The 72,089-nt window shown below is 41.6% G+C and overlaps 1 pseudogene; it reads left to right on the plus strand.

The window, feature by feature from the left end:
* Positions 1–727: 727 nt before the first annotated feature.
* On the plus strand, positions 728–12,304 carry LOC120227175 (annotated as a pseudogene).
* The last annotated feature ends 59,785 nt before the right edge of the window (positions 12,305–72,089 follow it).

Below are 72,089 nucleotides of genomic sequence, written 5' to 3' on the forward strand. Positions count from 1 at the left end.
AAAAAAAAAAAAAAAAAAAAAAAAAAAAAAAAGAAAGTGTTCCTGTAACACTGCCCCTCTCATTTGCTTGCACTGAGTCAGGCTCTCACGAGTGAAAGACCAGAGGACATGTATGCTGCCGGCACAAAGCACCACAAACTGGGTGGCTTTAAAACCACAGAAACGCATTCTCTCCCAGGTCTGGGGCCACAAGTCCAGAATCAGGACTTGGTGGGGCCAGACTCCCTTCCAAGGGTTTAGGTTACAGTCTGGTGAATCAGGAATCCTAAATCACAGCAGCAACATCAACAATGTAGACTGTCCAAGCACTCGACAACAATTAGATAACATGAAATCTGCTTTTATGAAGACACAGATATCTCTTGAAAAAGCAGCAAAATATCGCAGGTAGTTGACGACATTTTCTCCTCTGATTTAAGGACTGCTTTTTGGGAGTCCTTCATTTGGCTTTTGGGACCCAACTGCCATGGAGCCTTTTAGACAGACCTGACTGAAATGATCCCAGGTCACCGTGATCTACCCCATGTTCAAGGTCCAGGAAGGGCATTTTGTTCAGGACCCATTCCAAAGGCAGAGACTCCCACTTGCTGTAGTTTTTTGTTCTGAATCTAACTCCTAATATGGTTGACCACATGGGTTTTCTTCTGTTAATAAACTTGGAGGAATTACCTAATTTTATTTAAAATGCTCAACAAAGTTCAGCGCTGCCTTCTTCATCAGGGCAGCCATGGGGACCCAGACGGTGGCTGGCGGTCACCCGCTGACCACGTCGGTTCGGTTCGGCCCTAGTTTGGGCAGCGGAAACCAGGCGAGGCGGGTCCTGCGGGTGTGAGGCCGCACCTACTGCTCTCTCGCCGAGCTGCCAGGTCCCTGGATCCGCCTCCCTTTCGGTTCTGCCAGAGTCCGGCTACATCCTTCTCCATCCCTGCCACGACCTCACCGCATCCCGCCCCATGCACCCCAGCTGCGCCAATCACCCCCGTCCCACCCCGCCCGAGCCTGGTCCGGTCCCGTAGTCCCTACATCAGCCACAAGGCCTCTCCTTCCAGCAGCCAGGTCACTGCGGTCACCTGCGCTTCGGGGAGGCGGAAAGCACGCGATTCGAGGACATGGGTCGCGCAGGTGCACGCGGCCCACAGACCCTGCGCCCACACGGACTGCGCGCGCCCCCGCCCGGCTGATCCCAGTTATTGGGCCAGAAGGCCACGCACGCACCAGGGAAGGGGTCGCTGTGCACACCCGCCTGACTGGCGCCTGTCCCTGGGTCAGGGGGCCCGTGCCCAGTGGATCCTGCACCAAAACTTCTGAACTTGAACTTTCTACGTTTGTTGATGCAGAAAATCAGATGATGACTTTCATAGGGGTAAGAGGAAAGGGAGGGTGACTGCAGTTTTTAACCGTGAGATTCATTTCTTTGAAGAATAAAACACTAAACACAAGATGGTGAACATGCCTCGTCTCCCCCCCCGCCCGCATCCCCCGTGTAAGTGCCAAGGCCTGAGTGTCGAGACCCAGCCATAGAGGGCGAGAGGCAGGTGTGCCCACCCAATGCCTAGTGCGCTGCGGGCCTGGAACTGCACCCCCGCGGGCCAGGCTGACCCTGCAGGAGCCAGTCAGCGGGCACTTTAAGTACCTGTCAGAGTCAAGGCTACTCCACGGCCTAAGTGGCCTCCAGCTGCCCTCCAGAGCCCTGGTGACCTCAGGCCACAGTTGCCTAACTGCAAACCCTGGGTTTATACATTAGACGTCAGCATAAGATAGATTTTGAAGAAAGTTATTTCCTTATATAAAATTAAAAAAATATTTTTTGAGTGCTGTTCCAAATGGCAAGGTTTCAAGGTGATTTTGGTGAGGTCACAACAGCCTTTTATGAGAGGTAGTGTTAGTCCTTTTCATCAGGCTTGACGTGGGGCCTCACGGTTTCCTTGTACAGACCTTGGTTCGGAGGCTGCAGCTGTGGGTGCAGCTCTGTCACCTGTCCCCTCTGTCACTTACTCATGAAGCTCCTTTCCTCACCAGTCACAGCATGGACAGCCCCTCTCTCACACGGTCACCATAAGGATGGGCAATCATTGGTGGCAGGGTTCCTCACACATGGCGCTTGTTAGAGTGAAGGCCGACTCCTGTCATGAATGATAACAGTCAGGCCCTTCTGGTCTGTGGTCAGCACCCTTACAGCAGTGCCTCCCCAGGTGTGCATGGTCCTTTGTTGTTTACCAAGTGTTCTGGAAAACCATTCTGTCGGAGGAGAAAACCACGGCGGGGAAGCACTAGACTCAGCAGCCTTTTCAGAATTACCATTGTGTTTGATCCATGTGTATCCAAGGCTTGTGAAGCCAGAGACATGATTCTACCTCCCCCTCAAATGCCTCATTTAGAATCACTGATTCTGGCTAACCACTGAGACCTAGGGGTGCTTGCCCATGGGACAGACCAGTGGGTCCAGTTCTGGGGAACAGGGATTGTTCACATTCGCCGGGTGCAGGCAGGTGTGGTTTGGGGTGGTGGGTCTAGCCTAGAGGCCCCGAACAGACAACGTACCAGACAAAGGAAAGCACGTCTACACCGGTGGATGCTGTGTGGTAGGGCCCGAGCCCGGTGGAGGCTGACAGTCCTTTCCTTCCAAACGTGCTCCGCGTGCACAAAGGGATGCAGCTGGGGAGGAGAACCAGAACCCCTGCTGCTATGGACTGATCTTCTAGGACTAATATGAAATCCAGCCACACAAAACCAGGGCTGGTGTGGCAGAGCCCCAGAAAGATGCCTTTTGGTCAGAAACTCAGATGGAAAATGTCTCTTAAAGGACTTTTTAAGAGTTATTTGCAAGTTTATATAATTTTTTCATTAAAAATTTTCTAAATTAACATATGATAAAGCTGACACTCCTAAGAGTGTTGACACCTGTGTGGTTTTCTGTAACTGTCACCATGATCAGAGCACAGAGCAGCTATGGCTCTGAAATATCCTGGCAAGCTTCCCCTTTGTAGTCAAGACTCTGGCCATCCCAGCCTCTGGCAAACAGGGATCTGTCCTCCTTCTGTGGGGACTCGTCTTTTCCAAGGTGTTACACAAATGGAATTGTGTGTGATGTGACCTCAGGAGGCGGGCTTCCTTGAGATCACTTGGGTGTAATGTCTTTGAGATTCATCCACGTTGTCGCTTTCTGGTGGTGTTCCAGTGCATAACTTTTGTTTTATATTCACCCAATGAAATATATTTGGGTTGTTTCCATTTTTTTGGTGGTTGTGAATAAAGCTTCTTTAAAATTTATGTAAAACAGTCAATTCATGTTTCTATTTATTTGCAACAAATATATGGCAAGTTATTCCTAGGTGTAAATAACTTTGAAACATTTTTGCCAGTCGGGTATTAGGTACAAAAATAAAAATGTCTAATCTGTAGTGAGTAGGCTTGCTAGCCCATTAACAGGGCTGGATTCAGGCACCTGTACCTTCTGCAGCTGTACGAGGCTCTATCCTTAGAAGGTCCCCTGCTTCTGTTAATGCTTTGCTGGAATTGTCCTGAAACTGTACACTGGGTCCCACAAATTATACTCAGTTTAATAAGCATAATAAAATGGAAATTTTTATATCTGATCCCCTTTCCCCCATCTCTTGGATGTCACAGTTGCTTTCTTTACCTTATTCACCCCAGTTAATAGAATATTCTGTTAAACAGGAGCAGACAGTCTTGAGATGAAAAGAAGGCTATAGCTGAGAATTTTAAGAACATGTTCCCTGGACCTGGCAGATAAGCTCTGGCTGTTGGTACTCTCAGTTTGTGTCTGGGTTACCAGTGAGTTTGGCCACACCTGACCTGTATAGATTGTTAAGATATGAGATGACTTCTCAGAACAAAGAATACCTGCAAAGCTGCCTTTCTCTTTAAATTTCACCTACCTCCTCCATCAGGATTGTTCATGGTGACAGTGTTGCATGATTTTCTAAATGATTATTTTATAGCTTTAAAAATCTTGAAAGCCTTTTTGTTGGAGCCCATTTTGACCAGGACTACTTGTCACTGGTAGTGTATTAGTTTCCTAAAACTGTCATAATAAATTACCACATGCTTTGTGGCTTCACACAACAGAAGTTTATTTTCTCACAGTTCTGGAGGCCAGATACCTAAAATAAAAATATCAGTGGTGTTGGTTCTTTCTGGAGGCTCAGAGGGAAACCTGTTCAACACTTCCCTTCTACCTTCTGGGCCACCAGGGGTCCTTGGCATTCCTGAGCCTGTTAGTGGATCACTCCAATCTCTGCCCCGACCTCTACATGGGCTTCTTCCCGGAGTGTCTGTGTGCTCTCTTCTGTCTGTATCTTCTCTTGTAAGGACACTGGTTTTTGTATTTAGGACCCACCCAGATAATCCAAAATGTTCTCCTCTCCAGATCCTTAATTCCATCAGCAAAGACCCTTTTTCCAAATATGACCATGTTCACAGGTTCCACTTGGAAATATCTTTTAGGGGCCATCATTTAACCCACTACAGATAGTATGTGCCTTTTGGTTAGGAAAATCCCTTAAGCTTCTGTGAGCGAAATAATTTCTGTCTTAAATCATGTTACCTGGTTGTGAAAAGTAAGGGAGAGGATTCATTTTCAGTAATACCAAATAAAAACTGTGCTGTCTAGGGGCTCCTGGGTAGCTTAGTCGGTTAAGCGTCGGCTTTCGCTTAGGTCATGATCTCACGGTTCGTGGGTTCGAGCCCCGCGTCGGGCTCTGTGCTGACTGCCAGCTCAGAGCCTGGAGCCTATTTCAGAGTCTGTATCTCCCTCTCTCTCTGACCTTCCCCTGCTCACACTGTCTCTCTCTCTCTCTCTCTCCTAGAAATAAAATAAAAATATTAAAAAAAAAACTGTGCTAATTAACAGTAGGTTTACAGCCTATTGGGAGTATGGATGAACCGCACCCACACCCCCCACAATGGAGTCCCAAACTCTTGAACACTTTACTTCCTGATTCTTCTTCCCCCCTCTTCGGTGCACAGGCTTAGTTTCCTGAGGTTTGCAATGAACATGCACCATAGAACAAAGGGAGGAGGTACTGAAAGTTGGAACATTTGTTCCAATCAGACTACTTTTTGCCTTAGGCGGGCATGGGTGACATCAGGTAAGGCTGTAACCTGTTGTACGCAGCCAATGAGGAACCACGAGAGGGACTCCATGCTAGTAGACAAATTGTCTGCTGTAGCTGCCCCAAGTGTGCTTGTCCATCAGACACCTGCTCGATGCAAAAAGGTTCATTAAGTCCTCACTTCACTGCTCTTGAGTCTTTCTCCACATTTGTCCTTTGATTGGGTTGGTGGGCTTATTTCTCATACTAGTCCTCTTGGTTGTGGCTGTGGTGAAGGATGGGGCCTGTACTCACTGGCACGCACTGGTTTACAGCTTGCTCCAGAGTACAAAACCTGACTAAAATTTCCAGGAAGTTTGCAAGCCATTTGTCCCACACAGCCATTATTAAAAATTAAATAATATAAATTTACAGTTAAATAAGTTATATGAAAACCAAAGTTGTATGCCCAACATACATGCCCAACATTTAACCAAAGTTAAAACTCATCACTTTCTAATTATTTACTACATTTAATTGTTCTGTGCTCTGAAGTTGTTCACATCTGTTGCACCTTCATGTGCTGCTGGCTATCTCTCCTCAATGCTAAGCACAGTCACATTGGTAGCTTGAAATCAGCTGTGACGGCAGTGTTCACAAGGTGGAAATCTACAAGTGCCTACCTCCTCCCTAAGAGCTAGTCGTTAAACATTTCTGAGCACGCTAGTGATCCTGGTAACCATGACAATGAGCTCCAGAAACTTCCAAGCAAGAATCCAACAAAAGTGTCCTGTACTATGAATGCTAGGAACCCCGGATGTTATGATTTCAGTGAGCAATTCCTTAAGTATGCATAACTAAATGCTATTTGCAATTTTTAACTGACATGTGACTTTACCTATTACTACACTTATAAGTCAAAAAAGATTGTTTGCCAGTCTACATATCTTTACTTTTGTTTTTGAAAATAATGTTATTGAACCTTAGATGAAAACATAAATATTTTCAAAAATACAAAGCTGATAGTTTGCAAACACTTGCAAATGTTTCGCTTGGGTCAGTTTAGGGATAATACAACAGAGATGCTCTCTGAAACTTGGAGTTGGCCAGGCTTTTAACTTTGTGTGATCTAATGGAATATTTTAGCTTGATTTACTTTTTCTTTTTCCTTTGTTTTGCACTGCCTTCCCAGGCATCAGCTGGAAGTGAATTAAATGGCCCCAGAGGCTAGCAAGAAGATTCTGAAGCTAGCAAGGTATGAGAATAAAATTGATTATCTGGAGGTGTTTGGATATGGAAGCAGCCCTCCTACATATTCATTTCTGGTTCAACCTAAGGTGTGTGGGAAGCTTGTGCAGGGTTTGATCCTACTGCCTATGAGGCTTCTGAATCAGGGATGAACAACTTAAAATCCATAAAAGAGAAATCATAACTAAAAGCCAGTGTGACTGAGGGGAAATACTTTTAAACAATATTAGAAACTATATCTTTAGACAGTGTCAAATAAAAAATAAATCCAGAAGGTAAGGAGAGACCTGATTTGAGGACTATGGCAGGTGGGGAAGGGGAGCCATGGCAATAGGGGTACCTGGGCACGGTATCTGCAGGTGTCTCAGAGGTCAGGCATAAAGAGCTGTTCTTTCATAGCAAGGAGTCAACAGGCTAGACAGCGCTCCTGTGGGGACTGGGTGAGCAGGTGGTGTGACTGGACACTGGGGCAGGAAGTCTTTGTGATCGGCTAGTTCTCAGGAGAGGCCGTTGGGGGTGGTGGTGGTAATGTTCTGCAGTCCAGTCTTCCTTAAGCCCCCAGTGCTTCCTTAAGCTCATGGTGGGCCAGAGTTCAGGGGTCCAGAGGAGGGAGGGAAGTCAGACTAAAGTTTGGTCAAGTCAGGCTAGTGGTCATTTGGTCCAGATTGGTCAGTGGGGACAAAGAGTTCAATGCACAATCATTATAAGACAAAGAACTAGAATGTGTCTGGTCTTGTCACAAATAGAGGGTCATCCATGCATCTTAGAGAAGTCATATGTGGAATAAGTTTATAATAAGGTGTTTTCTGAAATACAAAAGGGTGATTGATTGTAGTGATGTGGAGAACAAAGGCAAAAGAAATGTAGATACAGTTAAATCTCATTGTAACTTGCAGCCATTGACAAATATTTGATGCTGGCAGAGTAAGGCATTCCTCTGGGAACTCCCTACTGTCTTTTGTTAATACTTTGCTAGAGGGGCAAACAACCTTAGCTTCACAATAGCCAGGCTTCCAGGGTCCTGTAAGTCTTCTTTAAAGTATGAAAATTATTTGGAAACTTCTTTGTATTTACCTCCCCCCACTTCCAAGTATGTAATCAATTGCTCCTCGGGGCCTGGTGCAGCTCTTTCTGCCCAAGTGTCCAATCCCCATGCTTTAATAAAACCACATTTTTTATCACAATGAAAACATCTCAAAGATTTCTTTCTTGGCCGTTCACTCCTGAGCCCCCACATCAAATCATGTGTATGGTTGTGGGATTTTTTGACTATATTTTCTAGGAGTTCAGGGCTCAGGTGAAGTTAACATATTCTGCAGCTAACGCAGTTCGCTCCATATTTTCCATTAGACCTTGGCTCCAGTGATGTCTCTGTTTGAGAATCTGGATCTAATATTTTTGTTTTGTGTTCTATTAGCCTTTCATTAAAAAAAATGCTTCTGGGATTGTTTGGTGGCTGGAAGGAAAAGTTTTGCATGGGTCCAGGCTTGTAACTTGTGTCTTCACAAAGCATTTGTATTTGTATAGTCTCCACCCCAGGCCCGAATGCTTTCCTGCAAGATGAGAGACATGGCCAAGGTGTTTTTGTATCTGGAAGCTGCCACCATGACTGTGCTCCAAAGCCAGGGGCAGGGGGAGATTCCTTCCGGAGCCCCCACAGGGTAGGCCTTCCTGTGTTGACTCCTCTGTGTTTCTCCCTTACCCTCCCCCCTCTCCCTCCTATTGATGGCATCACTTTTTGTGTTGGGAAGCATTGGAGACAAATTATGTTCTCTATGCAGAATAAATGTCCCTGGACTGCCTGTCGTGGTGCTGCTCCATGGTGCTTGGTTCAGAAAGCACATAAGGGGCTCTTTGTGGTAGTAGAAATTTAATCATGAGCCCATCCTACTGTTGTGCCCGAATCGCGAGTCCCCAGTGACCTCCAAGAAGCCAGCACCGATGCCGGAACAAAAGGGTCTTTATTACAAGCTCGAGCAGGGGCTCATCTGCCTACCGACACAGCAGCAGCAGCAGGGGGAAGCCCCGAACAATAGTGAGCAGGGTTTTTAAGGGGTAAGGGATGGGGGTGTTACAGTACACATGTTGTACACCAATCATATTTGTATAGAACCCTTGGCAACAGCTTTGACCATTTAGTACCTGTGTCCGTTACTTTTGGCGGAGCCCAATTCTGGCCTTTTGAGACTCCTGTGAAAATGACCAGGGGCGCCTGGCTGGCTTAGTCGGTTAAGCATTCGACCTTCGCTTAGGTCATGATCTCACGGTTAGTGGGTTCGAGCCCTACGTCGGGCTCTGTGCTGACTGCCAGCTCAGAGCCTGAAGACTGTTTCAGAGTCTGTGACTCCCTCCCTATCTAACCCTCCCCTGCTCAAGCTCTCTCTCTCTCTTTCCTAGAAATAAATAAAACATTAAAAAAGAAAAAAAGGAAATGACCAATTATGAGGTGAGTTAGGCACGGGGGAGCAGCCCTTGTCTCAGGCCACAAGAATGTTTTTAACCTCCTCTGATTGGCTAATTGGAGAGTGGTTTCGGCCTTGAACAATCTGCGGTTTTTCCTGAGACTGCTGCTATGTGCAGCCCGAGGTTGCTTTTAATGGGGGTCTTAATTTTAAAGTGGCGTTATTTAGGCTCTTCACTACGTCTTTCAGTGTGTGCTGGTTAGTACGGCTGTACTGCTGGCCCCCTTACACGTGTAAGAACACTATACATGTACACATTTTGCACACGTTTGAAATGAAATAAGTAAATATTTGGGAGATGGGATGATGCTGTAAGAGAACACGACCTGAGGCACAGACTTGTATCTCAATGTCCACCCCCCCCCAGCCCCCACTCACTTCTTTAAGTCCTGAGCCTGTTGCTAAAACTGAGTGTCTTTCCACATCTGCAAAATGCAGGTGCTGAGCTGTGCTAAGGGCATTGTTGTGAGGGTTAAACTGGATGAATTTGTAAAAGAACACACACCAGCTACTGAACAAATGTTAGTCTCCTTCTCTAATTTACTGAAAGTCAGTAAATGCACCTAACTAGACACCCTGAGGGACCTACTTTCAGGGGTCTTAGAATCTAATTGGGAAATCCTATAGACACATATATGATATGTAAATGATCATCAGTTTACATTTTCAGAAGACCTATCCAGAACTTTGCAAACTTTTTATCACCACTTGAAATTAATCATGTGTTTTGAGCCTTGTGCTTATTCATAATTTAATCTTTGCTGGGTCTTTTCATCACTATCCCTTTTGCCCACTACCTTAGGTAGTTGGCCCCCTTGGCGTCAAAATTTTACTAATCATAAAAAGGTGACTTCCCTGCTTAACACTGTAGTAGGAGTCATTCCTGAAGCTGCATTGTATGCAAGGAATAGGTCCGTACACAGCCTTTGTCTTCCAGGCCCATCCTTCCCTCTCTGCACCTGCTGCTTTGCATGTCTCAGCTGCCCAGCACAGGCCAATTTCATTCCTAAGCAGCTGCCAAACACCAAGTCAGCCACAGGAACTCCCCTGCCTCCCTCCGCTTGGAGCAGGAAATTGTGGGTAAGAGAAAAGAAGCAGTGAGGAGCCTGGGAGGGGAGCCTTCTCTCTGAGGTCACCACAGATGAGCAGGCACAGGCAGGCATTGGACAGAGGCAAGGGATGGCTGGCTCTCCCCAGGCTGCATTAGGATCACAAGTCTGTGAATGTGGCCAGGTTCCTGCTCCGAGGTCTCTTTTGTCTTCAGGAAGCCACCGCACTGTCAGGCTCAATGAGGCAGTAACACAGCAGAGGAGGCTGTGCAAATGATTTTGTTTTGCAATTGGGCAAAGATTGCTGTGTCATGGCAACAAGAGTTGCCTGTGAATTTCTAGGCTCCATCTCTGAAAGCATTTTACTTTGGAGGCATGAAAAATGGGGTCAGAGCCTTCAAGAGGCAGCAGGAGAATTTTGCAGACCTATTTTGAATAGTGAGAGAGGAATTCAGTTACCATCTCATGACGCACAATAACCCTCACAAGGGCCATTCTTAGCTCAGCAAGTGGAGACTGTTCCATTTTAACAGTGTCCTTCAATGTATTATAACAGTTACTAACAGATTAACACTAGGCAAGTACAGGCAGTGGGAGAGACTCAGGGAACAGAGACTCATGGTAAAAAGCTTCTTTTGGTGTCTGCAAATAGGGATGACAATGATTAGCTCTGAAGTAATATTCAAGGGCTGATGGATTCTTAAAATGGAGCACAAAATTACAAATAGAAATTCTGTATAAGGTAGTCAGTGTATAGTGATCAGGTCACAAACATTGGTGATTAATTTATTTGGTTAGGTACAAACTAAAAATGGGAAGACTAAACAATTTCAAACCATGTGCTTTTAAAAACTTTTTAATTTGAAATGATCATAGATATTCACAGGAATTTGTAAAGCAATATTAGAAGGAGCTCTCATGTGTCCTTTACCTAGTTTCTCCCAATAGTAATGTCTTGGGTAATCACAGTATGACATCACAACTAGGAGATGGCATTGGACAACCTACTAAGACTATTCAGATATTACCAATTCTGCATGCACTTGTGTGTGCATATGCATAGCTCTGTGGAGTTTTATCACATCTGTAGATTTGTGTATCTATCACCACAATCAAAAAGTGGATCTTCTCCATCACTAGAAGACTCCTTGTTACTATCTCTTTATATACACAACCATCTCCTCTCCTCATTCCTAGCTCCTGGTAACCACCGATCTGTTTTACAACTGCATAGTTTTGTTATTTTAATAATGTTATATAAGTGGAACCATAAAGTGCATTTTGAAATTGGCTTCTTTTACTCAGCATAATTTCTTTGAGATCCATTCAAGTCGTTAGGTGTATCAATAGTTTTTATTGCTGGGTAGTATTCCATGGCGTGGATATACCAGTTTCTTTAGTCATTAATCTGTTGAAGAATATTTGAATCATTTCCACTTTGGGCTATCAAAGAGAACTACCGGCATGGTTAATTTTATGCATCAGTTTGGCTAGGCTATGGTTCCCAATTGTTTGATAAAACACCAGCCTAGATGCACACCCAGGCTAGCCCTGGCATCTGTTTCTTGTGTACTGTGCCAGCCTCCTTGTGTTTAGTCCCCATCCCAGTGGTCTTGGCAAGGACAAAATGGAAGACACCATGCCACAGGGATTGTCTTGCTTATCCAGGGTGTAGGGTGGTGGTCCCGGGACTTAGTCCATAGCTGTGGTTCCAGTGAGAGCTAGAAAATGTTCCAGACTCCCTACTTATGAATCCAAATACAAATCAGAAAAGGAACTTATAGAACATGCCCCCCAAAGCAGGACTGGTCTTTCTTCCACAATGTTTGAAGTATCCATACATTTGGTCTGTACAGCTGGTGTCTTTGATGCCTGTGTTCCTCCTGAGAGTGATGCTCACATGTCATCTCTTTCAAAAGGCTAACACAGACACCCGAGTGATGGAAAGATACTGTGGTGTCACTGTTGTCAAGCTGTGGGATAAAAGAATATGGTGCTAATTATAAAACAAAGGACTTCCCTGAAAAATCAAAGCTACCTGTACTGAGGCTCATCTTTGTCTAAACAATTCAGACCAAGACCGACTTCCTAGTTTGGTAACTGAAAACTGTTTCCTGGACATGGTCTGGGACATCAAATATAAGACTGTCCACTGGGACTTTGTAGAATCTTTAGAGCTACTGTGAGTGGTACAGGTTCACTGTTCAAGTCTGCTGAACCAGGATAACATGTACGGCCAGGTCATGGTCTGTGTGCACGCCTGGGAGACCTGCCCATCTGTGACTCATTTGGCCAGTTGATGTATGAGCAGGGTGTGGCCATGATACTTGATAAACCCCTGTGAGAACTGGATAATGCATTGCAAGATTGTCCCCTCATGGGCACCCTATAAGCAGCCCATCCTTAAGGCAGTGATGATCCTTTCCAGGTGAAATTGGGGGAAGACTAAAAAGAACCACAAGGAGAGGCCCATAAGCTTCAGCTAGCCTGATGGAAGAAATGGCTCCTGGGGTAAAGTACAGGTGATGAGGTGGCTGAGAGCTGAGAAGTGTCTGAGTCTGGGAGCTGGGAAGTCCATCTCCATCATGCTGCAGAAACAACGACCTTTCCTCTCCTGTCCTGGTTGGGGGTCTACAGCAGTATCGTCTTCAACACCTATGACTGATGGCAGGGCCCAGGTGGGTGTGTGATATGCACAGACATGGACCTACTTCTTGTTTTTTTAAGTTGCATGCCCAGCTTCTGAATGAGATGAAAGACAGTATGTTCCAGAGAACACCTGATATCAGGTTTTCCTGCAGCAGGGACTGTCAGGAGCAAACTGGCAGAATTTCTTTCTAATCACAGGGCAGAGATCAGAATTTGAAATAAAACACTATCAAGAGTGTTGGACAATTATAGTGATTTCTATAGATTTCTCCTGATTCAGACTGGAAATAAAAGCCTTCCAATGGCAGAAATTGAAGATGGGCTTACTGTGAGGGATGCAACTTCCAGAACATCTAGACTTGGGAAACATAATTCATTTTTGTGAAAAATGGATCATTTAAGATGTTTTCTCATCCACAGACTCACCGAATCAGCATTTGAATGTCATAGAATGTAAATCCAAAGAAATGATTTATTCTCTCAACAGAACAAAACCCCAGTCTATATGGCTATTTTAGATGTAATTAACACTGAAATCAGTAGACTTTTCGTAAAGCAGATTACCCTTCATAATGTAGGTGGGCTTCATTCAATCAGTTGAAGGTCTTAAGAGAAAAGACTGAGATCTTCCAAAGAGGAGGAATTCTGCCTCTAAACTGATTGCCTTCAAACTCAAATTGCAAAGATCAATTCTTGCCTGGTTTTTCATGCTACTTGGCCTGCCCTGAACATTTTGTATTGCCAGACCCAACAATGAAGTGAGCCAATTCCTTAAAATCAATCAGTCGATCAATATCTATCTATAATCTATCTAACCATCTACCTTTTTATATGCTATTGGTTCTATTTCTCTGGAGAGCCCTGATTAAATACAGTTTCTACAAACACTTAGATGCATATTTTTTAATGTTTATTTATTTATTTTGAGAGACAGAATGCAAGCATGAGCAGAGGAGAAGGGCAGAGAGAGAGAGGGAGAGAGAGAGAGAATCCCAAGCAGACTCCATGCTGTCGGTCCAAAGCCTGATGCAGTGCTCAGTCTCACAAACCATGGCGTCATGACCTGAGCTGAAATCAGGAGTCAGATGCTTAACTGACTGAGCCACCCAGGTGCCCCTTAGCTACATATTTTTTTGTGAATATAAGATTTTATTTTTCTGGCATAAATGCCTAGGAGTATGATGTTGAGTCATATGCTAAATGTGCATTCATTTTTTTAACTGCTTAACTATATTTTAAAGTGACTGTATCATTTCATATTCCCACCCAGCAATGTATAATGAACGAATGTCTCTTCATCTTTACCAAAATTTGGAACCAGTCTGATAGGTACATAGTTATCTCATTGTGGTTTTAATTTGTATCTCCTTAATGGCTAGTGATCTTCAGTATCTTCCATGTGCTTATTTGCCATTTGTGTGTCTATTTGGTAAAATGTCTGTTTATGCCTTTTGCTCATTTTTAAATTGGATTGGCTTTTCCTTTTTCTTTTTTATTGTTGTGTTTCAAGGGTCCTTAATATATCTAGTACAAGTCCCTTATCAGATGTATGGTGTCCAAGTATTTCCTCCTAGCTTCTAAGTTAGCTTTCTGTTCATTAAGAGGGTCTTCTTCAGAGCAGTTGTATGTTTTGATGTGGTCCACATAATCATCTTTACATTAAGAAAAAAATATAATGTCCTTCCACAGAAAGGCCACTAGAGTGACCACAAGGCCTCAGGAACTGGGCTATTTTGTTCTGTCATCTTAATTGTCTATGCATTGTAAATACTATAATTTCTCAACTACTATCCCTGTTTAGCGTCTTTACATATATGATGAATCAACAGTTACGTTGTCCTTTCTCCTCAAAATTGTCTTTTCCTTATAACTGGCTGGTTGCTGCCACATAAATTTTAGAAGCAGCTTATCAACTTGCATGAAAACGCCTATTCAATTTTGTCTGGAATTACATTTAATTTATAGATTAATTTGGTAATACGTGACATCTTTAAGATATTGAGCTTCACTGTCCATAAATATTTAAGTTTTAAGTCCTTCCATTGAGTTTTGTATTTTTGTCAATGAAATTCTGGCACATATTTTGCTAGATTTATTTCTAACAATCTCATAGATTAAATACTTTCAATAATATCTTTTAAAAATTACATTTTCTAATTGTGATTTATTTATAGGAAGGCAATTGACTTTTATTTATTTTGGTATTGATTTTATGTTCAATAGACAGACATTGGACCCTTTTTTTCGTCTCTAATTTTTGGTATGCATGAGACAGAGAAGGGACTGGACTTGGGTCCCCTCAAAACCCAGTATTCTTTGGCTGCTTCTATAAGAAAAAAGGAAAAAGCTAAAACTCTGTGCCCTTTAGTAGCACATCTTGCAGGAATGTGGATGGAGGATGTTTGCTGAAAGGAGAGTGCTGACAATGAAGGCAAGGAGCAGACCAAACCAGTGAATGTCAGGGTGGACCTAGCACTGACCACTTGCCACCTCTCCCTGCATTATCCCACTGAGACTCAATGCCCAGCTGTGGCGATGTAACATGCAATTAATCATGCAGTGCATGATGAAGCATGACCTTTACATGTGCAGCTGCTAATGGATCCCTACCTCCACATGCTCAGAGGTCACCTTCTCCCATCTGTTTCTTCACGAAACCCCCCAGCCGCAGCTTGGGGGAACCCTTGGGGATCACTGCTTTACCAAACTCTTACTCTATGCGTCCCCCTTGTGCTCTGGCACAGGCCCCAGGGCATTTGGTGTAGAAAATTCACTATTTGCAAAAACCGATGCTGTTCTTTCCCCTCAACCCTTAACTCTTCCCTTCTCTCCTTCCTTCTCTTTCCTCCTGCTCCTGCACTCCCTTCCTCTCTCTTCCTGTCTTCCTTCCCCTCACTCTTCTCTCCCTCCTGCCATCTTTCCTTTGACACCACCTAGAACCTTACATTCTACTTCGTTCACTCATGTTAGGGGGCCTCTAATCCTCCACAAGGATGTCTGGACTATGTCATTATGTGTGTTATGGGCATTTAGTAGATTCCATTGCCATGGAGAGGATTCTCCTGGTCTCCATACTCTGGCAGGATTTCTTGTCATCAAAAACTGCTGCTGAACTTATCCACTGGGATTTCATGTGGAAAAAAATCTGTAACTTTTACTTTTCTTCCAAAGCTTTTGCTATGTCTCAATTGCTTTTGTACTTGGTCTTTGTATATTCGGGACTTGCTTTCCAGCAGCATATGGTATTTTTAATAACAAGCAGGTATCTTAACGGTCTCATGACCACAGACCATTTTTATATTTCACTCTGATTCTTCTTGTGTCATATATTTAAAAATCTGTTTGTGTGTATGGTTAAAATCCAAGTACCCTCATCAAGATTTTGGCTGTTGAGATTGCTAGGAACCAACTGAGAAGATAGAACAGTAAGTTTAGGCTGATCCTATTTCCTTCAAACTTATGACAATTTAATAATTTATATTTTCATAACAGTATCAGAAAGTTTTAACTCATCCCCATGAAATAAAAGCCCCTCAATATTTAGAATACCAGTTTTGCTTAGGTGGTAAAATTACAGTGAGCCAGGGGAGGATAAGGGGCAGCCAATTATTTTCTGTTTCTTTTGCAAGAGTTGCAAATATTTCTCACCTTCTGCACCCCTGGAACTGGCAGGCTGAATGTCACTACTCAAAGGCAAGGATGCTCTTTCCAGAATTTTGTTTGTCAGCAAAGATTACAGTGATTCCATCCTGTCTCTTCCCCCACAGATACTCTCACTGTGGTTGTTGTAGGCTGTCAGGAAGACTTCTTACTTAGCCAGAGAGCCATTGAAATCTTTTGGGGGAAAAAGATGAATTTTCTTTAAAAAAGAATTAAGGTTAAATCAAACCACAACTTTGAATCTAAGGTCCTGTCTCCTCAGAGTTTAAGTGCAGATAGTTTGGTCTGAAGGGCAGAAGTTTTTCAGACTCCAGGCTCCTAGCCAGTTTACTGATCTGGGGGGATTATGTGGGTAATAAGCTGCCACTGTCATTTTTAAGACAGAAAGAAAATTCTATCTGTCTATCTATCTATCTATCTATCTATCTATCATCTATTTATCTATCTATCTCTATCTAAGTTCATGATTATGAGGCTCTAATCCTAAGAATTGCCTGGGTATTGGAAGTTCTCCGTCTGAAAATGGAGCCAAAATGGCACTTGTGAGTTCTGAGGTTTCATGTCGAATGACAGAGTGCATTGAAAGTTTCCAAACATATCATGAAGATAGTGGTTCTTAATGATTTTCTTGAGCAAAAGGGAAAGTGACCATATATGAACCACATTTCCTTTTGCAGCAGGTTTAGGGATGAAGAAAAGTGTGTCCAGCATAGAATTGCCTGGGAGTTAAGGTACCTGATACTGAGGCACATCGTGTGTGTGTGTGTGTGTGTGTGTGTGTGTCTGTGTGTCTGTGTGTGTGTGGTGTAGTGGTTTCATTGTGACTTAACAGAGATCTCCAGATCACCTTTCCAGCTCTTTTCTCTCTGAAGCAAACTGTCACTTGAAGACAGGGCTGGGAGGTGGGGTTAGAGTATGTGTCCTGATGTAGAGCCCTCACACCCCAGCAGAGATAGCAGGGCAGTGGAGATCTCATCTAGAACAAGTCTGAGAGTGGCTGGTGATGCTGTTCATGATAGAATCTGGCCAAATCTGGAAACCTCGTTTTTTTCCCTTAAAATTTTTTTAAATGTTTTATTATGATAGAGAAAGAGAGAGAGAGAACAGCGTGAGCAGGGGAGGGTCAGAGAGAGAGGCAGGTACAGAATCTGAAACAGGCTCCAGGCTGTGAGCTGTCAGCACAGAGCCTGACGCGGGGCTTGAACCCACGAACCGTGAGATCATGACCTGAGCCGAAGTTGGAGGCTTAACTGACTAAGCCACCCAGGTGCCCCCTTTTTTTCCCTTAAATAGTTTACTGTCAAGTTGTTTTCCATATCGGTTTTTTCTATTCTAGTGATTAAGCAAATCATGTGGTGGGCACTCAGCAGCAGTGTTTGAACTGTTCAGAACAAAACTTACTCTAGCAATCTGTACGTCTGCTTTTCAAGGATTGTTTCTGACATTCCTGATCCCCGAAAAGAACAGCAGAAAGAAAGCACAGTTAATGTCCATGTATCCATGAATAGTACATTTTTTCCACTCAGTCTTCTAGTCCTCTGAAAAGCTCATCCCTCCAGAAGTACTTGTCACATTGAAAAAATTATTTGCTTGGTTCTGCAATTCCTAACAGTCTCTGAACCTCCCGAAAGCAAGCACTTCTCTCCTCCATCTCTATATCTCCAGTTCTTGGACACATGGATGACACGCAGTGAATCTCAGGTGGGAAAATGTTACAAATGTGAGGGACTGCCTTTCCTCTTTACCCCAACCCATCATTACCTGTTCCCAATACCCTTCCTTCTTTTGGGCAGCTGAGCATTCTGTTTTAATTTTCTCACTGAAGGAATGATAATGCAGGTCCTGAAGGAAAAACCCTTGAGTCTTGAGGTTGGATATCCTAAGTCCAGATGCAGAAGACAAAGATTTTGAAGAATACAAAATAAGTAAGAACACCTCCAGAGTGAAGACTCTCCTGGTTGGGACAGGCATCGCCGGCACATTAAAGCCAGTGAGATTCAGAGAGGGAGCCTGGTGCCCTGCCTAAACTCCACTCATTCAGCTCCCGATGATCAGAGAGGAAACTGGATGTAGTTCAGATACTGAGAGAGATGAGCTGAAGAGGCCTCACGTGTGAGAAAGAGGAGAAATCAGGGGTGATGTTTGAGGCCCAAACATCACTTAGCAGCATAAAGGACCAATAACCTCTACGGAACCTCATCCCAGTGCACACAGACACACAGACATCAATCCTGAGAACGGGATCTAGGGGACTGAACTGACTCACAGAATATACCCACCATCTAGTGGAATTATAAAATCTTACAGAGTAATGATGCTTCACTCTTTAATTCGCAGACTAAGGGATATACAAGCTACACATGTTTGTCACTGTGTGCATATTTAAAATATGTATTTAAAAATATTCTGTTTCTAAAGTCAGAGAGTGAACCTTGTATTTCTTGTTGACATAAGGGTGTACTTAGCTGTGATTTCTCAAGCTGTTGACTGTGGCCTAGGTGGGTGTCTAGCCACAAAGATGTGACACACGGTGTATAGAGAAGTGGGGTCTTTGGCGGATGACACACAACTGCTTCAGGCAGCATTCTCCTGACCCCTCCTGAGGCTGTTAGGGGGCCCAGCTTTGTTCACCTGTGATAAACCCAGTTGAGTGCTCACGACAGTATTATGACTGACCGTTCAGGTCTAAGCTGAACTTGGGACTTTCACAGCTTACACTTACAGCCCTCTTATAATTGATAGCACTGCCTTTCTTTTTAAAATTGTTGTTTAGAGTTTAGCTTAGAGCCTACATTTTGGGAGTAACTTTGGGAGCACCCTATTTATGTACCTGTTTGTGCGGTTACACCAGGTTTCTCTGGGGCAAAGGCCTTGTCTGAGTTAGCTATCTGCAGTGAACAGGGAGGCATGGGGTGGATGTTCAGTAAAGAGTCATTGAGCTGACTGTGTCAAATACGTCATGAAATGTCAAGTCCTCTGCATGGGAAAGAGTCACAATGAAGCAGAAATTCACAGCAGGTGTGTCATTCAGAGTCTTTGCAGGAAATAGCACACTCCAAATTGGTGAATTAAGGAGAGTTTAATAAAGGACTAGTTACAAATATGGGGAGATTTTACTGGAAACACAAGGGACAGTACAGCATGTGGGGACCAGAGGGAGATGAAGGACAGGGTTGTAGCCACCCCACAGTGATGGGTGATGTCGATGATGCCGAGGGAGGACATTGGTGAGAAGTATCTCAATGGCACTTTCTCTCTTCTTAAACATCCGGTCAGCGCTTCTTGGGGCTGAGCCCAATGCAAGCCAAGGGCAAGGGATCCTTCTGATATGCTCTGCACATACCTGGGCACCCAGCATTGCAGAGAATGGTGGACAGGGGGTCTGAGGGCAAATGCAAGATGAGCAGAAGTTCTGTGAAAGATAAGACAGGACACAGAAGGAGGGCAGAAGAAGTCAGTGGAGGAATATTGGCCCGCCCGTCCTATTCACCTCCATTTGATGACCTCCCTCAGGGCCATGTGTTCTGACCCATGGCTCATGGAAGTTAATGAACAACCCTACCAGAGTGAAGGGAGGCTTGTTTCAGTCTTTGCTCTGGTGCTAAGATGGTGTCACTTCAGATAAACCCCCTGCACCTCAGCACAAAGCCCCTGGTTCTTTAAAGCTGTGGATTAAGGTCCAGATTTGGGGGGGCGGATAGCTGTGCAGTGCCTGGATCATTTGTCTGCCGAACCCCTCCCCTCCCCCTGACAGTAAGCTACCCTGAATAACCATGTAAATGATATGGAGTGACTTGCTTTGTGTTTTTGGTGTCAAAGTGGCTTCTCAGTCTGGAGGATACTTTACTGTTCTTCCTCCACCTTCTAACAGACAAGAAACAGCAATAGGATCTTCTGTGGCTTCTGGAACTACTGAAAGCAATGCCCACATTCTGTACTTTAATGTTGTTTAAAGTCTGCATCACCCAACAGACCATAAACCCCTCAAGGGCGAGACCAACACAAGCACAGGCTCCAGCAGGTTCTCAGCAATTATTGACTGAATGAATGAATAGAGATTCCACACGGCTGCCAGAAAGGAGGCAACACAGCTGAGAAGATCCTCCTACCTTAAACCACTGTAAGACCAGTAAAGGACTTTGAAGAATGGAGATTTTTCAAAAATGCAAAAGATATTAAGAGTATTTAATTCAGTGTTTGAGAGAGAGAGAGAGAGAGAGAGAGAGAGAGAGAGAATTCTTTGGATCTAATTTTCTATTCATGTGAAAGGAGTAATCTTTGGTGAGGAAAGAATGATTCTCTAGGCCTCATCTTAAGGTTCCCATTATAGATTGGTTATAATTAATTACTGTGCATTATATATACTTTTTATGTGGATTAAATTTTGTCCCAACATTAGTCCAATAATCTTGCAACAGATCAGAGGACAGATAGGCATGTCTGACTCAGAGCTCACATCCTCCCAGGAACTCTGGGCAGGTGGGTGGGGGCACGGTGGTGGGGATGTGATGTTGTCTCAGAGCATTTTATCAAAAGCAAAATTCCATGAAGCTAATTGCAGAGGGAACTCATGGAAGGATGCCCTGGCACAGGTGTTCTATTGTGTAGCCCTGCACAGCGCTCAGTCTACTCAATGATCAGGACCAGGCTTTCATGCAAAATTAACCAGAAATAATAGTAAACAACCCACACCTGGCAGAGCAGACATGCTCTGCAAATAGTCCCTGATGTCGTGAGGGGAGGTCTATGGCATCGTGTTACCCTTTAACTGATTTTTCAGTGTTACGTAGGTATAGCTTAGGTGGTCATTTCTATGTTTTCCCTGTGTTCTTTCAGAGGCAGGCATATCATAGAGAATGAGGTTCAAATACCAGCTGTGTGACCTTGAGCAAGTTGCTTAACCTGTCTTTGCTCTAGTTCCCTTATCAGCAAAATGGAGATGATGGAAGTTGTGAAGATTTTATAAATAACCATGAATAAAGGTAAAGCACAGCGCATAGTAAGTACTCTGTAAATATTTCCCATTATTAATATTGTCAGTCAGTTAATGGGTGTGAATTTAGCACACTCAATTCAACCCCAGTCTTTTTAAAATTTAATTTAATTTAATTTTTTTACAAATAGTTTATTGTTAAGTTGGTTTCCATATAACACCCAGTACTCATCCCCACAAGTGCCCTCCTCCATGCCCATCTCCCCCCCCCCCCCCCCACACCCATCAGTCCTCAGATTGTTCTCATCATTCAAGAGTCTCTTATGGTTTGCCTCTCTCCCTCCCCCCACTATTTTCCCCCCTTCTTCTCCCCCATGGTCCTCCGTTAAGTTCCTCCTATTCCTCCTATACATGCAAACATATGGTATTTGTCCTTCTCTGCCTGACTTAATTCTCTCAGCATAACACCCTCAAGGTCCATCCATGTTGCTACACATGGCCAGATTTCATTCTTTCTCATCGCCATGTAGTATTCCATCGTATAGATAAACCACATCTTCTTGATCCATTCGTCTGTTGATGGACACTTAGGCTCTTTCCATGTTTTGGCTATTGTTGAGAGTGTTGCTATGAACATTGGGGTACATGTGCTCCTATGCATCAGCACTCTTATATCCCTTGGGTAAATTCCTAGCAGAACCCCAGTCTTGATGCAGCTGAAATCCAGTAATTTTTCAGGAGCCTTCTTGATCCTGGAAAAACACTGTCTTTAGTATGTAGAGTGCAACAAATACAAAGGCCTCATTAGCACACATGCCAAGGAAAATGGACAGCTTTAGTAAATCATTGAGGTATATAAATACCTATGCTGAAGTTGTCAGTTAAGTAGACTTAGTGCATGGTGAATGTTGGATGGAACTACAGGAACCTATAGGTAGTCCAGGAAATGGGCTAACACTTGTTCTTGGCATACTACAGGCAAAGGCTTCTAGTCTCAGCATTCCTGATGTCCAGCTCTGAAGGGAGTCTATGATGTCAAGACTCTGCCCAGGAGAGCTGCAATAGCGAAGAATCTGCCTCAGAAATTTGTGGGGCGGAGTACTTACCTTTTTAATGAAAATAACTTAGGGACACCTGGGTGGCTCAGTCAATTAAGTGTCTGATTCTGGGTCTCGGCTCAGATCATGATCTCATGATTTGTGAGACCGAGCCCTTCATCAGACTCTAAGCTGACACTGGAGCCTGCTTGGGATTCTCTCTCTCTCTCTCTCTCTCTGCCACTTTCCTGCTCATGTTTTCCCCCACCCCCCCTCAAAAATAAACATTAAAAAAATCAAGTGCTATAGACCTCAATGGTATGGAGTGTCTACTACATACCAGACATTCATAAGACAACTTCAATTATTATTTCTAATCCTCACCACAATCTTGTAAAGTAGCTAATTTTACTCCCATTTTAAAGATGAAGAAACTGATGCTAAGAGGAGTTACATGGAAAGCCATTGATGTTCTTGGGATTTGAACAAAGAAATGCATGGCTGCAGGATATGAGTGTCTTCTTGGTTCTGGTCATTTAATTGGATGTTTCTAAGACTCCATGATGCATTGAGGTGAACATATCCAGGGTCTCCAGGCTTTAAACAGAAAGCCAGCTCTTCAAAGTGTGTGGTCATGGAGAATGACATGAACTTCGAGGCTGTGGTCCTGTCATTAGTCAAGTTGGGGTTCCAGGGTTGACTTGGTGCTCAAGAGACTGCATAGTTAGAAGATGGACAAAAGTTGAATAAATTGCCATGGTCTGGAACACATCAGAAACTTACAAATCCTAACTTGTGTTTCCTCAGAGAAAGAAACTGAGAAACAAACAAAAAAACCCAAACAAACATTTGATTTTTAAATTTGAATTTCTGGGTTTTTTGTATTGTACTTTTCACTCCCTGGTCCATTAAAGAAATCCTAAGGAATAAATGAAAGGAAGAAATATTTCCAATTTAAAGTCCCAGCAGTAAATGGAACAGCAGGTGCAGTTGGCAAATTTAGCCTATTGTCAGGAACACAAGTAGAGAATTATGCTGGAAAGTTCCTGGTAAGTATTTAGTCAAATTACAATGCTAAGGACTGGTTAGTAGAAAGTTTTAACCCAAACTCTCATGTAATAGACTCATTTTGTGGAGATACAACCAAGATATTTGAGTTGACTTGCTAATTGTTGTATGTTTCTCTTTGATTATTAGTTGTGACTTTGGTGAGGAGCAACTACTTGCTTGATTTATATAGGAATCACTGGCCTGAAAATACATAGAACTATATTCAGAACAAGACACAATTGTCCAGAGCCTCCTTCTTCCAACTGATAGATGGAAAGGTGTCATGATAGTAATGCTTAAAATTCCTTCCATTTTAACATTTCATCAACTGTTGGTATAGAAAATAAGAGGTTCAAATATTTTGGGTAAAGTGGGGTTGGTGTTTCCTACTCATTTAGGAATTTTTAAGAAGTGTATTTTTCATTTAGTTTGAGCTGGCAAAAGTTTAGAGAGAGGAAGCCAGAAATACCTGTGATTCTTCTTTGGGGAAGAGATGTTCTGTGGTATTCTATTAAAATCCAATCCCTTCCTTTAAAAACCATGGATTTCTTGACTGATGCATGGCCTTTCCCCTCATACAGAGAGTAATAGTGTAATGGGCAGCTTGATGCCATCGACTTCAGAAGTGGATGCCCAGTATTCAAGGAGCAATGGACCCTGGGCTCACCTCCCTACAACCCACACTGCCACCCTGGCCTTCCTTTTTGAAAAAGATGGTATTGATGTGCTACTGAACAAATACATCTTGGGAGCCTATACATACACACATGTGTTTCAGCAATAAGCACATGATAATACATACATTTCTTTCTGATATATGCATAATTCATAAAAGTCTAGATGTTAGAAAATTATAGGTCAAAAGCGCTGTTGACAAAATACACTTTACTGTGTACCATAGGGCCAACAAAACAGCCCACTACACAGTAAATTGATAGTGATTATACAAAACCAAGTGCAATTCAAAATTTATTTATTTATGTATTTTTTTCCCAGGCTCTTGGAGATATAATTGACAACATTGTGTAAATTTAAGGTGTACAATGTAATGAGTTGACACATGTATACATTGTGAAATGATTACCGCAATAAAGTTAGTTAACACATTCTTCACCTCACATCATTACCCACACTCCTGCCTTTTTTTTTTTAATTTTCTTTTTAACGTTTTGTTGATTTCTGAGTGAGAGAGAGAGAGCATGAGAAGGGGAGGGTCAGAGAGAGAGGGAGACACAGATCTGAAACAGGCTCCAGAGCTAGCTGAGCTGCCAGCAGAGCCCTATGCAGGGCTCGAACCCACGAACAGTGAGATCATGACCTGAGCTGAAGTCGGCCGCCCAACCGACTGAGCCACCCAGGCGCCCCCTGCCTTTTTTTAATGGTAAGAACATTTCAGATCTACTGTCTTTGCAAATTCCAAAGTACACAATACTGTATTGTTAACAATAATTTATAATTAAAAATGAAAGTAGCAACAACTGAAAATAATGAAAAACACACAATGGTCACTATGTTCTGGTAAGAAACTTAGGGATTCAAGCTACACGCAGGTGCCTCATGGGAGCCTTGCTACACTTACTTGTGATTTTCAGTAAACTTTGGTAACATGCAACATGGGAATGCCAAATTCCCATGGTTTTCAGCTGGTTCTGCTCAGAACCTCTCTTCCTCTTTTATCCTTTGCACATCCCTTCCCAGGCTTCTAAATGCTTTGCTTCTGTTGCCACACCTGCCATTCCCTTTGAGGCCTGACCTTGGGCCCTGGAGCTGCTTTGCCTCCACATTTCAGAAATGCCTGGGAATTTCTACGCACACAGGGTGAGCCAACGACTGACTGGTTAGTCAGTACTCAAACCCGGCAACCTTGCCTCAAACCAGGATGAATTCTAGGTCAATGCTTGTACTTCTGAGTTCTCTGCCGGATTAGGCTAAAGCTACCACCTGGAGGACTTTGTCTGAAATTGCATCCTTTCTTGGAGTCTGCTGTCCTGTCCTGTTCTCCCATTCCCTTACTGGTTACTGGTGGAAGCCTTCTTAGATGAAACATTTGCACATGAGTTCTTCCCACCACAGGGTCTGCTTTGAGCAAACTTAACTGGAGACCTTTTCATAGCTGACCTAGCTCGTTACAGGCAAGTAGTCTGTAGGGTTTCACATAAAAATAAAAGCTTGTACTTTGCTGTAGAAGCTTTCACAGATATCCTAAGCTTTTGAACCACAACATACACCTTTAACTGTCTTGATTTGGAAGTGAAATGAGTAATAAGGAGATCAGAATTTCTTCCTGGTGGGTATGATCTCACAGCCATACAAAGCAGAACATTAATACTATGCCTCACAAGCCCCTACTCAAAGTCCTGCAGTAATTTGCCATTTTAGGGTCATGCAGACATTTGTGATATCCTCTTTGCCTTGAGTTTCTACATATGAAGATGGCTAAATATAAGATTGTGAAATTAGGTAGTTCCCTAAAGACAACCAAAAAGAATTACATGGTTTTATTTTATAGAAAGTGCATTTTGAAAGAAGAACATCTTGAAAAATGAAGTCAGGTTCTGTAGGTAGGTCACCCTTCTTCCAAATGTAGTCTTATTTCGGGGCACCTGGGTGGCTTAGTTGGTTAAGCGTCTGACTTTCGCTTAGGTCACGATCTCGCAGTTCGTGGGTTCGAGCCCAGCCTCGGGCTCTGTGCTGACTGCCAGCTCAGAGCCTGGAGCCTATTTCAGAGTCTGTGTCTCCCTCTCTCTCTGACCCTCCCCTGCTCACGCTGTCTCTCTCTCTCTCCTAGAAATAAGTAAAAAAATAGTAAAAAAAACCCCACCAAACCCAAATGTAGTCTTATTTCATTGGAGACCAATGGACCCAGCATCATACAGAAGTTTTACAAGGCTCCTAAAGTAACCTTTCCCCTGAGCCTTATGTAGCCAGGCATCCAAGTAATGTAATGTTTCCACAGCAGAGTCCTGCATACTCTGAGCAATACTCTCCACTGTGTGCTCTTCCACCCGGTTGTAACTAATTTCACTCATCAGTAGCTCAGGTCTACCTCCCCACTCATATATTCAGTATTTCAGTTGGTGGGTGCAGAACAGACACATCTAGAATTGCAACAACTTGGAAGAAGGAGGAAAACACTTGCTACTTTACTGTGTTGGGTTCTGACACTTAATCTGGATATGAAGAGGGAACAGAGATATTTATTATTATTCTTTCAAAGAAGGATTATATTTTTATTCTTTCCCTTGTGAAATGTTTTCAATGTGTAAATTCCTACAAAATACCAGAAAGAGCAATAGATTGTCTAGATGTGGCCAGTCTCTGTGTCATGGAGTTTGGGTTGATCTAAGAGGGAATGGACCAGAAATTGAGAACAAATGGACTATTTCTCCTCACAGAAACGTCTTTCTGAAATTGCACTCATGCTTTGCAGCTGTAATCATATGGGACTTTTTAAAAATGTATTTTGAATCTGTGGAATAATTGGAAAGATAGTACAGAGACCTCCCCTACATCCAGCTTGCCCTAATGGGAATATCTTGTATGATACCCACTACATTCATCAAAACTAGGGAATTAACACTGGTGCAGTACTTACAACTAAATATAGACTTCATTTGGATCTCAGTTTTGCACAACCCCTCTTTTCTATCCCAGGACCCAATCCAAGATCCCTCACTGCATTTGGTTACCATGTCTCCTTCGTCCATCAAGATACTTAAAGTCTTTTCCAACAATGGGTGTGTGAATCTGTCCATTCATGGAGACAGACTGCCTGGATGCCAGTCATGGTTCTGCTACTAATTACCTGAGTAAATATTATCGAGTTATTAAACCTTGCTATGCCTTATCTGTAACTTGGGGGTGTCAACGCTACATCATCTGTACTTGGGGACAGCACTTTCATTAACCTCACATGATGTCGTGGGGGTTGATTGACAGAGTTCCTGCAAAGCATCTAAATGGTGCCAAGTGCATCCTTGCTCAGCACGTGTTTTCAAGGCTACTATGTTTCTCACCTTTGTAAGCATCAAGCCATCAGACACCAATACTTTTCTTGTGTAGCCATAGGTTACCTTTTTAAAAATAATTCTTTTCTTTTTTTAAAAAAAATATTCATTTTGAGAGAGAGAGAGAGAGAGAGAGAGAGAGACCCAAGCAGGATCTGCACTGTCAACACAGAGCCTGATGCAGGGCTCAATCTCACGAACTGTGAGATCATGACCTGATTTCAAGGGTTGGATGTCCAAATGACCAAGCCACCCAGGAGCCCCTTAACTCATTATTTCCTTGAATAGGTAATACATGAACATGGTAGAAAATATCTTACCAATACTAATGACTGTAGATAAGAACTCTTTACCTCTCATCCTGTTTCCCAGTCCTTTCTTCCACCAGATAGTCTCTGTTACAATTTCTTGTGCACCTTCCAGAGATGTTCTATATATTGAAATAGATTTTTAAATGAATCTGGAACTTTAAAAAATGTGGCAAATACTATATCCTGAATATTATCCAAAAGGGAAATATTATGTTTATGTCATTTGTATTTTTACTAAAAATAATATTAGCTGTACTTGGTTAAGCACTTGCTATGTGGCCGGCATTCTGCTGCTTCCTCTCTCTGTCTATAGATATATTACTTCCCTGAATACCACAGGAATAGTACCTTTGCCATCAATACTATTAGTTAGCATCCTTATTTTGCAGATGAAGAAAGTGAAGACCAGAGAAACTGATTAAGTCCTTGAGGTAGCTCAGCGAGTAAGTGATAGAACAAGTAAGATAGTTTTAGGAAGAAATCAGAATCCAAATATACTGGGTTTATTTCTTTGAATTCCTTCTTTTATTTTACATCTGCTTTCTACTTCTTGTCATATGTCACCGTCTGTGTCTGCTGGAAATACGTCACAGTCTGACCCTGCCCAGACTCTAGTTCACCCTGCACCCCCTTCTGCCCTTTGCTCTTTCCAAATTCTGTGTTCATCAGGCCTCTTGCTTATTCAGAAAGCCTCATTAGCTGTTCACCTCCTAGAGAACCAAGTACAAATCATTTATCCTGGCTCCCTAGGCCTTCTGTTTTCAGGCTTCTTCTGAGCCATCTGGTCGCGTTTCCCACTGTGAACACACATTGCATCACACAAAGTAGCCTCAACAATACTTGCAGAATCGAGTAACTGATAGGCCTGACTTGTAAAAGCTGCTTAGTAACTTCTTTAAATGACAGACACATCTGCAATGAAAAAAGAACATAAAAAAAGCTCTCCTTTGTAGAGAATGACAGATTTTAACAATTTTAATTTCCATTTTGCTGATTTGAATAGTGCAAATGTACATGTCCTGTGACCTATATTAATGATATTGTTATGAGCCACAGATTATTGATTGAAATTTTGGGAAGGCAACTATACATACTACTTCTTTCTTCGGGGGGCTGGGGTTGAGATGTGGAAGTACTCCTGGTCAGCGCTGCCGAATCTTGGTGCTCTTTCTCAAAGGGAGCAGATTCCAATGGCCTGACCTTGTCTTGGAACAAAGGGCCTGGCATGAAGGTACAATGTCCTCGGTAGTTGGGAGAATGGGAACCCACCATCATAGAGCCCATTGTAGGATTCACAAAACCACCTGATAATACAGAGGAAGTTTATAGATTGCCCTGTTTTAGAGGAATCACATCTCAGGTTGATGATAGTGCTTCCTGTCAGGATGTTGGCGAGGATGTAGCATAATTTGGCAGAGTTCAGTGTGTTGTTGGAAGAAGGGATTCCCTTGGCCTGGGAATGGTTTCCTGTCCAACAGGTTGGTAGTGTCCTGCTTGATAGCATTAAGCCCCATCCATACCTTTATCTATGAGTGTTTTGAGGCCCTAGAAAGCGGCTATGTGTCTTGCTTATCACTTTGTCCCCAGTGCCAACCACATTTGCTGGCATAGAGTATGCAGTGAGGAAATGTTTGTTTGATGAACAAATGGATGCAGGCATTGTTTGCCCATGAAGGGGGCTTTGGATAACAGCTTTTTCCAAGCCCAATGGACTTGGCCCATGGACTGCTACAAATTTTCTGACTCTAGAGAACTATAAAGTGTACAATGGACATTTCTGGCCCATGAAACTCCTTAATGCCATCGAGAGACCTACAGAGTTAGAAATAATAACTCAAGGGTGCACTGGTGATGTACATGAAGGCATCTCTGAGCACATCCCTTACCTTGGCCTGTCATGGGTCAGTCCTCAGAAGGGTGCTTCTGAGCAGAGGGGCCAATAAATCCCACACTTACTTTAATCTTTGACTCAATTTCTATCTGATCCCATGACCTTGATATAACATGTCTTACTTGTATGTCTGAGGAGAGGCTTGAATATTCACGAACTAGGGGGAACTATAGACAGCTAATACTGGAAGGACTTCAAATGAGCAGCAAGATAAATTATTAGGATGTGGCTAAATGGCAGAATAGGGGAAGTTTGTGTTCAGTTGTGGGCATGGTCTCTGTTTTCTGGTTCTAAGGCCTCTGAGGTTATTGCAGCGAACACTGTGGCATGCCCCACCCATGTCCCTCTTTAAAACAGAGATGCTCATGACTTCACTTGTTGACGGCTCAGAGCTGAATCCTTCCCAGGACTTGTCAGAGGCTGAAGAAAGCTGCCTTGCCAGGCTCACACTTTCCCCTAGAGGCAGCTGCATCCAGGGACTGGACCATACTGGGCTCAAAACCCTGTCTCCCATGCCCCGTGCATTGGGACAGTCTGAAGGCAGCCCCAGCCCAGAGCCGGCATCAGGGTCCACTGGTGCCTCTGTTGGAACTGCCCTGTGGTTCAGCACAGCCTGCAAAACCACACATCTCCCCTACCTCACAGCTCTGGTTCCCTGGAAAATCCCTCAAAGAGCTTCTCAGAGCTCTCAGAATCAGAGAGGTTGATTCCTGGAGAACCAGGTAGAAGTGCTCTTTGTCTTTCCTTTGACGCCCTGAGGTGTCTCGCATCACCATCTTCTGTGAACCAAACTTGTCCTCAAAAGTAATCTGACAGTCCTTTGTGCTAAAATGTTGATATAAATGGAATAATCTACTCCTTCAGAGGTATTTGCAGTTTACCGGGCACCAGACTCTTAGGATGAAGCAATAAATGGTTTCTGTCTACCTGACAGGAGGCACCAACCAGGCACCACCTGACGGTGAGACTGCTTCCACAGGAGCCCACGGGAGCCCACAGAAGCCCACAGGAGCCCACGGGAGCCCACAGGAGCCCACGGGAGCCCACGGGAGCCCACGGGATCCCACGGGAACCCACGGCACACCCTGGCTGCATCGGGCTCCGTGACTGCAGCAGGAGCCCTACTCTTGGCACAGACTTTATTTCCACCAGCATTTTCTTGGCCTGCACCACAAGGAGCATCCACATTCCCTGCCCCGTCTAAACTTGAGTATTTTCCAGGTAGCAAAAGGCAGGTAGTTCACAGTTGACAAAGGTGTCTCCAGCAGTTCAATCATTTATTCTGCTGTTACCTCCTGAACTTCTTAGACATGATTCCCTCCTACGTGCAAGACACAGCAAAACACAAGGGGACTATGATGGTGCCAACAGCTAATGCTCTCTGAGTACTTTTCCACCTATGCCCTGTAACCCAGGGATGCAAGGAGCAAGCACCTTGCCTTGTACTTGTCTGGACCCCTGCAAGGCATTGGTATGTTTAGGTGAGATGAGTGGTTAAGATGGCCATTCCCATGTGAAAGCAAGCATGTCTGGATTGAACACTGAGGCTCCCCTCCCTCCAGCTCTGGCCTGACTGAGACAAGGCCACTGAGGAGGCCACATGGGCGCTTGCTCTGCTCTCCACCTACTGCCCTTTCTCCCTGAGCCATTGTGCCCACTACAGTTTCCGAACAGCCAGGGTTGGCATGTCCACAGGAAAAGGGGAACAAGAGAGATCCCGCATGGGCAGCATGGTCATTAGCAGGACTTGTGCTCTTGGGGTAGGTGTTCTGCTGACTTTCTTTGTCATCCTCCACCTGGGACCTCATGTGCCAGCTCCCTTGGTGTGGGAGGAGCTTGTTGTTTACCCTGTTGTGAATCCTTCCTGGGTTGTGGGCTTCCTGGTGGTAGCTTCAGTTCTCTCTGCTGGGGTCTTTTTACCTCTCCAGGTGACCCTCTCAGGCAGAGGTAAGGCAGTCTGAGGCTGGCTCTCTGATGCTCTCTCTTCTCATTCAAAGAAACACCCTCCTTTGTCCCCACAAACTCTGAGGCTGCTGATCTGCTGATGCAGCCTCCTCTCCCCTGACTCATCTGTCATTCGCTCCTGGCAAGTCCAAATGCTGGGCTCCAGCTTTCTCAGAGGGACGCCCACACTGGTCCACTGGGTCCGGATGCGAGGGATGCAGGAGCTCCCCGAGAGGTATCACTGAACCTTCCACAGTAGATGTGAGGGAAAAGCCCATTTCTTTCCCTTGACATAACAGCTATTTCAAAAGCTCGCTGTATTCATTGTCTTCCTTTTCAATTTCTCCAAACATTTCCATAGCTGGAGGAGGATGGCACAGAATGGCCTGTGGGAAACATACGAGCTGGTGGGCAGGAGATGAAAAAGAATTAAATTGTAAGATGTGAAATTGTATATCTTATACAATAGGATATGAAGAAAATTCTAGGCAGGTGCAGAGGAGAAAATACCACATCCGATTTGGGAAACAAGAAAACTTTTCATGGAGAGTTAGATTTTTAAAAATGAACAGAACCTCTACTGGTTAGGATGTCAGGAAAAGACCTCCCAGCCAGGGCAAAGGCAGAGTGAAGCCGGCGGTAACTGTGGGGCCAGAGAGAAGGTACCTGGCTGAGGTGGAGGATGGTTAGGAAGCTGTGGGTGACATAGCTGTAGGAACTGAGGCTGGAAGGAGGGGCCCTCTTTTCCTCCTCTTTTTCAGTTTGGTAAAAATTGAGATTCTGGGTGAAGCTCATATTTAATGTGTACTTATGCTAAGCAGAGTATGAAGCACGGATTATTTAATTTAATTTCACAAGTAAAATCTTATCACATGGGTTTAAAAATTTGTTTTTCTCTTTCTCTTCCATCACATTCCTTGAAATAGAGGCTGTCTTAACCATTCAACCTTAGAACATAGCACAGTGCCAGGCACATAATGGGTCCTTAGTAAATACCATAAGAACTGAACATCCGCACTCACACTTCTGCAAATACAGCATGTGTTAGCCTCCCCTTGGGACACTGGGCTGACTTGTAGGTGCATCTGTACAAGTGGGAGTGGCTAAGCTTTAGGCAGAAGATAACCCTTAGAAGAAGGGCCTCTCTTTACCAGCCATGTCACTGCTCAAGGCTGTTTCTGTGTATGGGGATCATAATCAAAGATCAGGTGGAGAGAGGCTCCTAACTGCCCTGAAATTATCAGGAGCACCTGGGAGCTGTAGGGAGTGTCCTGGCTAAGACTCTGACAAAAACTCACCTGTTTTCCATGAGCTTCATGGACGCTGGCTTTAGTTCATTCAGAGGCTGTGGGGAGTTAGATTATTAGGGTTGGCATGGTTATAATCAGAGAACTCAGGTTAACCTGTGGAGTTACTGCCTGGGCTGATTTCTCTGTGCCAGGCCTTTGGAAAAGGACTCATGCATGTTTTTTTCTAAGCAGTTGCTATAGAAAAATCTTGTGAAGCTTTTGAGAATATTTATAGTCTTATGAGTTTCGATGACCCCTCTGCAGAGTCTTACCAGTTTCCCTAGAACCATAAGCCCTTATTTCAGAGAGAGGTGCCTTTACTCGATAGCACAGCTAAAGCTGATCAGAATGTGATTCTATTTATACAGTTACTAGATTGCCTTAGACTGAGATTCACCAACTATGTCCCAACTTAGTAAAGGACAATACAATTATTTTAATGGTTCAGGTTAAAAACTTCAGATTTGTCTGTGACTGCTCCCTTCCTCACCTTAAATCAAGCCCTCAGCAAGGTTTCACTGTCTCTACTCTTCTGTAACCCGTGATTGAATAACGTCTTGCTTGGATGTTCTAGTATTTTCTCAGCTGCCCGCCCAGCTTCCATCCTCTACTATTTGTTTTTTTTTTTTTCTTCACACAATATCAAGGGAGATCTTTTCAAAATGTAGTTAAATTACTTCATTCTTATATGTTAACCCCCGAGTGTGGATATTGTGACCAGCTGATCTGACCACTCTGGGAAGAGAATGAGCACCTGGTACTCTGCAGGGGTTTTTGCAGAAGAAAATGTCATTACACCTGGAGGCTGTCATTTCACAGTTTGGACTGAAGATGGCACCCTTGGACCGTGCAAGGTTTTTCTAGGTGGCTCCTGTTTGTGGGGACTAGATTCTCAGTCAGTTCAGGCTGAAACTCCTTGGTATGTAGCCTGGACTAAAACAAACTGAGATGACGCTGTTTCACTTGAAAATTTTAAAATATATTTTTGGAGGATGAATTATAATTTGGACAAAATAAACTGGAAAGATCCTGGATTCTCTAAAAGAAACACTATGAAATTTCTCCTGTTTGAGCACAGGGAGGTTTGGAGATGTATGAGGGGCTCAGGCTCCCTGCAGGGGCACAGCTGAGGGGGTGTGGCATTTGGGAAACAATAGTCCACCATCTTAAAAGTTTTATTCAAATGCATCATGTTTACAAAACACCCTTTTTTTCTTTTTCTTTCTTTGTTTTCTTCCTCCCTTCCTCCCTTCCTTCCTTCCTTCCTTTCCTTCTTTCTTTCAGATGAGGACAACAGTTCACTACTTAGGAATCCAGATACTGGTCTTCGATGGCAGAAGGTTGCAACTGTGTGGATGGACATTAAAGGTGGAAGGAGCCATCTCTCCCCCTTGTCGCTGTAGAAATTAAGCTATGTCTGTGAGGGAGAGGAGAGAGAGAGAGAGAGAGAGAGAGAGAGAGGTTTCCATAATACTCTGGGAGCAGCAGGAACGAGTAGTGGAGAGTAAGTCTGGCTCCCGGGAAGGGGTATCCACCCCCCCCCACCAGTATCAGCTCTGAGTGGGAAGATGGCTGCTTCCCTCTCCTGGGACCTCCTGGGATGGACACAATGGGGAGAGACTGGGCCAGAGGAAGAGGCTGCCACTGTGAAGGTTCTGAGAGGACCCAACAAGGAGGCAAGGAGAGCGTGTCCTCTCTTGTGACTCCCTGGATCTGCACATGGCACTAGGAGCCTGGAGGGGTAGGTGAGACCACAGGTGTTCCCCACACAGCAAAGAGCATCCAGTGGAATCAGGAGAGAAACAGAATGCATTTCCTTGGTCTTCATCCTTCCTCTGGTAGAGGGTAGAGGGCTCAGAAAGGTCCCTCTGGACATCTATTTTTGCCTTTATTGTAATAGGGATTGAGTTCCACTCTCACAGACAAGGCAAGTGAAGGAAGCTTTGTACAGCTCAGTTTCTTCAGCTGAACTGTCCAAGAAAAAAAATATACGGGGGGCAGGGTTAAACAGTCAAGGAAGATTTTTATCCGAGGTTACTGAAAGAATGCAAAGAGATTGAAATCGATTCTGCTCAGAGTAACTTCAGGAGAGTGTTTAAGTGCTGGGGTGAGCTAGTGGTAAGGGGAGGTTGGTCTGGGTGATTAGGCCATTTATGTTTGATAATTGGCTAGAGACAGGAAGTTTTTTCCTCCCCCCTCTCCCTACAAGGACTAGGAGAAAAGGATGCTTTCTCTCTTGATGATATCATATTTCAAAGGAATGGCTCCCAGATCCTTGAGGGAAACTTTACATTTCAAAAGGGAGAGCAAGAATTCATGATTACAGGCTTTCTGAAGAACTGCTCTGAGACCAGAGAGGTTCAGGCTCAAAGTCACTGAGAAAGCTGGCTGAGTTTTAGCTCAGAACAGGGGAATGCTAAGCCACCTTGGTCAGCAAAATGGGTGTAATAATAGCACGGCCTTCACAGGAATTACATAGCGTTTGCGGGAGAGGAGGCCCTCAATGCACAGAGAACCTGGGCAAATGGCAGCTGTTATGCTGACGGCTATTAGGATTTCAGTGGGCACTCTGAATACTTGACTTATAATTTGTAAAAGAAAGTGCAAAATAATCCTTATTTTCTAAAAGCTGCTGTATATAAATAAGATATAATGCATATGGCTATACGTGCATGGAAAACCAAAGAAAAGCTGGAGGCTACAATCTGGAACCAGAAAACAAGTGAACCACTGTTTTCATCAGAGTTGAGGCTCTGAAACAATAAAGGCCAATGTTTGTATTCACAATCTGTTGCATAGACTAACATCTGATGACCTATTTGTCATTTGCTAGCTAATCTTCTGTCCAGAAGGTCAATGCACTTAAAACAACTATAATCAATCTCCTGACTCGCTGCTCTGCACGGCTTGGTGCTGACTCCAAGCCGGCAGCTGTAGACCCTATGCACGTATTTCCTACTTGCTGGAGTTAGGGGACATTCCTCGTTGCTTCATCCTGGCCTCGCAAGGGAAACGGTCTTTGAAAACAGTGTTTGACAGGAGCCGCTGCCTGTATAGAAACCCTGCGGCCAAGCCTTGTTCCCACCACTGAACAGATACCATGATGGTTTCAAGTCCACCCAGGGAGCTCCCTGGGAACTGAGCGTTTGAGAAGCTGAGGGGCGCACGCTGTCAGGTGACTGAGCAATATGCCTTGAGACAGGGGAGTCCAGCTTGCACATCACGGTGAAGTCTCCTCAGGCAATTCCAATTAGCAGGTTAATTTTCAGCGACCAGCCTGTCTTCTGATGTCGCAGTATTCGTTAGCCCTATGTTTTACCAACAGTATTTAAAATAGCCCACTCTGTCCCTGTGTTACCCTATCCTTCAGTGTTGTGTTCTGGATAAGGACTTTGGCTCTGTCTCCCAAATTCATCAATTCTCTCTTAAAAATTGCCTAGCCTATGATGCTCAGGTGGCTCAGTCGGTTAGGTGTATGACTCTTCATTTCAGCTCAGGTCATGATCTCACCATTCATGAGTTCAAGCCCCATGTTGGGCTCTGCACTGACAGTGCAGAGCCTGCTCGGGATTTTCTCTCTCCCTCTGTCTGCCCCTCCCACACTCACTCACACTCACTCTCTCTCAAAGTAAATAGATAAACATGTAAAAAAAACCTGTCTAGTCACCATCTTAGGTATGAATTCTCCCATTTGCCACACGGTTGGCCATCTTTCCTACTGGTTGGTTTCCTCTTGCTCTTTTTAATTTTGTCTATAAGCTCATCTCTGGTGGGGAAATTTTTTTTTATGAGTATCTGTTGTATGTCCTGCACGTAGAAAAGGAGTGATGACTGATTGTTAATATGCCATTTTGGCCATAAATATCCCTATATAAAGTAGAACATATAGTTTGAAAGCAGTTGTAGTCACGTATTATATGCTTAAAATGAGAGTACAATATCTGTTGAATTGGAATATGAAAAATGTGGGCTATAGTGGAAAGAGAGACCAAACATAGTTTTAATTAAGTATATTTATTCATATCATTTTTAAATGTTGGGTCATTTAGAATCCATAGTCAATTAGATAACAAATTATTATTTTCTCTCATGCTTTTAAAAAAAGATCTTAAATATGGGATCAGTTGACTGAACATCTGATTCTTGAGTTTGGCTTTGGCCATGATTCCAAGGTCGTGGGAGGGAGGCCTGCATCAGGCTCCACACTGAGCGTGGATCCGGCTTGAGATTCTCTCCTTCTCTCTCTGTCTCTTTCTCTCTCCGACTCTCTCCTTTTGCCCCTCTCCCCTGCTCATGCTCATTCTCTATCTCTCCAAAAGAAAAAGAAATTTAAAATTGCCTTAAATGAAAACATTGAAATATTTTAAAAGTATAACCAAATTTTAGTGGAGTAACTTTTATTTTATTCTAATTTTTTAAATCAACATAAAATCCATAAAACATAATATTAAGTCTCTTAAAGTGTGTAGTTCAGTGGCATTTAGGTCATTCATGATGTTGAGCAAGAATCACCTCTGTCTAGTTTCAAATATTTTCATCCCTCATAAAAGAGACCCTATGCCCATTAAGGAGTCACTCACTATCTTTTAGCCCCTGGAAACCACTGAAATACTTTCTATCTTTGTAAATTTATCTGTTCAGGATATTTCATATAAATGGATTCATACACTATGTGGTTTTTTGTGGGTGGCTTTTTCTATTTGGCTTAATGCTTTAAGGTTCATCCATGTTGTGACATGTGCGGGTACTTCATTCCTTTTTTATGGGTGAATAATCTTCCACTAGATAGATATACTACATTTTGTTGACTCAGTCGTCCATTAATAGATATTTGGGTTGTTTCCATCATTTGGTTACTGTGAATAGTGCTCTTTTATGCTAAATTTTATAAAATGACTTTAATAATTGACTGGCAACATGCTGTAACTTGCCCTCACATGTATGGGAATAGTTACAGGAATCCTACATTATCTTGGTACATAAAGCAATGTTAAGCCATTTCATAGTTGCTCTGTGTCTGTGCAGATCCTGAAATGGTTGAGTAGCAGTAGATTCACTGAGCTCTGAACATCCTCAAGTGTCTGCATTTCAGGCACGGAACCATTTCATTCCTGTAGTTGCTCTCCAACAGCAATATGTGCCTTAAAGATCTTTTTCCTCCCATTAATAAGAATTTGTGTCGAGTTGAGGAAATCAAACCCCATGGGAACTAGAGGAATTGCCAAACCTGGAGAGTCCTCTGCTGGGTCAGAGTGACCAGACCGGGTTCCTCACCTTGTGCTCATTTTCTTCCCTTGTTAATGTATGATTCCTCCATGATTGAGAGGTTGACTCGGGGATTATTCAGAATAATTTGTCTTCAAACACCATGAGGTTTTAAAGTAGAAAACATTGTTGTTAGCAGATCTGTGCTGTGATACCAGTGAGCAGTTCTGTGGACGTGATTGTGTGTCATGTGGAAAGGACAGTCTGATCACCAGCTAGCTGATTTTGAGCCTTTAGTTCCTGCTATTAGACCTCCCTTTCAGGATGCTCAAGGGACTAATTTTCTCAAAAGTGGGAAAACTTGGCAGACAATGACATAACGATAGAATATCTGCTCTTCTTTTTCTACTTTCAACTTATTCCATGAAAAACAAAACAAAACAAAACAAAACAAACAAACCTGAGTCAATGAGAGGAGCAAATTTTCCTGCATAAAGACTTGTCTATTACTAAAATCCTTCTGAGGATGATAAATCACAATAATTCACAGTTCTGAACAATCAAGTATTACCAATTTAGATCATCTACTCCTTAGCCGTGTGTCTCTTTCCAATTAAAACTCTGCATTTGACTGAAGAGGACTAAAGCTTTCAATACTTAATTTATTGATAAAAATCAGCAAAATGAATGGTCATAATTTAATTTCAGTTGATAGGTTAATCTAATTTTGCATGATGTGATTATGTGTTTTTAATGACCATAAGCAATGGTTTGTTATTTGGGGGCTCAAAATGATGAGGCAGATATTTTCCAAGTTTTTACTGGCTATTAAAATCACATTATAACATTAATGTAACTTGTTTATTTCATTACTTCTTGGCATAAAAGAAAATTTAACTTTTGATAACTATCTTCTTAAAAGTAACTATGCAGATACATGTAAAAGTTTGCAATGATTCATTTACTATAATTATTTCATAGATATTTATTTTGAAAAACGTCCCCATTTTTGTAGGTAACAGCAAACATGCTTCTCCAGGCCAGGGGAGGTAGCTATAATGATTTGTAGAAAATCAAAATCAGCCCTTTGTGAAACACAACATCTTTTCATGTAAGGGCTTCCCCTTTAAACTGTATTAGGATTGTCAAGAGCAAATATTGAAGCACATTAATAAAGCACATCACTCACAACCATAGTAGAATTGTCACTGAGTTCTGCAGGATTCCAGAAGGGAGGTGACTGGAGAAGCCAGGCCATCTCTCCATTCTCTTCAGCCAATAAGGCCTCATTCTCCACTAATGACGTCTTCATTCTACATAGTCATCTAGGACAAATCATTTGCACATTAACCCAAACCCACTTAATTAACTTCGGTGTTGTACAGCCTTTTCTTCCAAAGCCATCTCTAGAAACTTTTAGAGGTCTGTAAATTTGGTTTTGATAATGTGAGTAAAGTCATTTCTATTCTTTTTCAGCCTTTGATTTTGCTGCTAAAAAAACAAATTAGTGCATTAGAAAGCTGAAGATCTTAGTAAAACTGCATTTATTAAGAATACTTATTGAAGTATTTTGTGCATGGTAATGATAGACCAGTTCCTGACTATTATTACGATAAAATAAATTCTCTGCCCCAAGGACAAATCTTAACTACAAAGTTAGATTAAATTTACTTGAGGAGGTAGGAAAACAATACTCTGTATCCCTCTAAAGTGATTTTCAAAAATTTCATATTAAGTCAGTTATAAAACTTATTCAAATGTGGATTCTAAGAAAGAGATTCAATAAATCTAGGGTGAAGCCCAAGAATCTGTATTTGACAAAACATTCACCACACAGAAAAACATTCACTGCGTGAATCTGATGTAGCTTGTGCTCAGAACTTTGGGAAAGAAGCACCCTGCCCACAGCTTCAGGATTTCCTAGTGAATGGTTGTCAGTATGCAACATTGTTTCTTATTTGTTTCCCTTGACAAATATCAATATTCTACTAAATCTGGACATCTGATCCTGACCTTTGTCAGTCACAGTTTTTTTTTTTTCCCTCTTAAAGATCAGTTTTTTGATCACTCAGCTCAGACCCTGAAATTCTCAAATTGTACTTGCTTCTGGACTATTGTAATAAAAAAAATTTAAAAAACACACACACAAAGGAACCTTTGTAACAAACTTTCATAATAAAATGAGTGTCTGTTTTAACCTTGGTTAACAAATGATATGAAAGAAAACAAAAGTTTCAATGTAGTTCACTGGTAAAGGGGGTGCAGGAAAGTAACAACCCCAGCCTGTTAATTATGTATTGAGGAGAATGGCCAATCCACTGTGCACAGGTAACATCAAAGCTCTCAACTAAAACGGTTTCTTATTAGCATTTAAGTAAGAATTTTATCTACTTCTATCTCAGTCAGATGCTGAAACCAAAGGCGTTTAGGGAAGCCCTCATCACTGAAGGTCAGGCCTCAAACAGAGCATTAATGAGCATGTGCAACATCTCACTCTTTGAAAAAGCTATGCCAAAAGAACATTATTGGTTTTGGGTTTTGTTTGTTTTTGTTTTTGGTGCCAAATTGCGCATATGGGCAAGAAAGAGCATTAAATATCTTGCAGCTGAAGCATTACATGCATTTGCTTTCCTGTAATTTTTAGATATTTCCTGTGTTCAGTTTCTCTTCCCTCAGAATTGTGTCGTGGTGGGAAAGGTGGCAACAGAAACATCATAATGTGAAGCCAATTTTAGATTTCTTGAGGCAACTGTATGCAGTAACTGCATTTAGAAGGCATAGGGAATATATGAGTTTGTGGGCACTTGTAAGTTTTTAGTCACAAAGTACAACAAACATACTGAAGAAGACAAGGATTGGCTTCAAACTTTAGAGCTATTTTGAGTGCCTTTATTTTTGAAAGGGATTTTAATAATCTTCTGTAGCTGTCTTTATTTTCCAGGGTCCTTTTGGTTGTTCAGTGTGGGCTCTGAATGTTATCTGAGGGGACCTGAAATCTCTCTCATCCAACACACCTCCCAGTGGCCTATCAAGGGCCCATAAACCAGTCTTTTTTTTTCTTTAAATAACACAACACTTTCTGCAGCACCTAGGTAACTTACTCAGGTTGATTTCACCCAAGGTCATGATCTCACAATTCATGGGTTTGAGCCCCGTGTCAGGCCCTGGGATGACAGTCCGGAGACTGCTTGAGATTCTCTCTCTCTCTCTCTCTCTGCTCCTACCCTGCTTGCACTCTGTGTCTCAAAATAAAAATAAAATAAAATAAAATAAAATAAAATAAAATGGCGCTTTCTATTGAAAATCCAGTCCAATGCAAATTTGCTGTTGCTGTTTGGATGGAGATGGGTAGGTGACCTGTCACTTCACCACTCAGTCTTCAGTTGACAGATGAGAACATCTCAAACAGATGTTTGCAGATAGAAGCATCCTGGGGATTCTGCTAACAGCTACCTGTCTGATATTAACCAAGCCACTTAAACTCTCTGGCTTTCATTATTTCTAGGAATAAAATAAATAGATTAAATTTAAGATTCTCTATGATCCTTTCAGCTCAAACAATGAACTGATCTTGAAGTTTTGAATTTTTTATTTAATGTGTCTTGTTAAATTTTCTAATTTTTTCTTTGATCTGGAATGCAATTATTTGGTAACTAGAGTTTAACAAATTCAATTTGAAGTAGGATAATTTAATGGTAAACTTATAATGTACAAAAAACATTAAATATTCCTACAGATCAGCTTGATTTTCAAGGATTTCCAGTACAGGACTCCCCTGGTCATATAAAATGAGAGTGAAAAACTAACAGGCCATTGACCGTATGCAACTATGTTATGTGTTTTAATTGTCCCATTAGGTGTTTAAAATTTCAGTCATGGTTTAGGGGATATGATATCCCAGTTATGTGATTTGAATGTAGTGTTGCTTCATGGTGATAATTCTTTAGCCCTTGGCTCCACCCTGTTCTCTTAGTTTGCCCTTTGAAGTCAACTTATTTTTTCTGTAAAAATTAGACTGTTTGCAACTGCATAGTTTTCCCACAGAGGTTTGACTCCATTTTGTACTATCCCTGTACCTCTCATGTCCAGCTGATAATGTTTATACCAATACAAATCTCTCCAAAATTGTGTGGATTCTCTGACCTTATGGGAGTTCGTTCCATTATACAAAAGCCACTGGACTTTTCTTTTAGTCAAGCCCTCTTCTGTCTTGGGAACCCCATTGTTTAACAGGAAGGATTTTCCATGAACATCCTCAAGGTCCTTAGAAGACTCATTTCATGGAGCACCATCTTCTGAGTCTTAGCAAGGATCCTACAGCCCAGCCTGGGTTTGCTCTTTCGCTGAAGCCATTTCCTAATCTGAGAATCTTTAGCTTTCTAGAGAGACTGAGATTGAGAATCAGTTTTATGGCTGAATTCAGGAAGACAGGCCTTCTTTTATAGCATCTCTAATTCTTCTGGAAAATAGGACAACTTCCTTTTTAGCGCCTCTCTCTTGGTTTGTATCTCATTATACTCAGCTAAGAGAAACCAGTTGACGTTTTCAGTGTTTTGCTTTGAAATGGTCTTAGATCCATCAATTCATTAGATAATTTCTATGAGTCTTCAGGTAATAGTTTTTGCAGAACTTTCTCCCGCTACATAACAAAGATCCCCTTTTCTCCAGCTTCAAAAAATATTCTCATCAGTGTCCTCTAAGCTCTTATGGACAGTCCCCTTGAGGTCTACCCTACTTCAGTTAGGATTCAAGGAGGGGGGAATCAGGCTTTACTCTGTGATGGTGGAAAGCAAGGTCATATTTCAGAAGAGCATGTAAAATGGGAAATATTGTTGGGCCATTTTTGGAAAGTACAGTCTTACATACTGTGTACAAATCCTTTATCAAATGATGTATGGAATGGAGAATTTTCCTAAGACTCTTGTCATAATTTCTGGTTTGGATAATAAATGGCTTTGGATGTAGAACTTTGAGTTATTGCCATTCAGATAGTCAGTCACATGAAGAAACCTATCAAGTAAAGACTAGAAGGGACTCAATTGTGGTCAAACAAAAACTCATTGAAGCCAGGGAGAGCTATGGTTATTTTAATAAGAAGGGGATGGGGGAACGTGTGTTGTGCTGGGTAATTTTAAGTAGTCTTTAATGGAATTGGTGTCCATTCTGGGAATGAGAGAGTATTCTGGTAAATTTTACCTGAAGGTGGAAGAATTAAAGTGGAGCTGCTGTTTGTTGGTCAAGAAGCTGAGGTCTCCCCACTACGTCAGATATTTGTGTGGCTGTGGGACGTCCTTGTCTCTGGTGCAGACACAATCAGAGCAGTCTTATCTCTGTCGTGTTGCACTATCTCACAGAGTTGTTGATGCTTTCTTGGGACCATTAGGCCTAGCTGTCACATGCTGGAGCTGTTTTTCACTTTCTCACAAACAAAACTGATCTTTACCTTTTAAATGTATAGCCTTAGGTGTAAGTAAACCAGTAAGAGGTTAGTCCACAATTGTAATCAACTCACAACGTATGGTGAAGATGAACCAAGAAGCCTGGGGATCAATCAACTTTCCATCAGATTCTGTCATATTGCCGATATATTGACTTGCTTTCTGAACTTGGGTGCTGAGTGCTTATTTTTCCTTTGCTTTCTTGTATGTCAGGGAGAGAGGACAAATGGGCTTCCTCCTGCTGTGAGAGTTGTCCTTTGGGGAAGTTGACTCCTGGTGTAGAATTTTAGGATGTGGTAAGATGTTACAGGGACATGAACTCTGTGCCGTCTCCTTGGTCCTTTAGACACTGAGGTATTGCAGGATTCTGAGATCTGTTTTTACTGCATCAGACTTACTGGACAGGGACTACATCTCAGGAACTGTGATATATGAAAATTTTCCTGTGTGTCTCTTCAGACGGGGCCTGTACAGCTAAGGCTCCACTTTCCCCTGCCCCTCATATTTGTTGTTGGAACATTTAAGTTAGTATTTGAGCACTAGGGCTCCATCTGAAGAAGTTATATACATAAAAATGACATATGGGTCCTCAAGGAAATGCTTGCTTATCACAATGCAGAGCCTATTCTCAGATGCTTCTTTGAACATAGAGTTGATTTGAGGTCGAATGATATAAGATGAGGTCAGACTGGGATGTCAGACCCTGACCTGGGAGAGTGTTTTACACAGGAGTACATTCCTAAGAGCCTGAGGACAAAGGATGTGCTAACAGGAGCCCACTTCTTGTGGGACACATGTTGTCATCTCATGTGGCCTGAAAACAAAACCCCAACCTGACTTACTAGTTCCCGTTTTTTAGCTCAGAGCTGGCCCTGAGTACATGGAAAAAGCAGTGACAGGGAAGGAAGGAAATCACTACTTCCTCTCTCCCTTCACCATTTGCAAATTCCCCACTCCCAGAATGAGCTTTCTCAGCCCTTTTCCCATTCATTTCCCATTCTTTCTGCAGGACCTATGTCTGCTGCTTATTTTAGGTTCCTCTGCCCTAACTATGGGACTTAACAAGCCCAGGATACCTGGAGTCTCCTCTTCCTTTGATGTATAAACTAATCTTCACTATTGATCACCTACAAATCCGAGGTCCTTACCCAAGTGCACACAGAACCTGAAAGAAGGAAGAAGGGGAGCATCTGTAGGAAGATTTCTTTCCCCCTGTGTGTTTCAGTACAGTTGTACATAACCAGAAATCTGGGTTCTTATGTCAGCACTAAAAACTGCTGGGGAAAACTGGGAGGAGCAGGAGAGGGAAGGCAGAAACTCTAATCAGAGGCAGCAAATTGCACTGAAGAAGAAAGTTGTCCCAAGATACAAGGAGAAAGTGGAGGGAGGGGGTGAGGCTCCATCTGCTGCTGCTTCGAGCTGCCCAGTGCTTAGGTCACTCACTCAGCTCTGAGACATGATCCACCCATTAGGCCCTCAGAGCGGCACTTCTGGGCCATGGGTGTGGCTTGGAGGTGAGGAGATACCATGAAGTCTAGAAGGATGTGGTGGGGAAGTTTCTGACCTAGCCTTGGTCAGTCGGTGCCCCTGATGAGGAATCTGTAAGGTCATTCTGGTAAAATCTTTGTTAAATATGGCAGCCAGGTTCTATAGAGCAGTTTCTTGCTGCCAAGTTTAGCTTCAGAAAATAAACATCTGGTCCTATACCAGATGTACCCACAGGTACTAAAATCTCCAAGCCAAGAAATTCCCGTTGAAACTGGATTCTGACCCATGGGCACCTGGAGGCCTGTCAGATAAAGACAAAGGAAAGCTGTGGAGTGATTAGTCCTCAAGCCCTGGGAGCTGGGACAGCAGACATCCATGGAGGGAGGGCGACAGTGCAGAAAGCTTCAGGGATGGGGATTGGGGAGCTCTGCAAACACATCCCTGCCCTCAGGAGGCTTGGAGTTTACCTGTGAGGAACTTCCCGCACACTCTACCCGCCTTTGGTTTCCATTCACCACCCAGGCTTCTCAAACCCTACCCTCATTACCAAGACTTCCCTTGTCTTCCTGCTGAGTTTACATAATGCCCAGCACACATCGCTCTATGGAAGCAGCCTCCTGCTTACTGCATTTATTTAAGAGCTCATTTCCCCCATTAGAGGTTAATTCATTTAAGGGAGAAGCTATGTTATATTCAGTATTTTTTTCTAGTCCTTAGCACAATTCCTGACATATCAAATTTGCTCAGGACACGCTGAATGAACTAATAAGACAATAGGTTCTGTTAGATAGGTACACACTCCCCTTTGATCAAGCTAATATTAATTTACTTATTTTTTTATTTTTATCTTTCACAGGTAGCACAAAGCTAAATGTTGCTCTGTCTTCTATAAATTATAAATACTGATTTTGTGATACAAATAAATAGCTGTTGTAAAAGCAGGTAGAGGGAAGAGGAATAGTAATAAAACGTGTAGATCTTATGCCAAATTTACGTTCCAAGTATATACAAAAATATGAGTTATACCAGGATAAGTAAATGTGTTCAAGCTGAATTATCTCCTCTACATTTTAAGTTTTATTTTTAAAAATTTTTTAATGTTTTATTTATTTCTGAGAGAGAGAGAGAAACAGCGTGAGCAGGGGAGGGTCAGAGAGAGAGGGAGACACAGAATCTGAAGCAGGCTCCAGGCTCTGAGCTAGCTGTCAGCACAGACCCCGATGCAGGGCTCTAACCCACAAACCGTGAGACCATGACCTGAGCTCTAGTCGGACACTTAACTGACTGAGCCACCCAGGCACCCCCATTTTAAGTTTTATAATCTAAATATTAGATCTTACTTTTATCTATGGTAATCTCCTTGTTCATGCATTTATATTATAACATAAATGTTTATTCTCTTAAATGTTTCCTCAAATAACAAGAATGAAAATACACCAATTTAAATAAAACATTTAAACATTATTGAATTTAAGTTACTACATAATTCAGAGGTACCTATTAGTGTCATGATAATATTCATCTTTCCTGATGCCAGGTAATTTATTTTCATAAGTCAGTCAATGTAACACTTTTTTAAATGTGAACTAGTTTTGTTGTGAGTTTTGTTTGAATGCTTCTCTGTTTGTCAGGATCAGGAGTCATTTCAAAAAAATGTGAAGACTCAAAGCTTTAAGAAAAATGGGAAAATCAAATATACATCATTCCAGTAGGTGCAGGCAGAGGATCCCAGAGATTTATGGACATTTCAATACGGTGCAGAAAAGAGTCATTGTAGCTGGCCTGACTAGTATCCTGTGAAAAGCCTGCTTACAAGGTTGACTCTTGGCTGGCATTAGGCACCTTGGAGTTTGAGAGGGTTCCTATCACCCTAACTGAAGATTCAGGGGACAGTAGAAGAATGCCCAAAGGCAGGTGCACTAAGTGAAAAAAAATCAATGTGAAAAAATCTGAATTAAGCAAAATTAAACAGCTTTATTTGCTGCAAGATTTTCCAGAGCCTGTAGATGCTAATAGTAATAATAAACACATATTAAGCACTTATATGTGCCAGGTATTATTCTACGTGCTTTGAATGTGTTCCCTAGTTTAACCCTTACAACAACACTGTGAAGTAGGTACCAATATTAGGACACTATGTTACATGTGGGGGAACTGAAACCAGTGAAAGAAGGTCACTCCTCAAGGTCACCTTGAGGTGACCTCAAACCAGCTTCTGCGTTTGAGGACAGGACTGGTACACAGTATTTCTCAAACTTATTTGACTATAAATGCACCCTCTCCCTTTCACCTGGAGTATTTCACGGGATGAATATCCCATGAGACATAGTTTGGATATGTTGGAGTAGAGAAAACAAATGAGGAGAGCCAAGAGAAGCAGAGCGGAATGTACACACTTTTACATCTTAGGAGAACGAGTTCCTGGAACTCCAAAGACAGGGGATCCGTCTGGTCAGGAATCAGGCACACTGTGGGGCACCTGGGTGGCTCAGTCGGTTAAGCGTCCAACTTCGGCTCAGGTCATGATCTCACGGTTCGTGGGTTCGAGCCCTCCATCGGGCTCTGTGCTGACAGCTCAGAGCCTGGAGCTTGCTTCTGATTCTGTGTCTCCTTCTCTCTCTCTGCCCTTCCCCCGCTTGCTCTCTGTCTCTCAAACTAAAAAATAAAGACATAAAAAAAAAAAAAAGGAATCAGGCACATTGTGCTCTTTCCTCCCAGGAGACTTTGTTCTAGGCCTGCTCAGAAAGTTGACTGTGTGGGGGGTGGTATTTGAAAGTATTTTAAATAAGGAAATAGAATAAATTTCAACACAAACAGTCCTTAATTTTAGAACCATTTTACTTCACTTGGTGTGTGGCTTTGATCCCACTAGCCAAGGCCTAAATCTTAACAGATTATAAAGAATTTTAACAAGTTGTAAGAGTTTTTATACTAAAGATTTTTATTTTTAAGGCAGGGAATAAAAATTAAATAGCCATAAACAAATGAAAAAAATGCTCATCCTTACTCATAATGAAGTAAATAGAAATAAGAACACAAATTACCATGCTCAATTATATACTGAATTATATATTATATCAACATATGATATCATCAATATATAACAAAACCGGTATAAAATGTTATCAATATGAAGGCTTGGAAAGATTCTTTCACACACTGTGGGTTGGAATGTAAATTATTACATTTTTGGAGGGCTGTTTAGAAATCTCAAAAAAAATCTCTATGGATATATCCTTTGATCCAGATATTTCCACTGTTTCTACTTCCAGAATAATCCTCCATTCATTCTTTCAAGGCACAGTCCATACATACTTTAAGGTACTGTTCTTGGAAGATTATATCATTGGATTGTTATATCACAGTAATGTATTGTTGTTGTATTATTTGCTCCCTTCCCTCCAAGAGGATTTTATATCCTCACTGGTTGCTAACTGACTTATTGTGCTCCTCACTGTAGGAAAAATATATGCACTACCTTATTGATGGTAGGCTTAGCCATACAACTTGCTTCAGCCGATAGATTGTGGGTGGAGGTAATATATACCATGACCACACAGAAGCTTCAACAGCCATTGTGTGGTTTTGCTATTTCCACTACTTCTCTGTGCCAGCAAATTAAAATAGAGCTACTCCTTTAGACTGGGTCCCTTGAAGACAGGGAGGAGAGCTGAAGCTAACCCTTGGGCATCATGTATGTGAGTGAGAAATAATGTTTCATTAGTTGTTGAGGTTCCTGGTCATTTCTTGTAACCCAGCATAGAGACATAGAGGCCCTAAATCCACTTCTTCTATGAAGCCTTTCATGTTCACCCTAGCTTATGCATTCCTTCCCAAAGTCTACAAATAACTGAAAGTCTATAATATAATATAAATCTGTGATGTGTCCATTTTCCTAATACTAAACTTCAATTATATCAAATATGTCACATTGTTCTCCACAGATATACTATAAATTCTTTGAAGCTCCATGCCATGTCTTAAGGTTTAATTATTTTCTCTGGTCCTCGAAACATTGTAGGTACTGAATCAATAAACATTTTTGAGGCAACACACCTACAGATATTTATTGAGGACCTGCATTATGCAAGTCACTGTTGCCTCATCAATTGGTAAAAATCATATTTCTACCTCAGTGAGCAAAGAATGTCCAGTCCCTTAGAAGCAGGTAGTTGGTTCTGGAAATATTTTGCTTGTTGGGCAATAAGTTCATAGAGGCCCTTAAAATGCCTGAACTGCTTTCTCTGACTCAAGTTTTCACTCATGAAGGGCCTGCGGAAAGCCTTTTACAAACATTGAACTCAAAGTGGCTTCATTTCCTCTAGAGATGGAGAAGAATGTGCCCCTCTTACATCTGAACCAGCAATAAACTTGTTTATTATTTTTTATAATGAAGATGTGTTTGGATCTGCCTCAGAGAGAGCTTATTTTCTAAAGGAAAGTTTGTTTGGAGTGAAGAGAACAGAGGCAAGGAGGCAGAAAAACACCGATCAGTTCAATTTCTCCCTGAAACCAACTCCTATTTTCTCAAGGGGATCAGTTGCTAGTCTGGCATCTCAGGCACAGAATTTATAGCTTTCTATAATTTTTTAACAAAGGATACATTAAGAAATGTATTTAAACTATATATTCATTTGAGCTCTAGAGTATGCACTGATTTTTTTATATGGCAAAGTAAAATGGATGTCCTCTCTCATCTTGGAAGGAAGGGGGCTCCTTGAAACCTGTCCAATGGCTTCTGGTGACTTAATCAAGAGGCCCTTCTGGATTATGGTGTGATTGTCAGGCAGGACCTCAGTACGAGGGGCACTGTTGTCAACCCTTTGAAATAAGATTAAATGGCATTCATCTGAGAACAGTGGTTGGCTGGGATAAATATTTCATGTAAGAATGGGCAGAGCAATATAGCTGTAAATTATCCCTTTTTGCTGAGTAGCTGTCACAAGTGTATGACACCTGTATTATTTTCTGTACTGTAATCTCATAATATTTTGATCCTTAGATAAATGTCATTGAATCATTGCACAGTTAACCTTGTGAGGTTTTTTGACGGTAACAGGCCAAAGTAATGTGAATTGATAGGCAGCATTAGCCAAGGTCAAGCAGTTATTGCTATAAGTGGCACTTGGGCCACTTTACCATCTGGCAAAGAAGAAATACTATTTCTTTTTAAAGTGAATATACACAGGGTGGGATTACAGTCCCAATCCCACAAGAACTGGGTGCAATACTTTGGAAAGCCTCATCATCATGCTCTGGTTTTTATTTTCTATTATTTGTTCGTTGGCTTGTTTCCTTATAGGCTCGGACAGTTCTACCTGGGATGACTTTCACTCCTCAGATGGAGATGTCTAGCAAAACTCAGAGAATCTTCCATTTCTAGAGTCACAAGGGGCTATAGGATTTCCTTATTAATGAATACAATGAACCCCAAGTCCTTAAGTAACTTGCTGTATTAGATTTGGTGTAAAATTGTGATGAAAATATTAATATTAAAAAACACATTTTACAGTGAAGAAAGTTGAAGAAAACCCCCAAAAAAACCCACTGGACTGAAGGTTGTCACTGAGACTGGGATGCGGTCAGGAGCCTGCTCCCTCCTAGAAGGGAGGAGTAAGTATCCATGAGAGGGGTAAACATATTCCTGAAACTGGAAAACTTGGGAATAGATGCAGGACAAGGCAGTGATGGATGTGCCGAGGGGCAGTCCTGTCCCCTCTGAGGGGCTCTCGTGGGGTGTGCTCTATCGCTTGGTCCTTTGCACTGAACTCCCCAACATTTTCTGTAGTTGATTTGGATGAATCCACATTGGAGATGGCAATCAGAAAACACAAATACGGGAAGGAAGAACAAATAATATGTTTAAGGATAGAATTAAGATTCAAAGCCATTTGTGCAGATGTGAACCTTAAACCTAAAGCAAAGAGTGAAGATGAGAATAAGGCTGAGGAGTAACTGAAACAACTCAAAGAATTTTCATAAATTCAGGATTGGTGCTACCTGGCCTCACAGCAGTGTAGGTGGTGTGTACTGTGCTGTTTTAGGTACCCATCGTCCAGTATTCTGTCATGAAATCAAATGGAATTTTAGGCTATTTTCATAGAATGTCACATCGTTGTTCATGTCATGTGTATATGAAGGATCGTATTTACCCCTGCTCAGACGGTTGCTAAACAATTGCCCTGGGAGGTAACAATGAAGAAGTAAAGTGGTGTTCTGAAACTTTCTCAGGCTGATCCTTTGAAGGTTTTCTGTACGGAGTATAAACATGCTCACAAAAATCACATAATTTCAGAAGGTTTACAGGCACAGTTGAGACCTCTTGAAGGTAGAAATGGCCAGTAGGAGGGCAGTTGGGAAGATGGGCTGTGGAAGTGGTGCTGTATGAAAATCAGTTGATGGAATTAATTATGAACGCTCAGTTTGGAAAAGGAAAGTTCCCAGGGAGATATGAGACAGTCATTACCAGAGAGCCCGGAGGACTCTGTTTCTCAGCCGCTTTGCAGCTGTGCAGATTGTGTGAGTAGTTCTGATCAATGGGCCAGGAAAGAAAAGGATGCCTTCATTCCCAGACTGCAGTATTTCATTCTGGGTCTGGGGCCCTCCAGTGGAGTCATTGCTGCTGTGGTTATCAGATAGTATTTTCTGCAGGGTGTGGCTAAAAGATGCTGACTCCTTCATCAGTCTAGGTCTCTGAGTGACCACGTGAAGCAAACTCCCTGCTGAGCTTTGTTACCACTGACCAGCAATCAGTTGGGGGTGGGGCAGGTGGGTCGTTGTGGAGGGTCTGGAACTTCTGGATTGTTTCACTCATAGTGGAAATTGTGTGCTCAGAATGAAAACACAATTCCCATTTGGGAGACTGCAATATATGTTTCTCTTTATTTTTGTTGGAATGTAAAAACACAACATATGATTTCTAAAATAAAAAAGGGAGGGATTTAAGCAAAGGATTTTCAGATTTGTATTTCAGTTTGTATTTCTCTCAATTTTTGCAAATATGTTTATCTTTAATAAAGAGACACATGAGTTTTTGATATCTGATTTAATACTATTTATTTACTTTCCTTTTTCTCAAAATTTTATTTAAATTCTACTTAGTCAACATACAGTGCAACATTGGTTTCAGGAGTAGAATTCAGTGATCCAACACTTATATATATATAATATTCAGTGCTCATCCCAAGTGCCCCATCTAGCCCATCCCTACACCTCCCTCCATCAATCCTAAGTTTGTTCTGTATCTTTAAAGCTCACTCATGGCTTGTTTCCCTCTCTCTTTTCTCCCTTCCCATATATTTCTCTGTTGGCTTTCTTAAATTCCATATACCAGTGAAATCATATGGTATTTGACTTTCTTTGACTGACTTATTTCACTTAGCTTAATACACTCTAGCTCCACTCATGTTATTGCAAATTGCAAATTTTTATGTTTTCTAATCACCAAGGATTATTCCACTGTATATATATACCACATCTTCTTTATCCATTCTCAGTGGATGGACAGTTGGGCTCTCTCCATAGCTTCGCTATTGTTGATAGTGCTGCATTAAACATCAGGGTGCACATACCCCTTCGAATCTGTATTTTTGTATCCTTTGGGTGAATATCTACTAGTGCAATTGCTGGGTCACAAGGTAGTTCTATTTTTAACTTTTTGAGGAACCTCCGTGCTCTCCATAGTGGCTGCACCAGTTTCCATATTTACTTTCTATAAGAAGATAAAAATCATTGTTTCCTATAAGAAGTAAAAATGATTGCTACAGGTGATCTCATCTCCAGGAATGGGTTTCAAGACCCTTCTAAGCATTAGGAGTATTCAACAATTAGATGGACTGAGAGCCTCCTGCTGCTCAGAAGTATTCCAACAGGAATTGCACAGAAGGAATTCAGGGACAAGGAGAGTCTTTTTTTTTTTTTTTAATGTTTTATTTACTTTTGAGAGAGAGATAGAGACATCATGGGCAGGGAAGGGTCAGAATGAGAGGGAGACACAGAATATGAAGACAGGTTTCAGGCTCTGAGCTAGCCGTCAGCACAGAGCCCGACGCGGGGCTTGAACCCACTAACTGTGAGTTCATGACCTGAGCTGAAGTCAGACACTTAACCGACTGAGCCACCCAGGGGCCCCAAGGAGAGTATTTAAAGTTTGATCTTGTGCTAAGAATCTATGGTTGTGCTCTAAATTTCCCCACCTCCTTCTGTTTTTTTCCAGGAACTTTTTTTCATAATCATTGTTAACACTGTCACAAGATTGTTGTGTAAAGCATGCACATAAATGTTTACAATAAATTCCAGAACATTATATAAAACATTATTACTTTGCAACACACACTTTCTTTTTGTGCAAAGGTCCAAACTTCAGAGGCAACAGATATACTCATGGCTTGGTGTACGAGAAATATATATGTACATAGGCATATTCAGGAAAAGGCCAGAGAGTGCATGATTGGCAGATGTTATTAAGGAATGGGACTCAGTACCAAATGTAGGCTCAGACAGCATCTTTTCATCTTTTATGTCTAGGCCACTAGACTGTGTTTCTTAATATTCATGGAAGTGAGTCTTTGTGAATCACCTGATTTAGGAGTGTATCCTCTTGGTCCCCTCTCCCCCACACAGGGGTGATCACATCCTCCCTTGAACGACCCTCTTGTGGCCTATTTCATTTGAATCTTAAAATGAAGGCGAAGTGAAAATCCAAAGAAAATAAGTCTGGCACTACTAGATGTTGGCCATTTTAATTTATCTGACAAGTAAAGAAAATGAGAATCACTGCTTCGTGAAACATGACTGTCTGCTAGGGTCACAGATGCCTTGTCTGGTGCTACAGCCACTCCTTTGGCTAGCAATGTGCAGTAATGGGTTCCTGAAAAAAATAGCTCTACACAGAGGTGATGTGTGAATTTGCATACTAATGTCCTTTTAGACATATCTATTTGTGGCCAGAATAGTTTGGAAAGAAAAGGAATAATAAATGAAATAGTTCAATATGCTATACATATAATACCAATTCATCACACCCATTCAAAAAGCTAAGACAGCAGCTCTGGAAAAGCTCCTTGAGAAAAGAAAGGCACTTTTTAAAAAAAATTTTTAATGTTTATTTATTTCTGAGAGAGAGAGAGAGACAGCGCGAGCAGGGCAGGGCCAGAGAGAGAGGGAGACACAAAATCTGAAACAGGCTCCAGGCTCTGAGCTGGCAGTCAGCACAGAGCCCGACGCGGGGCTCGAACCCACGAACCGCGAGATCATGACCTGAGCTGAAGTCGGACACTTAACCGACTGAGCCGCCCAGGCGCCCCAAGAAGGCACTTTTAACATTAAAATCAGATAGGAGTTGTTGGGCAGATGTCAGAGTCCAGGTCTCACTTCTCCTCCTCCGTGGGTCTCAAGGATCAGAAATCTATGTAATAGACAAGTGAAAATATCCCATATATAAATGAACACCAAAAGATGGTAGGACTGGAGAAATTGAGCTGTCTTAATTTTTCTCTCATTGAAAGAATTTCTCTGCCAGCTTTAACCCAGGCAAAGTTTTATGATCAGACATTGTCATAAAATTCACTTTTCAGTTAAGAACTGTGGCTAATTTTGCCCTGGAAAGAATTTTCCACAAAATTTATTTTCTTTAAACTGTCAGTGTGAGTGTCATGGAGAAGAAAAGGGCTTAGGGGATAAAATGAAATTAAGCTTCTAATAAACACTCTGTCCCTCCAGCTTCAGAGGGTGATGACAATCCAGGGTGAGTGGTGCAGAAAGAAGACGTCTGACAAAGTACCAGATCACAGTGAGAGAAGGGTCGCTGTCTATTTCAGGTGAGGAATTTCCTTTTGATTTCTCAAATCCTTTGATTTCAAAAAGTTCTTAATGTCTTTGATGGTGGGTATGGACAATGCATATTGATGATGAAAGAATCAATCTGTTGTCTTCCTCTTCCTGCTGATCAGTCATGGAGAGAGAGAGCAAGACAGTACAAGCTAGCTTGGAGAAAGACACTGGATTGGGTGTACATATTTGCTGATTGAGAAATCCTGAGCTCTCTAAATTAGTCATTTAAGGCTTTCAGAGAAAAGGTTGCAAAACAAAACTCAGTGGGAAGTTGTGATCTCTTCAAATGTCCATAGCAATGGGATGTATACAGGGAAATATTGGAAAACAATACTGACTTAGATTATGGCAATATTTCTGACCACATAGATATGTTTATAGAATATTTATATATTTATAAAAATATGTTTGTATGTTCATAAATATACTTATATATTTACATAATATTTATATTTATACTTACATATCGCTAGAATATTTATATTTATCCTTATATATTAATAGAATATTTATATTTATGGAATCTGGATGTGTTCCTGCAATGTAAGTCCATGTTCTGCAGGTAAAATTTTACTTTAAAAGTCACTCTCTTTATAAATCCTCTGATATAACTAAGAATTTTTTTGTGACAGAAATACATATTTGTCATTGAGTTTGAATATTTTAATACTTGATTTCCTTATGAGAGGCAATACCTATACTTGGTATTTTTTGGTTTTTGGAAATTGATTACTTGTTGGTTATTGGACCGTGATCTGAATCCAGGGTCACAATGCAGGTTCACTCTCAAGTTCTTGGTATTTTACAAGAGATGTTAGCTTGGCCTTAATGTTAAAAATTCATACATCGTAGAATATATTTGCTCTGATTGTGGTATTCATACTATCTTATTGCTGGATTTATTTATTTATTTAATAACAATTTTTAAAAATGCTTTTATTTATTTCTGAGAGAGAGAGAGAGAGACAGCGCGAGCAGGGGAGGGTCAGAGAGAGAGGGAGACACAGAATCTGAAGCAGGCTTCAGGCTCTGAGCTGGCTGTCAGCACATAGCCCTACGTGGGGCTCGAACCCACGAACTGTGAGATCATGACCTGAGCCGAAGTCAGACACTTAATTGACTGAGCCACCCAGGCACCCCTTATTGCTGGATTTAGATTGCTAGAAATGCCATCAAGCCTGAAAATTTTTTTCCCAATCCGAAATGGGTCAAAGGAGACTGAATCCCTTCAAAAGCTGGGTGGGGTCTGTGGGTAGCTTGGAGGTATATGTCTAGTTTATTACCTGAGGGGCTGATGGCCCCTCCTGACATGACCCAGAGTGATATCAACCCTGTTTCTGTAGTTGCTTTGAACTCACCTGACTACACTTGCTAGGCGTCCGCCAAGCTAGAAGAAAGCCATCCTGGATCATACGGCCACAGCAGCCAATTTGTAGCCTGTTCGGCAGCAGCAGATTCTTTAGTTCCTTCCCCCAGACGTGTGATGTTGTGGTTTCAGGGGGTTTATTGCTGCTCTGCCTCTGATATTTATCTTTGTTAACAGGGTGATACAGAAGCATTTAGAGCAGTGAGATACTGTTTGGCAGGAAATTGATAAGAATAAGAAAAATGTTCATGAATTTCATATTCACCTCAACGTGCATTATTTTGAAAACATTCACAGGGAATAGAATCATGGAGTATAAGAGTTTTCTTGTGTATCTTCTCATCTTGTCCCAGAATATCTTCTCTTACATTTCTGTTGAAAAATAATAGTCTTCAGTGCAAAGAAAGCAATCCCATGCTATACACAAAGTCATGAGTAGAGTCATACTACCCTATGACAAGTGCCTTCTCTGGGCCAGATGCATGCTAGGCACTGGCCATGACTAGATGAATCAAACTTGGTTCCCATCCCAAAATATGGCTTTTTAAATTGTATTTTAGCACTTTAAAATTCCTCTCAGGTAACCCATAAAATCAGAAGATTCTCATGTGCTTAATGTATATTAAATTGTCCCAAATTATGCAATAAATAAGTTTCCAACTAGACTATTAGTCAACACTTTATTTCTGTGTCTCAACTTAGCACCACTGGTTATAATTTCAGAAAGAACTGGAGGTATATAGTGATTTTTTTCCTTTTTATTTATGCCATCAATTAGTAGCCCACATACTGACCATGGAGAGTAGATGTACTTTTTTTACTTGTACTTCATTTTTCATATATTTGAATCAGCATTTAAAAATTTAAAAATTTCAGTAAAATTAGATTGTGGTGATGGTTACACAACTAATGTGAATATACCATGTGAAGATACTTTAAATTGATGGACTGTATGGTATATGAGCTACAGGTGACCCATAAACAACATGGGGGTTGAAAATCTGCAAATAACATTTGACTTCACAGGAACATGACTCTTTTTGTCTGTTTTTTCAAAGCTTATTTATTTATTTATTTATTTATTTATTTATTTATAGAATAAGTGGGAAAGGGGCAGAGAGAAAAGGAGAGAGAATTCCAAGCAGGCTCCACACTATCAGGACATTTGGATATTAACTAGATGTACAGTATTTTATTTATCAATGAATATCCAATTGAAAATGTCCTAGGGAGAAAAGAAAGAGAGCATTACTGAGAGGTGGCAGGTTTATCACCAGAGATGAAGTGTGCAAGCATGGAATTACAGACAGAGAAAAACACCTCTTGAAGGAGGATCTTTTTTAAAAATTTAAATGTTTTTCTAAAATTTATTTCTGAGAGAGAGACAGCGTGAGCAGGGGAGGGTCAGAGAGAGAGGGAGACACAGAATCCAAAGACAGGCTCCAGGCTCTGAGCTGAGCCTGATGCGGGGCTCAAACCCACGAACTGTGAGATCATGATCTGAGCCAAAGTTAACCGACTGAGCCACCCAGGTGCCCCTGAAGGAGGATCTTAAGTCACTGGGGATGGATGTGGAACAAGCCCAAGGCAATCTGTAAATCCATCAGAAGATATAATAATTTCTCAGGTATGCATCATGGTGATCGAAATCTTTCTTTTCTTTTCTTTTCTTTTTTTTTTTTTGGAGCATAGAGAGCATCATTGGGCATCTTCTCTTGTTAACACTTCTGTAAGTGACCAATTTCAGGTCTTCCTGGAGGTAACATCCTTTATTTGAGGAACCTAGCCTGAAGCTGGATTTTGGGTACCAAGACAGGACAATGAGGTAGTGAGGGATTTAGAGATTGATAAGGGAAGAATAGCTCTTAAGATACTTCTGCTGCAACTGCTTTCCCTACATATAAACAGTGTATTTCAATCACTGTTTGGCTAATCAGAATAGTCCTTTTTCTTTGTGGGAAATTTAGAAAAGTGTAAAAGAAAAAAATGATCAGATGCAACCACATGTTAACATTTTGGTCCATTTCCTTCTCATCATATTGAACAAATTGTAAAATGAGTTCTAGCCCACAGGTTTTCACTTAATGTTATGTGGTGGGCATTTCTCTATCAGTAAGAATTTTTAATAAATGTTGTATTTATTTATTTATTTATTTATTTATTTACTTACTTATTTTTAGAGAGAGAGCGAGTGCATGCAAGCTGGAGAGGGGCAGAGGGAGAGATAACCTTAAGCAGGCTCCATGCTCAGTGAATTGTCTGACCTGGAGCTCGATCCCATGGCCCTGGGATCATGATCTGAGCTGAAATCAAGAGCTGGACACTCAGCTGACTGAGTCACCCAGGCTCATAAATGTTATTTAAAAAAAATAATGTTTATTTATTTTTGAGAGAGAAAGAGACAGAGCATGAGAGGTGGAGGGCAGAGAAGGAGGGAGACATAATATGAAGCAGGTTCCAGGCTCTGAGTTGTCAGTATAGAGGCTGACACAGAGTTCAAACTCACGAACTGAGAGATTATAACCTGAGCCAAAGTCAAAGGCTTAACAGACTGAACCACCTAGGCATCCCTAAATGTTATTTTTAATGGCTACGTGATATTCCATATTTTGGATCTACTATAAAATTTAAAATTTCATTCATGTTATTAAATTAAAGTATATACGTGTTTCTGTCAACACTTGAGTCTTTTCTCCCAAGACATGAGTAGAAGAAATGTTGAAATAGTCACATGACATTACATGGATGCTGAGGGGTAAATGTCCTATTTAAGTTCCTAGCACAGCTGGGTCAGAGCCCGAAACAGAATGAAGGCTAATGTTCAGTGTCTGATGCTCAGTTAAGTGCCTCACCTCCTGCGCCTGCTGCTGACACCCTACCTCGCATCTCCAAGGAGGATTTCTGTAGAGACTGTCATTTGGGGCTACTGATCTGATGGGTGATTTACCTGCAGCGAGGGGAGCATAAGTGAGAAAACTGCAGTCAAAATAGAGTGTTTCTCTGGAGTGCAGCCTTCTCTGCTCTGAGCCTCAGAGACGCGGTGGACCAAAACTCTCTTGGTGGGGAATGAAAAGGGGAAAAAGAGCCTTGAGCAATTACCAGTCTTAGTTGCTGTGAAATGGACAAAATGCTTTTCACAGGGTGATCAGCAACTGAAAAGCATCCATTTATTTTATAAATGAAACAGAGGAAGATGGACATCCCCATTTCTTAGGTAATCAGCACAGATTGCTTCCAGGAAGGTCAAGGAAACCACTGGACAGTGGGGTGGAATAGGACAGTCTCCGCTCACCAGCAGCGAGAGCGGCACATCTGTGCCGTCAGGACGTAACCCTCTCCTCCCAGGCTTATTATCCTGCTACTTGTCCTCTTTCCAAGCCAATCAGGACCCGGCAAGTGTGGTTTTGGAGGCCATAAGAACACAGAATAATCAGTTTATTATTTTTCTATGTCTTTTCATTTGTTTTTGTCTCTTCTTAGGAGAAAAAGAAATATGCAATTTCTCACAAAATTAAAAGAACTTCCACCGTGGCAAATTTATTCTTTTTTTTTTTTTGAGGATTTTTAAAAAATGTTTTATTTATTTCTAGGAGAGAGAGACAGCGTGAGCAGGGGAGGGTCAGAGAGAGAGGGAGTCACAGACTGAAACAGGCTCCAGGCTTTGAGCTGCCAGTCAGCACAGAGCCCGACGCGGGGCCTGAACCCATGAACCGTGAGATCATGACCTAAGCGAAAGTCAGACGCTTAACCGACTAAGCCACCCAGGCGCCCCCGTGGCAAATTTATTCTTAAGAATTTGAGAATCAAATAATTTTGTCATTGATGAAGATAATAAAATTATGGTTTTCAAAATTCCATGTCCTGAGAGAGAGGAAGAAAAATGGGCTTAAGCTATAATAAAATTTGTACCTATGACCACCAATATTTACATAAGACAGCATCCTTGAACATGGAAACTGTTTACATTGAATTATGCCACACAAAAGCTGCCAGAGAATCAGGCTGGACTTCCCTGAAATCTCTTTGGGTCGTTCCAAATCCAAAAATGAGCACTTGGTTGGAATGTAGCTTGAGCATTGTGGGGAGTGGGCTCTTTGAGACAGGGCTCCTCCAAACCTGCTGGTGGGCACTTAGGTTGTTCTTTCCTAAAATCAGAGACATAACCCCCCAGGTCACCGCACTGCTCAGTCTCTGCTGCGCGTGCTGCTGTGGAGGTGTGAGGACCTCTTGCACTCCCGTGGCCTAGTGAAGTCTTGGCCCAATGAGAAAACTGCCCTCCCTTCCATCTTCTCTCTGTTCATCTCCATCCTTACTGTCTCCAGCATCATCGTCAGTTATCACCAATACATCCTTGGTCATCTTAATTCTTAAAAAAGTTAAAATCATAATTCTTATACAAAATGTAAGCATTTGTTAACTTTCACTTAATGCATTAACGAAGATACCAGCAGCATGATAGAACAGCTTCAAAAGAGAATAAGAGGAGGTGTGGCTTTGTTTGCATTTTTGTTCATTTGTTTATTTTTTTAGTTGGTAGAAATAAATAGGAACAAAAGAAGAGTAAAACCGTGTTGTTGAAGTTTTCTTCTCGACTAAAGACAAAACCAAATAAGCATCCTCTATTAGTTTCCTAGGCTGCTGTGACAAATTGCCACCAACCTGGTGGCTTAAAACAGCGCAAATGTGTCCTTTCATAGGATCTGAAGCTGGAGGTCTGAAATCAAGTGATGGGCAGAGCCATGCTCCCTCCAAATGCCTCCTCCTGACCGAGGTCAGCAAGCCTACAATCCTCGCTTTGTGGAGATCCAGTCCCTGCCTCTACCTTTGCGTGGCTGTTCCCTCTTTGTTTCTGTGTCTTCTCCTCTTCCAAGGACATAGTCACTGGACTTAGGGTCATCTCTGAATCCAAGATGACTTTATCTTGAAATCCTTAATTAGTTACATCTGCAAGGACCTGGTTTCCAAACAGAGTCACTCTAAAGTTCCAAGTGGACATCTATATATATTGGGGTGACAGCTTTCAATCCACTACACATGCATTAACAATTTTCAGAACAGTAAAATGCTTGTGTGCTAATTAGTTATGCAAATACACTTACATTCTGAGGCTGTTTTGTTTAAAAAGGTCCCTAATGTGACAGTAAAAGAGCAGATAATTATATATTTTTATTTCTCCTCCAAGCCTGGATGATTGTATTTTCTTTCTTTTTTGGCAAAAAATGGCTAAAATTTATTGGACAATTTTTGACCATTTTAATTTGTACCTGGACTTATGCAGGGGTACTTTATACATGATATATATTCATCATATATATTTTATTACATTATGTATACATTATGCATATTCATCATATGTATATGTACATATATACATATATACTAGAACATATATGTTCTAGTATAGCTGGTGCACAATATTACATTAGTTTCAGGTATACAACATAGTGACTGGACAAATTATACATCATACTATGCTCACCACAAGTATAGCTTACCATCTGTCCTGATATGCTATTGAAAAAAAATCAATAAAACAAATAGGAGAATCAGACCTATAAATATAGAGAACAACCTGGTGGTTGGATAATTTTTCTTAGCAGCTTTTATGAAAAATGCCTACTCCATGCCAGTCACTGAGATTCATGGTGTACATACATTATCTCATGTGACCCTCACCCTTCACCAAGTAGACTTCTCTTTTGTCACAAAGACAACTGAGCCACAGAGAAGTGACTAGCTTAAGGCCACACAGCTATTAAATGACAGGGTTTTCTTTCTTTCTTTTTTTTTTTTTTCAGGAAACCCCAAAGCAGGTTGCTCTTTTAGTTCCTTGCTCCTTCTTTAAGTCAGGTCAGATAAAGTCTCTCTCTTCCGTTGTCCTGTCAAGGTCTGACTGCCCTCACGGAAGATGTGCGCTGACTTATCAGCACCTCCACCTCAAGTGTGAGATTATTTCTGAGCTATCCTCTCACTGGAAGAAAGATGTCACAGTGCATTGCTCTTTGGGGATGTTTTCCTTGGATTGAGGCAGTCCCAAGCATACCCTAAAGGAATTGTAATTGAATTTCTCTTGCTTTTACTCATTGCTGTTAAAGCAAATATGCGGATAATGCTGAGTTTACAGACTCTGTTGGAAGGTTATCTAATACTTGCTTTTGCTCAAGTTACATCTAAGAAACACACCGAAAGGCATGCGTGTAATACTTCGTTTGAGTAATAATGCATCCTGTTTTGTTAGGTTAATACACACTTTAGCATGTGTTTTAATTTGGAAAATGTGTATTATTTTCAGGATGTGAATTTTGATAGCAGGCACAGTGAGAACATTTTTATAATCTTTTGTAAAGATCAGCTCCCTGGAAATCAGTGTTAGCTTAAATTGTAGCTTTTGGTTGAAATGAGAAACCAGTTAGGAAGGTAGCTCCTTGTGAAGCTCTCCAAACATGAAATAAATGTTAGTGTTAAAGCAAATAATCAGTCCAGGAAATGACTGGCTCACCTCTGTAACCGTGGGAAAGCCACAGAAGGCTGGATGGTGTACAAAAAGGACAGGGAACTGGGGGCTGTGCTGCGCCAGAAATCACCTGTGGTATCTTGGACCAGTCGTTCAGCCTGTCTGAGGCTCTTGCCCCTCTAAACACAGCGTGAATGCTGGATGCTTTCTAAGCTATGTTGGATATCTTCCTAGTGAGCTATATTCACCATGTTTTGAAGTATGTGCAATAGCAGGCATTTACCTGTTTTCCAGGATGATGATTATTCTATGTATTTCCCTGGATTCTCTTTACAATGTAAAGGATAATGGAGTTTTTGGATTTAAATGATACTATTCTTTCTTGGAAATCCCAAACTTGTTATTTGTTAAATTTGTAGCTGTCACGTTATGCATGTGACGTAGGTGGATTAGCTGCTTTTATACACTGAAAGGAACTGAAAGATGGAGCTGGCAAAAGGGAATTGACTTTATTGGGGGGAAGAACAGAGGCTAGATGCTAGAGGCCTCTTGAGTTCCAGGCAAGTAACACATTTAGTTGCTTATTTTACAGCCATGATAGGTCTTTCCCATATTTCACAGGTGAGGAAGTGTAGCAAGTGCCAGTTGTGCCCTACACAACGTGTTTGGGCCCGACCCTTGCAGGCAGGCTGGCCCGCAGCTACCAGCAGCACCCGGTCTCGCTCCAGCAGCTGGAGGCTGTAGATCTGTGTGACAGCAGTGCAGAAATGCCTAAGAGGTGGTATGTCCCAGGGCAGTGCTCACCTCAAGATTGCTGGAAGACGATGTACAAATGTTCTAGCGCCCCAATCCCTTAGGCAGGCAACTTTGAGTGCCTGGTATACACGAGAATTTGGAGCACCCCAGTGGTGCCAAGTTGAGTCGCCAAGTATGGGTAACCTCCCTTGTCACTTCTCCACTTACCTACCAGTGTATCCTGAAATTTTCTTCCAAATAAATTGCTTGCTCAGGTCTCCTTCTGAGGCAAAGACACAGAGGCTCAGAGAGTTAGCATGCAGCCCAAGGCCCCATAGCTGGTTAGCAGTGGAGTTGGGATTCAGACCCAAGTCTGCTGGGCCATATTCCTTGTAGGTGATGGCTTATTTCTTCTGTATGAAATAAAACATTATCCTGTGCACTTCTAGTGGCATCACAGATATCACACCCGGGAGCACATGAAGGTAAAATTTCTTTCACACAATTTACCTATAAGTTGAATGCATGGTTCTTACATAAGGCAGTTCAGGGTAATAGAGTTTAGGGTCTTAAATTTTGTTATCAGATGGCTATGGTTTGTATCCTCCTCTGTGCCTAATAAGCTTCTTCAGTTTGCACTAGTTATTTAATATCTCTACGCCTTTATTCTTCCTCATGTGTAAAATAGAAATACAGTCTATGGCACCCCATAGGACCAGTGGGAGGATTCTGTGGAGTAGCCGTCATGTGCTACCAAAGCCCCACATTAGAATTCAGCACATCCTAAATTCACGATCATTGTCAACTACTGCTAATCCTACCATTGTTACTACATTTACCTTCTCACTTGATCTTCACAACTAGTCTGGGTGATAGAAGATGTGTTATCATTCCCATCATATATATGGGGAAGCTATGGTACAAAGAAATTAATATATTCTAGAGAGAAAATCATAGAGCAATGCAATAAATATTTCTTAAGTACTTGTTTTGAGAGATTTTTATACTTTTGACCTCTGTGTTTCTTTTCAATTATTAAATTCTTTTCAATCTGAGAATGGATAAAGCTAAGTGGAAACTTGAGCAAAATAAATGAGGTGAATTACCTCAACCAAGTCTCAAAGTTGTGAGGCAATATTTGCCTTTGAGCAGCTACCCATGGTTTTACCTAGATGTGTCCATCTAAACTCTCACAGCTGCTCTCTCAGCCCCCAGGTCAGCCCCCAGGAACTCCCCTATTGTGGACTGAATGCTCCCCACTCCACCTGGAATTCCCAGCTTGAAACCTTGGGAGTTGGGGCCATTGGGAATGGTTAGGGTTAGATGAAGGCATGAGCCTGGAGCATTATGAAGGGAATCGGGGCCCTTACAGGAGTCGTGGGAGAGCTTGCTTCTTCCTCTGCTCTCCTCTGTGTGAGGATATAGTGACAAGTCTGCAACCCAACAGTTCTGGCACCCTGATCTTGGGCTTCCAGCCTCCACAACTGTGTGAAATAAAATTCTGTAGTTTATAAGCAACCTCGTTTGTGATATATTTTGTTACAGCAGTTGGAGCTAAGACTTTTCCCAAAGCAGGAAACTCTGTAATGCACAGGTTCTTAATCTAGACCATATGGATTCCCTGACATATTATAGAGAATTATGAACTATTCCCGTGAGAGATTTCACAGCTCTCCTCAGCTTCAAAAAGGGTTCTGTGACCTTGCAAAGGTTAAGAACAACTGCTGTGGGCTAGGATACTTTACTGGAGATGGCATGAAACTTTTGTCCTGGAGCAGATTGTGATGACCAACCTCATTTTTATGAATGTGCTTCTCATACTCTCCAGTACCCGATAAGTGGGTCAGGGAATATTATAGCTGGAGGGGCCACAGACATTGTCTTAACCAAATATATCATGTGAAAAAGGAGGAGACTGAGACCCCAAAATATTGCAAGACAATCTGAGCACACTGGTTTATTTTGTTTTTAAAAATCAAGTTATTTTTCATTGCTTCTGTCATAGTTCATGTCTATCAGATCATGCTGTGATTGTCATTTCAGTCCACTGGGTTCTGAACAGTCTGCCTAGAGCTCTATTCTACACTTTACTCCCATGCACCCCAAATAAGTTTATTCTGTACCTTTTGTAGAAGCTTTTGGGACTTTGGACATCATTCCCTTAGCCAAAAATGATCATATTTCTCCCCTTTAAATATTTGCTTTAAGTATGTCACAGGCTTACATAAAGTTTTAAGAGTTGTTTTTGAATCCCTTCACCATCAAATATACAAATTGTAATTAAAGTCAATATGATGAAGAGAATTTGAATGAAGAACAATGCTTTACAATAAACACCTTTAAGAAGACACCATTTGTACTGAGTTAAAATATCTTTAAATCTGCATAATTAAAATAATAGTTCTTATAAAAAAAAAAAACCCAGAGTATGTTGTCCAAGTTATTTGTAACTCGTACTAACACCATGCAAAGTGGGGTTTATTTTCCATTTTCCAGATGGAGAGGCTGGCTGCACTTGGGCAACTTGACAACATTACGTGGATTATAAACGACAGAGGCAGGATTTGAACCCAGCCTGGCTGCTTGTCCACTCCATCACATGCTTTCAATATTTCAGTGAGTAACTGAATGAAAGAAAGAATGAATGGCTTGTAAATCGCACCCATGTGTAATGAGGTTTATTCAGACTAGGCCCCAATCTGGATATGTGAAAATTTAAAGACATCTATCAAAACCTGGTTTTTTTAATGAAAGAGTGACTAGAAAGCAGGTAGGGAGTCATTCTGCTGTGTGAGCTTATGTTTCTCTCCAGATGCACTGTGTGTAGTTCCAAAGCATATGCATTCTATCCTTCTTTGAAAGAAAGGCATGTACTCTAGCTAGACCAGTGGTGGTGATAGAAAGAGAACAGATTAGTGAGTTGTGCAGGATGCATGTAAAAGTATGAATTGAGCAGGGCTGGCTCCTGGTGACAAAAACCATCTCTCTGGCAATGATCAAAGGGAAAACCTCTTTCTCTCAATTCAAATCCTTTGGTTGATTATACTCAAGTATGGTGAGACATTGATACACGCATCATTTTATTTAAAGAGTATTATTAAACTTGTGCTTGTTGCAAGGATTCAGGAATCAATAAGAGGATCTCCTTCACTTGAAGATCTCACATTCTAATGGAAATGATAGCTATGCACACAATTAAATAGTAATGTGCTGGTGTGCCTGGGTGGCTCAGTCGGTTAAGCCTCTGATTTCAGCTCAGGTCATGATATCATGGACCGTGAGTTTGAGCCCTGCATCGGGCTCTGTGCTGCCAGCTCCGAGCCTGGAGCCTGCTTCAGATTCTGTGTCTCCCTCTCTCTCTGCCCCTCCCCCGCTTATGCTCTGTCTTTCTGTCTCTCAAAAATAAATAAACGTTAAAAATTTAAAAAAATAGTAATGTGCTATTAGTATGAATATGAATTAAAAATAATTCATCCAGTCTTCCTGTGAAAAATCACATAAGTTGATACTAGAGTGACAGATAAATGTGGACTCCATAATAATTATATGTATTTCTGAAGTTTTAGTTATTAATTTTATAGTTGAGCTTAGCACTCGTGTGTAGTTTAACAGAAGAGTCATTTACTTTGAACTTATACAAAGCATATGCATGAATAAAGGAATCCTATATATTTCTTAACATTTACTTAATAGAAGTATTAAATTGTGGGGCACCTGGGTAGCTCAATCAGTTAAGTGTCTGACATCAGCTCAAGTCATGATCTCACAGCTCATGAGTTTGAGCTCTGCATGGGGCTCTATGCTGACAGCTTAGAGCCTGGAGCCTGCTTCAGAATGTGTCTCCTCTCTCTGCCCCTCTCCTGCTGGTCCTCTGTCTCTCTCACTTTCTGTCTCAAAAAATAAACTTTAAAAAAATGTTAAAAAGTATTAAATTGTAACAATTATGAACACGGGTGAATTAAAAAAATTTTTTTTTAATGTTTTTTATTTATTTCTAGGAGAAAGAGAGACAGCATGAGCAGGGGAGGGTCAGAGAGAGGGAGTCACAGACTGAAACAGGCTCCAGGCTCTGAGCTGGCAGTCAGCACAGAGCGCGATGAGGGGCTCGAACCCACGAACCGCGAGATCATGACCTAAAAACACAGGTGAATTTTGAATGTAAATCCTGAGAAACTATACAAACACTATCAGAGAAAATATCAGACCATAAAACTCAGATGAAATTCTGTGATGACTAGGTTGAACAGAGAAAAACAAAATAGAAAATGAAGAGCAAGACGCTAAAGAACTATTTAATTAGAAGTACCAGATACAAACTCAGTCAAAGTGGAATGGCATAAAATAGGAAAACATGTTCTAATTAGGAACACTGCAACGAATTTGCATATGCTTATTTGGCTGCAATTATCTCTCTTTGCATTTCCTTAACTATGTCCCTCACAGACAAAGATGATAGTTTCAATTTTTTTCTTTTTTAACATCATTAATAAGCTATGGTACACATTTTGACTCAATATTCTTTGATAGATATTTCAGAGATTAGTATTTAGTCAAAGATAACATATGTTGCTCCAAAGAATTTGATCACTGGGTGGTTTAATCATGAAGTTGTTAATTATATACTAAAAATAAATGAATAAAAAAATGTTTTAGCATTTATTAATAGCTAAGAATATTTAGAATGTTTTTTTAGTTTTATTTATTTTGGGAGAGAAACAGAGATACAGAGAGAAAGAGCACCATCTGGGGAGAGATACAGAGAGTGTGCTAGAGAATCCCAAGCAGGCTCTGTGATGGCAACACTGAGCCCAACACGGGGGTCGACCTCATTAACCATGAGATCATGACCTGAGCCAAAATCAAGAGTCGGAGGCTTAACTGACTGAGCCACCCAGGCATGCCTAGAATGTTGTTATTTTTAGTAGAAATAGAAACAGCTTTTTAATAGTTTTAGAAATAGATTTCTAATAATTCCATAAAATGTACTAAATTATACTCTTTAATCTATAAATATTGAATCTACAGATTAAAGAATTTATACCTGATTTAGTATAGGTATGTTTAGAATCCCTAAATTGAGGGATGTCCCTAAAGTTAATTATGTCCTGTAGATCTGCAGTCTTTACATATGGTATTAAATAAAAATACTGGACTTGATTTCTTGTACCATTAACCTAGAAGAAATGATGAAGGTCGGGAGCCTAAATACTACCATATTTTTCAGTTGAAATAAGGAGAGAATGTCAATCAATTTCTATTTAAAGTTGAGGAGATGGCGAGTGGATTTTGGCTTACTGTTTCACATACAAGGACTCCCTTCGTTCTGACTAATTACAGATTCTGTCAGATATATGATCCTGTCTAACACCAACCCTTTAGATTTCCCTTCCTTACTATATTCCACAGAACTGGCAATGTTTTTGCTGAATTGCTGGAGGAAGAAATGGTTCCCAAATCCTAGTGACTGGACTCAAGTTCATTTCTTGTCACGTGATGGTGTGGCCCAGCAAGGGGCTTGGCTCATCTCTCAATTGCATTTGATGCTTGTTTTCAGGACTGACCTGAGTTTTCAGGAGAAGGTGTGCTGAATCTCATACTGGCTCTTAGAGATCCTGCCTGGAATGGACACTTCTACTCCCATTTTGGTGGAAATAGAAAACCATACGCAACTTAATAGGGACAGGGAGGTAAAGTTCTGACAGGTGCCTAGAAGGTAGAGAGCCAGGAACAGATGGTGGATACCTCAGCTGCTTATGCTTTGAGGTCGTAGTCCTGTGTCATTGCTGGCATGCCACAACATATACCACTGCTAACCAAGGAAAAGAAAATGCCTGAGATTTATCATTTAGGATAGTGACCTGACTTTAACATACTTCACTCTCTTCAAACAGTGTGGCTCCTTTAATAATATAGGGTGTTTTTGATAGGTTATTTGGAAATAGTGACATTATCTCCATGTTAATAGGCAGAAAAGTATCGGCATCACCAGAGAAAGACCAATGCACAGGATGACTACAGGAAGTAGAACCCAACTGAGCACAAGCTATGTGCTCCAAACTAACGAAAGGATCAAATCAAGTGTGTGGAGTGATTTAGAGAGTAATTGAATTGGATCCAGGTGCTTGGACTAAGAGTTAGGTTAAGTCAGAGAAGAAGGCTGATATTGGGTAATCAGACTAAGATTCGCTAGAGGACCACCTGGTTGGCAAGAGTAAGAAAGCCTGCAAGGACTCTGACCATCCAGGACGTTGGCACAGGTGAGGGTATATCATTAGGTTGATGCTCACAGAGGAAAAGTAGGTGAACACCATCACAGTAAGCCTGACAATTGTAGAGTTTCCAAAGGACAGATTGTACAAACAAAAGCTTGTTGTTCTAAGGGTGTACTAGAGAAGGGTACTTGGTAATCAATTAGTACATAACACTCTGCATAAGATGTTTTAGTCACTAGAGCAAAGGAAGTGAGGTTTTGTTTGTTAATTTTTTGCTCTTTGTTAGTGGAGCTCATTATACTTGAACTATAAGCAGAATCACTCCTTTAATGTGAATAAGGAACTTCCTTGGGAGGAGAGTAGGAGTTGAATTCTTCAGTTACTGGGGATGTGTTCATGGGAATGGCTTTTCTCTGGATCTCAGACAAGAGATAAAACTGAGAGACTTAGTAAGGTGACATGGGGTTGAGGGACTGAACCACCACAGAATTTATCACAGAAGGAATACTTTGTTAATACTTGAATGGAATTCTTGCATTTGATGGTTAAAACAATTAAAAGATATCTCTGATATAATAGATCAAAGTAATTATTATAGTCAAGGTGAGATATTATGCAGTTTACCTTTTTAAATGGTAAGGTTGGTTTTTTTTTCTTTTTGGTTACCTGATTACATATAAAAGTGAATAAAGAACTTTGTTTTACATAAATATGATACATAGTATTATATAAGCACACTGTGCATGCCAGGTGGTGGCTGTTTTCTTGCTCTGCTTAAACAGGTGTAACTCAGTTTCTCACATTAAGTGACCATTAATCAGTTGGAGGCAGAATCTCTTCTCACTTGCATAGTAGAAGCTGTTGGAGAACATTAACTTTCTTGAGAACAACAGCACATAATCCTTACTTTACAATAGTGTTGGAAATAGCACCATTCACACCCTTTTGCTATTTGTGAAATGAAGACTTTCATTCGTAAGAAATCTTTTAAATATCTTGTTCTTTAAACTCACTGTTTCCCACAAAACAGGAAAATGGTTTAGAACTTCAGCTATATGAGGACTTTACATCTGTGGCTTTTAATATAAGGATTTCTTTAAAAATTTTTTAAGTTTATTTATTTATTTTGACAGAGAGAGCGAGAGCGAGAGAGCGAGCGGATTATCAGGGGAGGGGCAGAGAAAGAGGAAGAGAGAGAATCACAATTACATGAGGCTCGAACCCACCCATGAAACTGTGAGATCATGACCTGAGACGAAACAAAGAGTCAGACACTCAACCGACTGAGCCACCCAAGTGCCCTCAAATAAGGATTTCTTAATGAAGTTTTTGCATTGTGTAAACCTTTATTTTAAAATTGAACTACCCTAATATGTTCACTTGATCTGGTCTTCAATTTTAAAGTTTTTTTAAGCGGGCTTCACACCCAGTGTAGAAGTCAGTGTAAGGCTTGAACTCATGACCTGGAGATCAAGACCTGAGCTGAGACCAATAACTGGACACTCAACGGACTGAGCCACCCAGGTGTCCCAATTTTAACTTTTTCATTCGATAATTTTTCACTAATACTAATTCATACTTATTTTTCCTTTCAGTTTTTCTCCACATCTTTTCAGTTTTTCCAGGTGAACTGGGGATGTGGTATCTAAATGTGGTATTTCTCTTGATTGGATGGGGTCCCCAAATGTGGGGTGACAATCGGGTGGAAGCCGGTGGTGTGGGAGGTGAAAGAATTCACCTGAGGCAGAACAAGGGAGTTAGAAGGTGACTGGATACATGGTAAAGGAGCAGTGGGCAAAACAGCAGAGGAGAGTCTGTCTACAAGGAGGCAGTGGGTGGGGGCCGTATTAAAGGTGGGAGATGAGGAGGTCTGGTGACATAGTGAACCTTCCTTTTTTTGGTAACTGTGCCTCATTGTAAGTAGCCGATTGGTCAGTTAGTACCTATGGATGTCCTGGGACGGGTCCCTGATGGGCCTATCTGCATTCAGCCAGGGGGTCACTGTGGCTCTTTCTACAGTCCATCACTCAAGCCTCTTTGCCTAAAATCAGCCTCCACAGGGGAGATGCCAGGCTCTGGGGCCACCGCCCACCTGACCCAACCACCTGACCAGGAGGGGTTGTGGAAGATTCTTGGTCTTGTCAGTAGAAAGAATCCAAGGACAGACATGCAGCACATTGGAAAAGTGACCCAGGCAAGGAAGTTTATTAAAGCAAAAAGTGTACTTTCAAGATGAGAGAGAGAGAGCAAGAGAGAGAGCATACTTCACATCCTGGGGGTTGGGTTTCTATCTTGTTTTTTTAAAGTTTTTTTTTTTAAACGTTTTTATTCATTTTTGAGAGACAGAACACTAGCAGGGTAAAGGCAGAGAGAGAGGGAGACACAGAATCCGAAGCAGGCTCCAGGCTCCGAGCTGTCAGCACAGAGCCCTACACAGGGCTGGAATGAAGTGAGACGCTCAACTGAATGAGCCACCCAGGTACCCATGGGCTTCTATCTTTCATTGACAGTAGTTAAGTAGGGGGCAGAATATTCATGACTTGGGGTGGGAAGCAGTGCATCCTGGGCCCCTCTGGTCCACTTCGTCTCCAAGAGCGCTGCAGGTCTGACCTTCCCGACAACTGCCCCAGGTTCCTGGCTGCTGGACGACAGGTGTCCTGTTAGGACTTGACCTCCGCTTTCATGAGAGCCTGCTATTAAGACACAGCTTTTTATTCAATAATGGGTAAAGAATAGTTGATTTTGCTCCATTTCTTATTTCTAACATTTATTTAAA

Source organism: Hyaena hyaena, unplaced genomic scaffold (assembly GCF_003009895.1).
Source record: "Hyaena hyaena isolate Hyena2069 unplaced genomic scaffold, ASM300989v1 scaffold_2041, whole genome shotgun sequence".
Lineage (NCBI taxonomy): Eukaryota > Metazoa > Chordata > Mammalia > Carnivora > Hyaenidae > Hyaena > Hyaena hyaena.